This window comes from Triplophysa rosa, unplaced genomic scaffold (genome assembly GCF_024868665.1).
Source record: "Triplophysa rosa unplaced genomic scaffold, Trosa_1v2 scaffold121_ERROPOS1305309+, whole genome shotgun sequence".
In the NCBI taxonomy this organism is placed as follows: domain Eukaryota; kingdom Metazoa; phylum Chordata; class Actinopteri; order Cypriniformes; family Nemacheilidae; genus Triplophysa; species Triplophysa rosa.
In genome coordinates this window covers 1-60,080 of record NW_026634115.1, presented here as the reverse complement: position 1 = coordinate 60,080, position 60,080 = coordinate 1, and the positions used below count along the sequence as shown (strand labels likewise).

General features: G+C 38.1%; 1 protein-coding gene across 1 annotated transcript; it reads left to right on the top strand.

Annotated features, from left to right (window-relative positions):
- Positions 1-19,149: 19,149 nt before the first annotated feature.
- Positions 19,150-56,169, top strand: psmc6 (proteasome 26S subunit, ATPase 6; the record flags this gene model as incomplete). The annotated part of the gene is made up of 12 exons (XM_057326675.1): positions 19,150-19,283; positions 19,706-19,785; positions 19,889-19,928; positions 20,007-20,059; positions 35,044-35,111; positions 36,986-37,100; positions 37,193-37,280; positions 43,189-43,250; positions 43,430-43,553; positions 43,652-43,713; positions 55,889-56,009; positions 56,089-56,169. Coding segments are annotated over exons 1-12 (979 nt in total), but the record flags the coding sequence as incomplete, so codon positions are not given.
- Positions 56,170-60,080: the final 3,911 nt, after the last annotated feature.

Genomic DNA, 60,080 nt, shown 5'->3' with positions numbered 1-60,080 from the left:
ATCGCATACGGTTAAAGGACCTGACATGCTTGAAGAAGGATCACACATGATTTGCCTGAACACACTTTTAAATTGTATAACTCTCGACATCCATGAACTCGGCAAAGAACTCCCTCTGTATGCGCCTCGTATATTAAATGTACGGTGTGGGAAATGTATCCCCTTACTTCTCAGTGTGATAAATGAGGTACGGTTTATGTGAACTGCTTGAAATGACTCGCTGAATTTTGAGAACCCAGCAAGCAGAGCGCAAACAGCAGCACTTGACGATAAACGCGGGCAATTTCGTTGGCGGGACGGATGAGATTCCACCGCTCATGTGAATAACGCGAAACACTGTTGTGACTTATTCTGCAAGCGTCTATGTGCCAATTACAATAACATTCAGGGTGTAAACTTCTGGCTCGCAATGTCTGATACACGGTGTTCGCGTTGTGCAGACAAGATAAGTAGATCTCGCCTGCTCTTATATATTTATATATAAAATATTTTAATTTTGTTGTGTGTTGTGATGGTCTCAAAAGTGGTCTAGAAGTAAGGAAGGGAGAGGAAAATCTCAGCTGGTGAGATTTTGTCTGTGGGAAAAAAGGTGGGGGCTTGAGATTACACCGAGAGAGCGAACCTAAGAGAAGTGATTTATTTGACAGGAGAAGGGCTTTGAGAGTGTGTGGTGCGAATGGGAGAGACTGGAACGCTGCTAATGTAAAATAAACTGTGTTGCGTTAAGTAAAAAGTGAAAAGATATTGTTGTTTGTGTTTTGTGAATTTCTTTTTCATGATATAAATGTTTTGAAGGGCGCATGGCTGAAGCTGAGATGTTGGATGAGGAAAGTTTACACTCATACTTTAGGAGAGTGAGAGAGAGAGAGAGAGAGAGAGAGAGCGAGGAAGAGCCTGAAGGGCACTATGTGTGTGCGAAGCCAAGAAGCGGTTGAGAGAGTGAGAGTCTATGTGTGTATGTGTGTGTGTGTGTGTGCGTGTGTGTGTGTGTGTGATTGGATGTTGACTGACATTAGCTTCTTTCTTACCTCTGCACAAATTCCAGTGTTGCTCCTTGTTCAGCTGGATAGGAATGTTCAAGCAGTAGTATGGGACAAATATCAACTTGACAGCATCACTGAAGATGGTGATGTGGCTGTTAACTATGACCTGGTCCACAGATAACAAAGTACTCTGCAGTCAAAGGAAAACGTCCTGTCGTAACATGAAAGACAAAAAGGGATCTATAACACTGTGACAAAATAGAACATGAATTCCAACAAATAATAAATATAGCTTCACTTCAGAACTTTTAAACATAACACACACAATTATGCAGGGTGTACTTGGAAGTCCAGCACAGTCCACTTCATCAGGCAAGGTTGTCTGATCAACTTTATGGAACATCTGATCCTCTTTCTCTCTGAAGTACTTGAGAACTAGCTCAAGAAGCCCCGCTTACTTGCAGGAAGGAAAATCAAACATGTAAGTGTAAGGGACATGTTAAGATATCTACAAAAATCCAAAGAAATATACTGAGAAACGTCTAAAATACTAAAGTAATAAATGCTATCTGCTAACCAGTAAGTCCTTATCAGTATACAGCCTGGAAAAATTAAGAGACCATTCCAACTTTTCATTTCAAATCAACATTTCTAGATGTATTGTGGCCATTCCAGTCCAGTGTCTGTTGAATTTCAATAAAATCAAACCAACAGCAATGTGAAGGACTTACAGGATGACAACCAGGGCTTAAAGTGATACTTCACCCACAAATGAAAATTCTATCATCATTTACTCACCTTCGAGTTGCTCCAAATGTGTATACATTTCTTTGTTCTGATAAGATATGTGGACCAATGCTTACAACCAAACAGATCTCAACACCCATTGACTACCATAGTAAGAAAAATTATTTTATCTTTTTTTTGTTTTGTTGAACACAAAAGACATTTTGAAGAATGTAGGTCAGCAAACAGTTCTGGGGCACTTTTGACTACCATTGTTTTTTTCCTACTATGGTAGTCAACGGGTGTTGAGATCTGTTTGGTTATAAGCATTCTTCCAAATATCTTTCTCTGTGTTCATCAGAATAAAGAAATGTATACACAGTTGGAAAAAATCAAAGGTGAGTAAGTTATGACAGGATTTTCATTTTTGGGTGAAGTATCCCTTTAAAACGAAAAAAAAATGTCGTTCCACTCCGAGCAGAATCAGTATTTTCACGTTTTTCAATACTGTAACGTATACCAAAGTGAATCCTATATGAAAATTGACGAAATATTACAGAGATCATGACGACGCGGTTATAAGATGAAATATGAAGATGCAAACACATGTGGCTCCGCTGATTCTGCTTATACAGAAACCGGGCTTGAATGTACATACCACACTTGATTTAAACATATAATCTTTGTGACTATATCTGAAAGCTATACTTATATTGGAGTTTAATACGTTTTTAAGAATGTCACTATGCAGGCGTTGTAATGAGCTCAACTTTAATCCATCGCCTCAGTAACAGCATATTTTAACTTTTAGGCCAATTTATATTTGTCAGAATTTGTCAATAAAGTCTAAAAATGTCTACTATTCGTCAACGGCTAATTTGGCAAGTAAGTTAGGTAACGTTAGATAAGTTACTCCAGTAACAAAATGAAGAGGTCGGATGCAAAACCCTCAAAATCCGCCAGATTTCTTTTTGTGTATGTTAAACGAGCATTTTTTATCAGGCTCCTCCATTTACTTTCATTTAACTTTTACCAGATTTTGAAGCAAAATTATTTGAGTAACGTAACGTTATAAGTTAACAGTTAACGTTACTATGTGTGGAAAGCGTTTAATGTTAACGTTACACAAAATCATAATTTCATTTTTGACTAAGGTGGCTTTTAGGGGGGTTTGCAACTCTTAAAATGCAATAGAACTCACTAAAACCACAAAACTAACAAGTTATAAAGTAGGACCCCAGCTAACATTGGTATGTGGGCTACATGTGGGTTATATCTGGGCGACATGGGCTCCACATGGGCATGGGATAAAAAAGGGCAAAATATATGGGCCCCATGTGGGATTACAAATGTGGGTCCCATATAGGTTTGCCCTTATGGGACCTTTATGGGCTGCATGTGGGCACACGGATTTTATGATTAAAATACTTGTACATATTATGCCTTTAAACTCCTTTAAATGCGTACATTTGAACATTTGTATGTGGGCCCCATATGGGTTTTATCTGGGCGATATTGGCATAGGTTTAAGATGGGCAAAACACATGGGCCCGTGTGGGATACCAATATGGGTCCCACATAACTTTGCCCATATGAGACCTTCATGGGCTCCAAGTGGGCATATGATTTCATGCTTAAAATACATTATGTGTTTGAACTTTTTAAAGTTCTTATATTTGGTTGATAATCATTTTAAACATACAAATATCTCAGATATTTAGGGTGATTTTGTTATGTATTTAATGCAAATGGAGTTTCTGGAATATTTTTGTTAATTCATTGAATAGGCCTAGATAAATGCAGAAATCCAGGTCAATTTACATGAGTCTCACAAGCGACGTTCTTGCTCAATGTGATAGATACTTTCGACTTCGTACTTAGCTGCGCAGACCGACCGGCCACGTCACACTACCGCGAGATCAATCAGGAAGCACTTGCCTAGAAACGATGTCGCGGTATCTGATGTCATAACCCGATTGCTTTGCGCAGGTGATGCAGTCGAGCACACCCCTGACCGAGAACACTTTGTTCCGCTTGACAAAGTAGTTCTCCTGAGTTTTGGTAGATTTTTCTTACATCACATAATTAAATATTATTTTGTTGAAAATGTTTAATGTTTAAATGACAGCTATGATTTAAATCAAATAAATAAATAAATAAATCAAACTACAGATGAGTTTCTTTATCGGCGGAAGGATATCTTTGGCAGAGCAGTGGCGCGCTGGCAACTCCACCGAGCAGCAAGTTTATCGAGTCGGGACTGGAAATAATCAAAAATAAGAAGGTAAAATTCAAATTTTCTTAAGCGTGTTTTTGTTATCTGTGTTATCAAGCACCGGGAGCCCTGTTTTGACCGTCATTTTCCTTTGCATTTTGTAACCCTACGTGTACCTGCCATTTTTCCACCTGAGGTAAAATTGAATTGACTTTACCACAGCCTTTGACGAGTGACACTAATTTACGATATTTAACCATTTAATGCCATTCTTTTTTATTCCTCAGACGTCTAAAGCTCAAAAGGCTGATGTCAGAAACGATGTAGCGTTAGGACATATATAAATTGTAATCTGTTCTGAGACCAGATTTATGCAGCCAGCGCTGTTGTCTGCAGCCTGTGTAGTGCTAGAATGCTAGTTCCCATTACATTTTAAATACGTTAATGTGTTCTTCAAGAACCTTGTTTTTTACTGACAATGTACATCATATAACACGGATTTGTTGTATTTGCTTTGTTTGCGTGATATTTCTGGTTCGTGTAGTGCTAATCATAAATGAAAAGCCATTGAGGGTTCTCAGCGTAACGTTACCAGAGAGTGATTGACAGCACGACGTGATCATTTCCCACAATTTATAACAATGTATTAAAATATGGGTGCATTACTAAAAAGCACAAATCTCAGGACATGACAAAATTTCTTCAGGATTTAAAACCCACTCGGACCCCAGGGGGGTTAAATGATTGATCTGCACATAGATGCAGCATCATTGCCTTCATTGCAGACTACACATAACCGATTGTTCATAAGAGTATATAGTATATACTGTACTTGTCAACTAATAATTCTGTTATTGTGAGGTGATGCATTTTTGAATTGTTTGACATTAAATTGATAGCATGTAGAGTACTCATTTGTGCTGTAAACTATGTGATGCTGGACATATCAAATAACTGTATTTGTGTTCTTCTGTTACAGGTGTGGACTGAAACCACTGGAGCACGAGACAGGGGTGGAAAAAGAACCCTTAATGCAGTCTGTCACAAAACATCAGACTGTCAAGCAGTTTAAGCTTTCAAAATATTTTTTGTTCAGTTGTGTTTAAAGTACCCTTTCTAATCTGAAATCTATCAAACTATTTTTAATGAATTTAACATTTAAGACTGTTTTTAAGGTTGAGTTAAATATTCTGTGTTAAGGATCAGAAAATTATAATAAATTGAATATTGAACATCCATGTGTTTTTCATTTTCAGAATGCACCTATTATGTTTATGATGTACAGGCAAATATAAAGTAGTAGATTATTCATTTTGAAGACTAACAACTAAGAAAGCAACATCCAAATGCTGCGGTTATCATTTAATCAGTAAAAATTGCATTGTATTTGGTAGAGCATAAGAGTAGAAAAGGTCAATTACAATTTGACAATAACAAAAAGTGTACTGTCCAGGTAGGAAACCTCAAAAAACAATCTGGAACCACTCAAGTATACACTATGCAGGGATCCTCCATTAAACATACAGGGCCTTGGTTTAATCCACATGGGCTTTATAAGGTGGGACCAATATGGGCCTTATGCATGTTGCCCACATAGGCCCCACTCAGATTCTACGTAGGATTCATATGGGCTAATTCACATAGGGCCGACATGGAACCCGTGGACAAACCCACTTGGGGCCCATGCCTCAAGCCCATATTGGGCCTGCATTGGCCCCACAAAAAAATGTTGGCTGGGACTTGGTTAAAATCACGCAAAAAGAAAAAAATACACATATTACCATCAACCGAGGCCTACTTCTTAAGATAAACATTTTAAAGATTATCGTTAAATGATTATCGGTCTGCTCCCAAATGTGGTCAATATTAATACATTAAAAAATGTAATGCTAGAACTTGCACATATTAATATTATTATATAAATAAATATGCATCTTACCTGCTTCGCCTCATCCAAAACTGGCGGTTAGGCTGAGGTGAGGTGATGTCCTATCACGTGCGCAGCTGCTCTACTTTGTGCTTAGGTGTATTCTTGCGCGAATTCTAAAATTTCTAAGATATAAAATCTTCATAACTGTCATGTAAATATGTGCGTAGGCTACTAAAAGAAAGAATGTATTATATGATGTTATCATACTATATTATGAGAATAAATGCGTAACAAAACACTGAATGCAGCAGAACTACTTTAACAAGCGGAACTAGATTGGTCAGTCACAGAAGTGATGTCTGATTCTGATGCACGAACTGATTCTTTCGGATAGAAAACTAACTCACCAGCTCTTTTACGCCAACACGCAGTCGAAGTACTTTTAAAACATCGCGTCGTGGACGCATTTCTATTTGAACAGCAGAGCATTCATTTCGTTCGTTTGTGTTTAATAAGAGACAGCCTTGTGTTGTTTTTTAATCATGCTGCTTTTTTCAGTGGCGCTGGCTCCTGGGCACAATCTTCATGAGTGCCTCAATCTATCACGCTATCATAGAAACTATTCGTTCCAGTGAAACAACAAAACAAAACGCACAGGAACATGTCTCTGCTCTTGATGTAAAATCACACGAATATTTTCATTTTTTCCTGTCTAAAGGACTTTATATACTTTATATTCAATTATATACAGATACCTTTTTAAATAAACAATGTAACTTTTCTGTCTATTTCTGTAATTTGACAATTTTTAACATTTTTAACCATATGTAACCCCAGCATCTCATTTGAGATGAAGAGGACTCAACACCAAGGACCAACCACAGTCTGTCTCTCTGCACATAATATTTATTTAACAATAATCAGAATTGGCCAACGGATAAGTGGAATTGGCAAAGAAACTGAATAAACCACAAAATAATAAACATAACAATAATACATCTATAGAACACAGGGTCCCCTCAGTTATATTACCTAGCGAATACTCTGCCAATAAGTGCACACACTCACACTACATCACAAAGACAAGAACTCAAATTTCACTTGAAATTCAAAACTGCAATAAATCACCAAAATCAAATCAAAACACCTATATCCCCTCACCTTAGCAGAGTAATTCATATGGCATATGCAGATGAGAACCCCACAGTTCATTGGTCCGCAATGGACAACAAAAAACAAACAAACAAAACTTCAATCACTTTGCCATACAGAACCCAGTTTAACATTTGGATCATATCAAAAATACCCATTAAGCCACCATTGTTTCTAATAAAAAAAGAAGCGTAAAGTAAACGGCAATCATGCATTCTCTGAAAGAAAGAAACACAATTTATAATCGCCATATAAAAGATTTACAATAGTTAAAAACATTTACAATAAAGATTAATACCTGTATTTAAATGCTTAATACTCTGAAGCACCAAACACGTGTTTCTCCAAACGGGCACTAAAACACAAGGCAGATATAAATATTAAAACCAAACAAACTCAATATAGCAAAAAGATTTACTAAAATCACTACCTGTGCTTTTAAGTAGGTATGCTTAACTCTCTGAAGCAACAAACATCATATTCTGAAGGGGCACTCACCAATTCAGTTCTATTAATCAACTGGTCCTGTTGTCAGCTCTTACCCAACCTTAAGTTCCCACACCACATGGTGCCTCAAAGAGGAAACCCCTAACATTTGACTTCCTTTTATATCAATCTGACCTGTGGGATTTGTAGTCCATCTCATTTGTAGTCCCTATATCTTCTACCCCATTATAATACACCCCCCTAAATTTCAATCGACGTCCCGTCGATCACACTTCTATAACCAAGGTCGGAAAAACAAGGTATTTCTAGACTTTGAGAGCTCTGTCATAGGGAGAGAAGCATAACCCCTTAGCTGGACTTCCCTGCACATCGCCGACTGAGGAAGATGATATAGATTGGTGTGCTGCCCAGACGTTGCCCGTGTTGTCCTTCTCACCTCTGGCTGCAAAGACTGCTGTTCCTCCTGACATGGTGCTGGAATCAACTCCAAATCAGGGCAACGGTCTTCTACTTGGGGTGTAATAGACTCATCCCCCCTAATTACCCCAGGGAATTCATCTGACATCATGACTGTCACATTCCCTCCAAAATCTTCATGATTGTCACCCAAAGGGGGAAGTCCCAGATTTTCAGCTTGTTCATCTGATGGAACATACACTGGTCGCAGCTCAGTACGGTGCAAATGTCTCAGTTTACCGCCACCAACAGGAACAACAGCATAAACGGACCCTTGACCTTCAGTGCATTGAACAATTCGATACATTGTTGGGTCCCAAGCATCCTGGATCTTGCTTCTGCACGGATGACCATGAGCTTTTCGATATACCAGCTGACCTTCCTGTAGGGACCTATGACACACTTTTGCATCATTTGTACGGGCACGCTGAGCTGCAGCCTTCTGAAGACGAGTTCTAGCATTATTAAAAATCTTTTCCAGATTATCTCGATGATCAGCCATCCAGTCAATATTTGTTTGACCATACTCCTAAATGTAAATGTGGCTCTTGACCAAACATTAAAACATAAGGACAATAGCCTGTAGACTGATGCTCTGTGGTGTTATATGCAAAGACCACCTGATACAAATGAGACGGCCAATCTCTTTTTTTCACCTCTGGGAGGGTTCGCAGCAGATCATGCATGGTTCTATTGAACCGCTCGCACTGACCATTCCCCTGTGGCCGATATGGTGTCATGTGAGTCTTTGTAATACCATAAATTTCACAAAGTTCTCCAATCAAACGACTCTCAAAGCACCTCCCTTGATCGGAATGCAACTGTCGTGGGACACCAAACCTATAGAACCACTGCTCCACCAATACTCGAGCCACAGTCTTAGCAGTCTGATCTTTAGTAGGGATAGCCTGGGTAAATCTTGAAAAAACATGTCATAATTAACACATTTTCCATCCCATTGGATGATGGTTACAACAGCGTGAAATCAATAGCCAAGATATCTAATGGTCGATCAGCAATCAAATGTCCCATAAATGTACGCACCTTCGGTCTAACTATCTTTGATAGGGTGCAGCGCTGACATTTTCTACACCAATCCTCAACATAGCTATACATCCCTGGCCAATAGCATCGAGCCCTTACTAACCTTGCTGTTCGCTCCATCCCCTGATGACCATGGTCATCATGAAGACTGGTGAGAACTTCTTCCCTCAAAACAGATGGTAACACTACCTGTCGAACTTCCTTATGACCCTCTTGCGGCCAAAATCTTCTATACAATACACCATCTACTTTCTCAAGCTTCCCCCACTGACGAACTAGTTCCAAGACTTCTGGTCGTTCCAGGATACGTTCTTGTGATGTTGGTGGCTGCTTACGGTCCCAATAGACCATGAACCTTCCTATAACTGGGTCGGCTTCCTGCAACACACCTAAATTCTCCTTCGATGGTCTAGGAAAGACAGAAATACTATTAACTGGTGACACTTGGCCATGCTCAGGAAGAAACTGCTGTATCTGTTCAGGTACGGATGTGACTGAAGCCAGCTCCCCTAATGGTGAACAACTTTGTCTAGACAAAGCATCAGCATTGCCGTTATTACACCCAGGCTTATATTTAATATCCAAGTCAAACTCTGCAAGTTGATTCACCCACCTTTGTTCCAGTGCTCCCAGCTTTGCTGTCTGCAAGTGGCTAAGGGGGTTGTTATCTGTATATATGGTACATTTATTGCCCAGCAAATATTCCCGAAATTTTTCCGTTACAGACCATTTTAAAGCCACAAATTCCCACTTCATGGAACTATAATTTTGCATGTTTCGCTCTGATGGCCTCAACCCTCTACTTGCAAAAGCAACTGGTCTACATTTGCCCTTGTGCTCCTGTGACAACATGGCACCCAAGCCTTGAAAGCTAGCATCTATCTCCAAAATAAAAGGTTGGCTGAAATCAGCATAAGCAAGCACCGGGGCACTGGTCAAAGCTGTCTTAAGGGTCTGAAATGCATTCTCACAGGCTTCCACCCACTTATCCCCCAACTCAACTTTTGGCCACTTGGTTTTCTGTGCCCGAATGACCTGTGCTACTAAAGTGTTCAACGGCTCTGCAATACGCGAGAACCCTTTTACAAATCGTCGATAATAACTTGCAAAGCCTAAAAACGACCTGAGTTCTTGAAGAGTCTGTGGCCGTTTCCAGTTTGCCACTGCAGCTATCTTATCTGGATCGGTGCTAACGCCTGCAGCGGACACAACATGTCCCAAATGACGTACTTCAGAGTGAAAAAAACAACATTTACTACGTTTAACTTTCAAATGTTGTTATCTTAACCGACTTCGTACCAATTCCAACCGCTGCAGGTGCTGTTCTACTGTTGTCGAAAAAATAATCACATCATCAAGATAGAGTAGTAGGGACTGAAAACTTTGGTCACCAAAAATTCGCTCCATGAGCTGTTGAAAGGTACTTGGCGCATTACAAAGGCCAAAGCGCATACGTAGAAATTCAAAAAGTCCAAAAGGAGTACAGAAGGCAGTCTTAGGACGATCAGCTTCAGCCACTGGCACTTGATTATAACCACTTGCTAAATCCAATGTAGAGAACCATTTTGCCCCAGTCAGTGCATCCAAAGACTCCTCAATTCTGGGAAGAGGGTAAGCATCCTTTCGAGTCTTTGCATTTAACTGGCGATAGTCTACACACATTCATAAAGAGCCATCCTTTTTCTTCACCAGCACAATCAGGGATGCAGAGGGGCTGCAACTCTCCTTTATGACCTGGCTCTCCAACAGCTGCTTAATGTGGGATTTCACTGCTTCTAAATGGCTAGGGGGGATTCGGCGATGGTGCTGACGCACTGGAGCATCATCCAACACAGGAATGTGATGCTCTATTAAGGAAGTGCAACCCAAGTCTCCCTCATCCTTAGCAAAAACATCCTGATATTTATACAAGAGATGCTTAACCTCTTCTCTTTCTGACCCTGAGAGCCCAAGTAACTCAACCCTCTCCAGCTCGCTGTGATTTAAAACCGAGGCAGACATCTGGTACTGTATAGCCATTTCACCAACATTACCCTGCAAATTTTCTTCAAAAGAAATTTCTTTGTCAGATTGATTAATCACCTCAACACCAACCAAACTACCCAACTTTACTTTTGCAGGTAAATATACGGTCTCTGTAGTAACATTAACCACCGGTACACAAATTGTATTTTGGGAAGACTGTAACAATGCAGGAGAAATCAAAATGCCAGCAGGTAATCCACCACTACAGTCACCACTCAAAGGTTCCAATAGAGTGACTACATTTAAAACACTGTTGGGACAGTCAGCTGTAACTAACCTCATTGTCCCAGCGGGAATCTGCACAGGATGTTTGGCTTTTACACGTACATGTCCAATAAAACCAGACCAAGACGGATCATTAGTTCTCTGGCACTGCAGCAATGCATCCTTCCAACCCGATTCTGCAAACTTCACCTGTGGGACTGAAAATAAAGCAGCGCCATGTTCTTCGAATAATATGTTATAGCACTGCCCTATAATATTCATACCCAACAGGCCTGGAACCAATTCTTTCTTTTTAGACGCAACATTTTCTGCGTCTTTTACAACCAATATACCTTGTTTAGATAGAATCCGTCCTAACACATTGACATCAGTTTCAAAATATCCCACATAGGGGATGTCCAAGCCATTTGCTGCTTTTAGCTGAAGCCAACCACACTTTTTTAGAACATCTGGTGCCAATTGTTGAAAATGTTGGAAAAAAAAAAAGACTCTGTTATTGTTGTCACCATTGACCCCGTATCCAGCAAACATGAGACAGGAACTCCCCATATTTGAACAGTAACAGTGGGGCATTTGCCAATCAGACGTTGTACCACTGTAGGACAGACCACGCTACAGGTTTTTAAACCATCTGCTTCAGTAATCTGACTATTGACAACAGGGGAAGTAGGTTGCTCACTTCCCTCCACAATTGTTTGGAGGAACAATGGCTGTCTGCAATATCGGGCAATATGACCCTGTTTATTACAATGTAAACACCTTCTAGAAGCATTTTGCCTTGACCCAAGAGTGGAGGAATCATTACTCAATGGTTTAAGAGAATCTAGGCGCTTGGTAATCTCATCAATTTGGGGTTGTCGCTGCTTTAACAGCTCCTTAATTTCACTTAACTCTGAAGATTCTTTAAACTTTGGGGATTCTGTTATTCTACCATGAGCAACATTACACCAAAATTGAGCAGCGGAGGGAGGAACTTGCCTCTACCCTTCCTCATTCCATCTTATAGCTTCACTTCGAACATCAAGCAAAGTACAATGTGGGGTTTGTCTTACCAAACGTTTAAGTTCACGCTTAAGCCCAACATCATTTACATGTTCCACAAACTGATCACGAAGAACTCGGTCAGAATTTGGTACACCATCTGGACAATTTGCAAGAATAGAATCCATTAAGGACATCAGTGCATGAGAAAACTCAATAAGGGATTCACCCTCTCTTTGTTTTCGATCATAAAACCCTTTCTGCAACTGCACAAATGTTTGCTTGGTACCATACATACTTCTTAACACCTTAAATATGAGTTCTGGGGTTTCTCGTTCAGCTGTTGGTCGGAGTTTAATCTCCATTCTGGCTTCCCCACCCAATTGATCAAACAGAAAAGTGACCCTTTCTCGTACAGTCCAACTCCCATCTCCAATGCAGGCCTCAGCCTCTTCAATCCAGTCCTCAATGCTCAAATTAGAGTCAGAGTCTCCGACAAACCGTTGACACTTCCGTTCACGAGGAACGTACATCACTCTATTGAAAGACATAGAGGGTGGAGCATTAGGATTCGATACAGACGGAGTCTGGGAGTCACGGCTGGATTCCATAAGTTCTTTCATTAATTGTTCGTTTGTAGCCTGCAGAAGATGCATCTGTTCCTGGAACTCCATCAACTCCTGCTCCATAGCTACGGTGTTTATTCTTGCACGATTGCCGTTTACTTAAACAATTACCTATTAAATACCGACACAGAGGGTAAAATAAAAAAAAATACAGAAAAACACACTGCAGTGCTGTCCAAGATAAAAGACCCTGCCGACTACGCCATTTGTAACCCCAGCATCTCATTTGAGATGAAGAGGACTCAACACCAAGGACCAACCACAGTCTGTCTCTCTGCACATAATATTTATTTAACAATAATCAGAATTGGCCAACGGATAAGTGGAATTGGCAAAGAAACTGAATAAACCACAAAATAATAAACATAACAATAATACATCTATAGAACACAGGGTCCCCTCAGTTATATTACCTAGCAAATACTCTGCCAATAAGTGCACACACTCACACTACATCACAAAGACAAGAACTCAAATTTCACTTGAAATTCAAAACAATAAATCACCAAAATCAAATCAAAACACCTATATCCCCTCACCTTAGCAGAGTAATTCATATGGCATATGCAGATGAGAACCCCACAGTTCATTGGTCCGCAATGGACAACAAAAAAACAAACAAACAAACAAACAAAACTTCAATCACTTTGCCATACAGAACCCAGTTTAACATTTGGATCATATCAAAAATACCCATTAAGCCACCATTGTTTCTAATTAAAAAAAAAAGCGTAAAGTAAACGGCAATCATGCATTCTCTGAAAGAAAGAAACACAATTTATAATCGCCATATAAAAGATTTACAATAGTTAAAAACATTTACAATCAAGTGTAAAACAAATTAAAATATAAAACGTTAAAACTCGATTCAAGGATTTAGTAAAGATTAATACCTGTATTTAAATGCTTAATTCTCTGAAGCACCAAACACATGTTTCTCCAAACGGGCACTAAAACACAAGGCAGATATTAAAACCAAACAAACTCAATATAGCAAAAAGATTTACTAAAACCACTACCTGTGCTTTTAAGTAGGTATGCTTAACCTCTGAAGCAACAAACATCATATTCTGAAGGGGCACTCACCAATTCAGTTCTATTAATCAATTGGTCCTGTTGTCAGCTCTTACCCAACCTTAAGTTCCCACACCACATGGTGCCTCAAAGAGGAAGCCCCTAAAATTTGACTTCCTTTTATATCAATCTGACCTGTGGGATTTGTAGTCCATCTCATTTGTAAGTCCCTATATCTTCTACCCCATTACACATATTTTAAATATACGGAAAAAATCTGTAAAATAAAACAAATTCGCAGTCTATTTCTGTAATTTGACATTTTTTCCCCGTATTTCCAAAATACAGGGAAAATCCGTAAAATAAAACAAATTCACAGTTTATTTCTGTAATTAGACATTTTTTCCTGTTTTTCAAAAATACAGAAAAAAACTGTCAAATGAAACAGGAAAATTCTGTGAAATTACGGGTTTTTTTACAGTGTAGTAACATGTCATGAACAACCACAATTATGTGTTTTCCCGTTCATTTCATTTTATTTCATTTAAGTTACAGTTTGCACATTTAATATTAAAAGAATAACTAAAAGGGATATTTTTGGTCCACGCCATGGCCTGTGGAATTAGGGGCATCAATGACCGCTAGGGGGGCACTGCCCCTAAAATACATTGAATTAAAGTAACCAAATTTAATCTGTGATCTGATGTGATATCATGTGAAACAGTGACAGTAACCTACTCCAACATGTTCAGTAAAGCTTACTTAAACAGTTAAAGCAAATGTAACATGTTTTTCAAATGTTACATTTTTTATAGTCTTTTTTTGTTTAATCTATATGGTAATAAAAAAGCCACAGATCTCAAATCATAACGTTTCAAAACATTTATTTTTACAATGTTAATACATTGTGAGGCATAAAAAATTATTACATTTCTTGCATATCTGAAACAAAACAATTGCTCATATTGATAAGATGTAAAGACACAGCTGAATCAATTGAAAAACATGAAACTGAAGTACTGCATCAATTTTCACAGTAAAGGTAGGCTACATCAACTAGATAACCTCAGGTAAGAATTAAATAGGTTTAGATAAGGTAACCTAAACTCTCTGAACATAGATGATTACTGCATTTATACACAACCCTGACTTCCATTACCTGCAGGGAAAGAAAATATTCAATACAACCCAACTAACCGTGTCAGGCTGTTATACAAATTTGAATAATGAACAAATTTGGAACAGAATGTTCATGTTTTTTTACCTTTGTAATGGTAATGTGAACTGCAGGTCAAATAATCTCAATTTAATTTAATACAGTTTTAAAATGACAAGAGGGTGAGTAAATGATGACAGAATTTTCATTTTTAGGGTGAACTATCACTTTAACCACATAAAAAATGAGCAATATTTATTATAATATTCATTATGGCTACTTACAAAGCAGAGTTTGAAAAAATCTGAGGGCTTGTCTCCAAGAAGAACAGGGATGCAACGAAGAACTGCAGTGCGTTGAAGAGTCACCAGAGATTCCTGAAACAAGAATACATATAAAATGAGATCACATGTTGTGTTTGCTAATACCTCCTCAAACAAGTTAGCACACATTTACAGACTACTGTTATAAAACATTTAAAGAAAACATTTGATTAATTGATTGCACTAATAACTTCACTTGCAACAGAGTCTGAAATGTCAACACAATATTTACTAAGAACTGACACAACACTGTTTTTTAGCAGTGGCTGAGATAGCAGAAATATTTGATTGATTTGTTCTATCAATTCCTGCAAGGCACTTTCTGCAATGTTGTGTATTGTTTGAATTTTTAGAAAAAGAGAAGCAAGACAATGTTGTATCTGACTGTCAAGGTCTCTGATTTCTTCTCTTGTTTCACTTAAAGTTACATCAAGTTCATCATCATTTTGAGGCAATAGTTTCTGAACAGCGGTCACAGAATGAGGGGGCGGAGCTTTCGTTCTTAGACGAACCGATATATAATTAATTTTGGGCATATGTCTAACAATCAGTTTTGGCCTTATAAATCTGTTATTTGTACCTGGTCAAATCGTTTTGACTGAGTGCAAAGTTAAGTTTCATAACTTTATATTTTTGATTGAACTTTGTATTGAAGCACTTCCTTGTGCTTTTGACTAAATTATTTGCTTTTAAATTATTGAACAAACATCTTATACGTTCTAATAAGGGATTGTGTTTTATATCATATTACATTTTATTAAAAAACAGTTAGAATAATCAGAGTAGGCATATGTTGCCTAAATCACGTATGACTATTTTAAAAAGGGAAATGACAGCAAGCACTGTTGTGTTTTATATCATTCTATTTCATATTACTCAGTTTAAATATAAATTTACATGGAAAAAATATGAACTGGGATTGACAGGGTCCTGCTCCCTGCCAGTGGAAATGCGAGCCCGTTCTGAATGGTGCCATCCTCGGCCGAGAACCGTTTCCAGCTCCAGTACCAGCACCAGCCCCAGCCCCAACCCCGGTGGAAAAGCGGCATCAGGACTGCATTTTTGGGGACACATTTCTAGGACCCTGCGACAACGGAAGTGACGAGTCGAGTGCATTTCCAGAATGGACGACAATCAGAGTGTGAGTGTCAAATTTGAATGAATTTTTATTAGTTCAACATTAAAAATATTTAACATCTTATTCGAAAGTAAATGTAGCCGAAGTGAGTTGCTAAATATTCTTGAATGCAATAGCCACAATATAAGCTTCTAATGCTGTAAAACGAGTTGCAAGTATATTCGTTTAGCGAAACTGTAGCACGACTGGCAAGTTTATGTTGATTTTGTGACTATGGGATGATTATTAATTCTAGACCTAGCCAGCACAATAAACTGTAGCACTCTTCATTGTGAAACCTTGTTAATTTCTCATTGTTTTTCCATTTTAAGTAATTTAAATTAATCTTAATTTTTTAATTGTGTTGTGCGCACAGTCAATTTGTTAATCCCATGATGCATGTCTCTTCATTTTGACACTGTTTTTGTAATATTGATTGTTACATTTGACATCATAATAATTGACTGTTAAAATACTATGTGCTAGATTTTGTAATGTACTGTGTATAGTCTATTCAAGGACACAGCTCAGTGCAGGCAGTAGTATGACAAAAGATTAATAAATAAATTGCTCAAGTACTAGGCTTCGGCCTAATTTAAGTCTATTTATGTATACCGTTTTTTGTGTGTGTGTGTGTTTGTGTGTGTATTCAACTGTTCAGTTGTGATTTTATAAAATAAACACAATCTTAAATCTGCACCCAGAGTCATCATTGTGTCTTCACTCTGTACTTGAAAGGTGGTTGATCTAGTGACTGAAAAGGCTATACCATGATTTATTGTTTATTTTAATATTTTTACTTATTATATCATGCTTAGTTAGTCACAATAATTACTCAACATTCAGCTGTTAGCAATAAGGTTTACTTGCATGAAATATAGTATTTGGGTGCAATAAACCTTTTAAAAACTAAGTAATTAGAATTGGGTGGATATACTGTCTTACAGTTGCACTTTTTACTTTTTAGAATATGTTTATTCTACTATATACTACCCTGTACAATGTCTCTTATATGTTATTATCCCCCATTTTCTGTAAAATAGTCTTTATTTTATATATGCACAATTTAGAATGTTTTAGACTGTAAATCGTATTATATTGTATTGTCATTGTATTGAATGTCTGTACTAGAAACTTCCAACACCAAAGAAAATTCCTTGTGTGTGCAAGCACACTTGGCAATAAAGCTCTTCTGATTCTGATTTTTCGGTCCTCAAAAACTAGGGTCCTTGGTTCTCTCCTAACTCCGATTCGGTAGGTGGCGCTGTAAAAAACCAATTAGGGTCCTAGAAGTGCGGCCCCAGAGGTGCGGTCCTGAGAGTGCAGCCTCCGATATTGCAGTCGGATAATGGCCCTGTCCCAAATGGCGCACTTGCGGTCTCGTGGACTTAAATTGCGCGTTCTCGCCAAGTCTACGAGACCGTGGAGTGTCCCATTTGTCTTTTTAGCGCTCAGAAGTCTGCTCGCGAGCGCCTCCTTTGTGCCCTCGATGCGGTCTTCGAAGCCCGCATTGACGCAGACTCCACTGAAGTCCCCTACCCAGGAATCCTTGCGAACGCCCAATCACAGAACGGATGGGAGGAGTGTCGTGGATGTCAGACATATACGTAAACATGACGGATACATTTTTAAATGTATGTTTTGATAAAATTCAAAATTAATTTATTAATTAGTTACTTATTCATATTATTGCTTATTTATTTTCTATTATGCCAGCTATTCAAGAATAAAAACTTTAAATGCTGTGCTTTTTCTTACTTAAGGTAAGCCATGTTTTGTTGTAGATCTATATCTAGTTGTCTCTGGGCTCTGTAAAGCTAAACAACACAGCTTCTTTATTATAGAGCAATATTAAATAACAACATATATGCATATTAAGAAGTGTATACAGAAGAATAGTGTATACACATAAATACATATACATAAGTTGCATTTACGTCATGACAAATGAATGCATTACAAACATAAGTATCTATGTATGCTCGCGTGGTATATCAACATATGAACTACAGAACAATAAAAATCGGCACAACAACAACAATGGGACAACAAGTGGTCGACTTCACGCGGCGCTGCGCAGACTGATCAGCGAATGACAAAGTACAGCGAGAGATTAGAAAAGCACCGCTTGCTCTTTCCGGTGTGATGACCTCAAGTCTGTCCCAAAATGCACTCCCATGTACCCTTGTGGACTCGTGCCTAGTGCCCGGTCTGCACTTCCTGACGTCACCAAGTGTGGACTCAGAGGAGGTCCACAAGACCGGAGTGCACCATTTGGGAGAGGTCCAAAATCGGACAAATTGTCTAACCAGAATGCATTGCTGTTGTACAGCGGCTGCAGATTCTTGCGGCGCCGCATGAAGTCGAACAAGCCTTACGGGTCACCTCAAACAAGTCTGTTAAAGCACATCCAGTGCGGCTGTCGCACCGGCCGCATAGTGTACTGCAAATGGTGCATGTGAAACAGGACATATGCTTTTTACTAGGAGTTGAGTATACGTTTATAACATATATTACGAGGCGAGCTAATTTATGATCTGTCACAAAAGCCACATTAAAGCCTGTTAACGCCACAACAAGCTTTGTAATCAATTAAAAAAGTTTTAATCAAGTGACCGCCCTAAAAATAGAAGTAATCTGCCATTATCTGCATGTAGATTACCACTGAGCAGCATTCTGTAAAACGCGGAGTAGACCATTCAGGATATCTTTTTAGGATGTTTTTACCATTGTGAATGCGCTTCACTGTTCAATCCAATAGGTGGCGGGAATGCACCGTTTAATTTGGTTTGCCAACCGCCATAAAACATCTGAAGAAGAGGCAGCGCGGCAGTAAACATGGCGGAAAACAGGGAGAAAGGTTTACAAGACTACAGGAAGAAATTATTGGAACACAAAGAGATCGATGGACGTCTTAAAGAACGTAAGTATGTTGTGTAGCTGGGCTTTGATTAGCTCAGTCTGTTTTTGATCAGCTTGGTATCTTATCTACCTGTTTGTTTCTGCTGACTTCTCTGTAAATCGCTTAGTCATGCAGTACTGAGATTCACTAGCTGCTAATGATAACCGCTAAAATGAACACATAATACGCATGTTCTGTTCTTTTATATTATATTACATTACATTACATTAAGTTAAGTTACATAGCATGCTTTTAAGGATTCCATCAGATTTTATTAGGATCTGAGTGGGAAAAGAACAGTATTTTTTATTCAGTTAAAAAATTTAGCCTTCTTACAATGACTATTTGGCATATATGAATTTTGATGGTCTTTGCAACTTTTATTATATTTAAGTATCTCAAAATGTCGTCTCGTTTACGATGCCGTGAATTGTTTGTTCCAGTACGAGAACAGTTGAAGGAGCTCACAAAACAGTACGAGAAGTCTGAAAACGATCTGAAGGCTTTGCAAAGTGTGGGGCAGGTAAGGATTATTGAGGATGTGCCTAACGTTAGATGTTTTATTTAGCAACAATAAACGTGACACATCTGCGTTTTTGTGCCATGGTCTTTTATTGTCTTTGTAGATTGTGGGAGAGGTGCTGAAACAACTAACGGAGGAGAAATGTAAGTTATGTTCCTCTGGTGTGCAGCTGAAAGTGAATTTGCCACAGCTCTGATCTTAATGTTTTGTTATTTTTACAGTTATTGTGAAAGCTACCAATGGCCCACGCTATGTTGTTGGATGTCGTAGACAGGTACTTAACAATTAATTATATTTTTCTATGGTCAGAGTTTTTACTGGGTCAAAAATGGTCTTTGTGGTGACTAACGGTCATCCACTGGTAAACGTAGCGTGCTCTGAACTGTGAGCCCAATACTGACAATAAATCCAAACCCAGCTAACACCGTTACGTATCTGAACCGGACCATATTCGTTGCCACGACATACCAAGTAATGTTCTAACGATGTAACTTTGTGATTCCCATATTCGTCATGACAATGTAACAATGGACATTGCTGGGACGTGGTGATTACCTCCTGAAGACGTAAATGTAATGGACCATATTGGTTGCAGCAATGTACCAAATAACGTTTCTGGACGTGACGAGTACGTCCCAACGACCTAACAGTTAAAATCGTTGATGTAATTTTATAAATTATATACATGGAAACTAACATTAAATGAATTTGTGATTTAATCTGTGCATTAAAGATGAAATTTTAAGCAATATTTGAATAATTTTCTAGTTAAATATGTATAATTCAAAGTATAACAATTATTAGGCTAAAACTTAACACAGCACTGTACATCAGCATCAGGCATTTTATTTAGATATTCAATTAAATGACATAAATAATAGGGCTGGGTAAAAAATATTGATTCTTCGATTTTAATCGATCTTCAATTTAATGAAACAATATCGATTCGGGAAATCCCGATTCTTAATGCGTGTGCTTTAGTTCAAGAATATCTGTATTTCGCCTATCTTCCTCAAGATGTCGCAATCACTCGTGCCGATACATTTAAAACAAAACAAATTCAAATAAAAAGTGGGAGAGGGGACGGATCATGGCGGAAGCTCACGGTAGCCAATGGACCCCAGCGCCGACTAAATTAAAGTCTGATGTGTGGAAGCACTTTATGTTTAAAGGCAATGACTGCAAAGGTGAGGTCGACAAAACAACTGTCGTTTTAAAGTTGTGCCCGCAAGAGCTACGATTTTGCAACAACACAACAAACCTAAGATACTACCTGTCGAGATGTCAGCCTGATGCGATATCTGGTTCATGCGATTCTGGACAGCAACAGCTAGACGTTGCTTTTGCCTGCAAATTACAGTCAGATTCACCTCGCGCTTAGAAAATAACTGACGCTATAGTAATGCTGATTTGCAAGGATTTATGCCCATACGCGATAGTTGATAGTTCGCAATCTTATCAACGTTTTGGAGCCAAGATACGCAATGGTGACACGCAAGGAGAGTTTCAGTTACCAGCATATATACTTAAATGTGGATTCCATGCCTGCAAAACTAGCATTTTAATCTAAGTACTGATAACTAATCAATATTGAATCGAAATCAAAATTGAATCGAATCGAAACCATATAAATAAGAATCGAATCAAATCGCCAATTTGGTCTCAAAACCCAGCCCTGATAAATAACCAAAGACTTCAACACGATATAGAGGATTGCAAGCAGATATTTTTTGACAGAGATGAATAAACATGATCTTTAATCTTAAAGCGGCACTAACACATGCGGTTTCTGCTAATCTCATATTAATCTTGAGTACCTATAGAGTAGTATTGCATACGTCGTATCTTCGAAGAGTATTTAGTTTGATCACATTTATAATAGATAGATACAGCTGTATGTTTTTTTCCGAAAGCATACGGCGCCATGCGGGGGGAGGGGTAGGCTGAACTAAAGCATGTGACATCAGTTTCACTCACTGCATGCGGTTCATGTCCGGCATCTTTTAGCGCTGGGACGGCTCCATATATCAGTTTCAAACGATCTCCAAATCAAGCATTATACCCACCGTTTATAGAACATTCATCACCCAAATGCAGTGAACAAACAAACACCTGAACTTCGCGAATGTATGCTCTCTCTCTCTCCTGCACACAAGTGAAAGTGACGTCTGCGCATGCTCCTTCTCCTGCTCCTTCCTGCTGCGTGCTTTTCCGGGAGAATTGTCCAATAAGGGACTAAGAAAAAATGTAACGAAACAGTTTTATATATTCGAAAAAAACTTTCCGAAACCTGTACGATCGCTGGGGGAGTGTATCGAGCATAGAAATACTACGTAATACACCCAACTCGTTTTTTGACAAGTTGACCATGTTAAGCATGAGAAGACGGCACGTTTAACATTGTAAAGAAGTCAGAATGCATGACACACTGTTGCAGCACCCCTTTAACATTATATTCTTGTCTTACCACAAGTTTTGCGGGATGTCCTTTTTTTAGATATAACCATCAAAAGCTTCTTTAGTCACACTAAAAACATCAAGGTCCTTTCATTTAAACGTGCCAAATCAATCGAAAATCACTAAAATATGCATTTACTCTCACATCTGTATGGTATAAAGCAGGGGTCTTCAACTACTTTTCTTTGAGGGCCAGATTCCAAAAGCATAAATAGGATGCGGGCCAGTTTTTTTTTACCATATCCTTATTTCTTCTGTTATTTTGTATTTTTGTTATTTGCTGCATTGTGTTACTTTCATGCTGTTTTTTTCGTAGCTGTTACTTATCGGTCATATATTAAAACATGCACATAAATGTATCCAGAATTTTTGCCTTTTCATGATATTTAATTTAAAGGGATATTGTCTTTCTACATTTTTTTTATATTCCTTAATGCCTTAGCTTACCCAAATGAGATTGCTGTTAATTTACTCAGTGGGTGGCATTGGTTTTTCAAAAAGATATTTAGTTGAATGAATGAAGTCAAATCAATAAATGTCAAAAATGCTAATACATTCAACACAAAGTAATCTCTGCTCCCTGTGATGTTAAATTAGTGTCTTGTAAAGCGAATCAATTGATCTGTGCAAGAAACTGAACTCTATTGTCGCATATCATGCAGTGAGATGAAACGAAATGACCCTTAATGTTGAAATTATGTGAGCACATGGCTTTTTGCAGAACAGAGAACGTGTGTGCTGGAGACGCGCGCACTAAATAAATAGAAACACATTTTAATTGTTGCATGTAATTAAACTCCTGTTTAATAGCGGTGAAAAGACAATTTATAGCATTCGTCTTGACATTTTTTTACTCTGATCATAAATTTTCCATATTCCGTAGCGTTTTCCCGAAACCTTGTTAGCACTACGTCGTTCTTAAGTTATACCTTAAGCTGTACCTTATCGTTAATATGTGTTTAAAGTAGGGATGTTCCGATACCCTTTTTTCCTTCCCGATACCGATTCCGATACCTGGTATCAGCCGATACCGAGTACTGATCCGATACCAGGGTGTGTATCTGTATACAGCTGTATATACTAGCCCTGTGTGAATTGATATAATTATTTTATGGTGTGCTTTAGACTTATCCCTTAATAAAACATGAACAAAAACATACAGTAAATTAGAGAGTATTTTTATTATTTGACACATTTGACATTAATATTATTTATTTTTCTTAAGTCGCAGTTTTACTGGCTGGTTGGTCCACTCTGAAATACTGCCAAACAGCACTAGCACTGGGGATGGGCATTTTTCAATAATTTCATATTAGAATATCTGAGCTCATAAAAACGAATATTCGTTTATTTAAATTAAGTGAAAAAATACGTAATTTGTTTCGTTTTTTAGTCACAATTTCACATCAAGCTTATAACTATCATTAAATATTCATAATGAACTAATATTAGATCCTGTATATAGGGTTTTTAATGTTGAAAAGATTAGCAACGTTGAAAAAAAAATACATAAAAACTGCATTTAAACCTGCGCAAAGCGAAATCATACAAAAACCAAACGTACAAAACAAAACACATATTGAAAGTCTGTGATATATGGTTATCTTCTTTATTTTGTTTAACATGTTCTTGATAAGAAAAACAAGCATAATACAGTAGGTCTATTTTACTCTGTTGAAAGTCTGTTCAACAAGCCGACGGTTTACAAACCGACAGCGGAAAATGTGAATAATGCATTGCGTGGCTCTTCTCTAACTCCCGGTAACAAAACCCATATCTGACAAGAATATCTGGCTTTATTGTTTATAATGTTGATAATAAATAAAGTAAACAGGCTTCTTGATACCTCCATACCGACTGTTAATTGATCCTAAAAACAAAGACGGAGCCATTTTACTGCTTGTTGTTTATTACGTGACCTGCATTTGAGGAAGAATGAATAATTCTGCTGATCACATCAAAACAAATATTGTTTTCTTTGTCGTTTCATGGTCAGTGTCTGTCTTATTGATGTAAATGCAATGCAAAGCTAAACAAGTAAATTCAACTAAGCCTACCTAAAGAATTTCAACGCGTTTTAAAACAAACACCCGTGCGGATTTATTTACACGCTATAACTTGAAGGCGACGACCCTGAAGTTCTTTTGGAGGAAAATGCAGGTTTTAGGTACTGTATGGAGAAAGGTACCAGTCTTATGCTAAGGCCAAATTTATTAACATTAGTTGCAGTGAAATGTACATTTTAATGTTTAAAGTTATTGAAATCAGCATTAGTTAGCCCAACATATTTCTAACGAACAAACAACCGCTTGAACAAGTCATGGTAATAAATAAATGAATCATCGAATCATTTAATATTACGTTGGTATTTTTATACCAACTTATATATAAGTAATGTAATGTTAACGAATTCTGTGGCTCACCAGTTTTTAAAACACGTTTGGTGATGTGAGCTGAGCATAACACGCGATCCGTCAGGCCGCCCTGTGTGAACTTAAAATATTTAAACTAGCTTGCGATCTGACTGTAGAAAGATTTGGACACATGCAAACTATTTTTTATATTTTCTGTACATTATAAAGTAATTATAGATGAAGTGAAGAAGCGTTAAATAAGACAAGACAATTCTAAACCTGTGGTGATGCAGTTTTTTTATGAAAAATAAAAATATTCAAATAGCATTTTTAATTTTCTAATAATTATTGCGGATCGAATATTCGTGCATGTCCCTAGCACATTTTCATTTCTTCTTCATAGCACAACTTTCTGTGTTTGCAATATGAGCAGTGAAGAAGCCTTGCCATTTGCAGCATTAAGCAAAGCTAGCGGGCATACCTACGTCCTGTTTAAGAAATTGGTATCGGATCGGTACATGGATTCAAGTACTCGCCGATTCCGATACCAGAATTGTATGTGGTATTGGCGGAATTTCCGATACTAGTATCGGTATCGGAACAACCCTAGTTTAAAGTTATACCTTAAGCTGTACCTTATCGTTAATATGTGTTTCCCGAAACGTTCCTAGTTAAGTATACCTTCCGTAAGTCATACGTTTGGAAGGTTGGTCTGGAGCACTCTTAGCTATCCCTTATCACTGTTAAGAGTTCACCCTATTAGTGGCCACTGTGGAAGAAAAGCTTCTTTACATCGCAGTCTATACAAATAAAATTCTGAAGTTAAAAACACCAGTGTTTTCATGCAAAGAATATAATTGTCTTTACACTGATGGTTGTTAGCTTTTTAATGATATTATCTAAATAAAATGCATCAGCTGGCAACCCAAAGAATTTGGAGTATATTTAAAGAGAAAGATTGTGGTATAAAGTTTAGTCAAACTGCAGCGATACAGCAATTGTTTTGGCTAAGTCAAAGACGGCGCTATCTGCAGAGCATTTTAGTGCATTTAATCCGTGAAAACCTGGCTACAATTTTTGCTGCAATTATAATTATAGTAAAGTTAACCTGCCGTGGCAGCAAATTCAGCAGATTTAGGTAGTGTTGGTCTAACTTTGTCAAGACAAACTCAACGCAGCAGCCCCTAAATTCAGTTCTTTTTTCCTGCTATAGCTGTTGATTTAATGTTCTGCGTTCTGCGCTTCTGTTGAGTGAATAATGACACTATAGCAACATATGATAATATAAATAAGGGGTTCCCAAACACGGGTATAATCAAAGGTAGAGTATCTCATGGCACACATTTTAAATAGAAAATAGGTAAACAACACACATTTACTTTTACATTTTCTTGTCATGAATGAATTTGAAAAAAGTTTAATTTCTATATCAATACCTTATTGTAGGGCTGCACAATTATGGCATACTTGTTTATATTATTCACTTTGATATTGTAAGTGTGATTAAAAATGTTGATTATATTTAATGTTTTAATAAACGTGGCCATAAGCTACATGCTTCGTGCTGTAAATGCGCTGCTTGCGCATCCAGTGTCCAAGCACAATAAACGTGTGAACTATACCAGTAATTGTTAGTTATTGCAATAAACTTTTTTAATGCACCGCAACAGCAAGCTTTGCGTGACCCTCTGACCCAAAGTTTGAGAACCTTTGATTTAAATGACTATACTGCCAGTTAGTGTTGTCACGATACTGGAATTTCTAACTTTGATGCAATACCTAAAAAAAATTGATATTCAATACTAGGGCTGTCACGATTATTAAATAATCGTCTCATCGCGATTGTTTGACCTCATCGCGATGGTTTCAGATCATCGCAATTATTGCACATCTCTATAGAAGACACCAGGGGGAGCTGTAGTGCATCTGCATATTGCATATTTTAGTGTATATATTGTAACTAAAGCATGGTAATACTTGTAAAATGTACCACCACAACACAATCACTTAAAAAAAAAACTTAAGCATATACCATACAAATCACCTGCAGTACAATTTATTTCAGTATTATTTAAGCAAATCTCAGTGTGAAAAACAGTCTACCAAAATTTGAATAACATACAAGTAAAATTGTATTGTAGTCTTGCAAGTTAGAAAAAAACAGACTAGAAGCTTTTCTATGACTGATAGTATTTTAATGGTGGCTTCAATTCCTCCTGATCAATTTACTTCATTTACAAGTATTTGGCAGTTGTATTATTGACATGTAAAAGCCTAAACCTTAAATATATGACGACACAATTTTTTCCGATGTATTTCCAAGAAAAAGAACATAGTCTTTATATTCAGAACAATATGGTGGTTTCAATCGCTCAATAAAAAATGTATGAGAATTAAATGTCAAAGCTCAAAAACAGACAATTAATCGTCATAATCGCGAAAGCCATAAAACAGACAATTAATCGTCATAATCGCAATGATTTATCAGACAATTAATCGTCAGTCAAATTTCATAATCGTGACAGCCCTATTCAATACCATTTTCGATACCACAGGGAAAAAACTGCCATAACAATAAGGCTCTATTTTTTTACTTTTAAAGTTAAATTGAACAAGACTAGACAATGAGTTATATATTTACATTATTTATTAATTGTGTGTGTTTTGGGTTTAATTCCAATAGGATTTACCATCTCACCAATAGAATCCATCACATACAAGTAGACAACAAGTATCCATGGTACAATTCCCATTATAACCATTAAATCCATTACATTTTATGTTGTATTTTGGGCAGGGTTCTATTGTTTTTATTTCAACAGGAATACTTCAACTGTAGTTACTTCAGTAAAAACATCATTGAGTGTTTCCCATTCATTGAGGAGACTATGGCGGCCCGCCATACACTATTTTGTTCCGCCACAGTCTTAAAACGAGTCGAATTGTTTTTCTTACAACAACATAACTATTTGTAACATTGAATTCTGCACCGCTGTTTCATTGTTGTGCCATTGTTCATGGCTAAAAATGCGCCCCCCTCTCTGTTGCTTCAGCGCAATGTGCGCAGCACACACACAGACACATACTGTACATACGAACGCACGCTCGCTCGCTTCTGTTTCAGCTTTCGCGGTTGAAAAGCAGACACGTGAACTGGCCAGGATTTAAGATGTCGCCAAGCCATGTGGAATACAACATCGTTTGAGGGAAGTAAAATCTAATGTTTCAGTATTCACTGCAGTTATCCACAGTACAAACATGATTTTATCAGTGTGCGACAGAGCAAACAGATAGCATTACCTCATGGCGTTAACATCATTGTGTTCAGCTTCATCAGCTTCAGCATCATATTATTTCCAGCTAAAATAGCAGTCTGCATATAGGGCCATTTGACATACACCATTTCTGTTGTTTAAAATGAGCAGCGCGTCTACACAACGGAGCTGTACGCAGCACGCGCACCCATGACATTTAACATGATTATCTTTTGGCGCTATATCTCTAATATCCGTCCTTATTTAGCGTCAAAAGCACTTCGTTTAACCTTTTCCAAATCGCCAAAATAGTTCCGTTTTGTTTTTAATGGCAAATTATTCATGTTCAGATCGCAAGCCAGATAAATTGCGCACACAGGAAAACCCGCTGCATAGAAACCATTTTCTACTTTTGGACCTTTTTATAAATGTAGTGGAGTAAAAAGTATGATATTTGTCTTTCAACTGTATTGAAGTTAAAGTACAAGTACTCAGAAAAAATAATACTCAAGTAAAGTACAGGTACTCAAAAAGTGTACTTAAGTACAGTACTCAGATAAATTTACTGTCAACTCAATGTTGGAAATGTTTGGTGTCAACTCAATGTTGGAAAAAAGAGAGAGATAGCAGCTGCTATCAATACATGGGACATGCGTATTGGAACAGTTTCAGACTTTTCAGTATCTATACATATCGATATTTTCGACAACACTACTGCCAGTTAGTGTAGCGGGTTGATACATTTGTGCATGAGATTGCGGGTTCGCACACACATTTCAGATTTAAATAAAATCCATGGTTGGATTTAGTTTGCAATTTGGTTTATTTTTATCCTATGAGTCCTAATAAATGCAACTTCAACTATTTCTAAAGTGCTTATTTTATTAAGAACGCCGCTTCCTCACATAACGCATTGAAGCAGTCCCTGTATAGAGTGAATAATTGATTGTCGAACGATCGATTTCCATTAATTAAGCACCACCGTCATGGACAGCACCTGGTTACGTGGGATGTAAGAAAGTAACCTCCTAAGGTATAGTTTGGGAAACACGCCTAGAAAAGGTATAACTGGAGTTAAGGTGTACCTTTAGAGTCTTCGTATTGTGCTAAGAGACAAGGTTATCAGGAAACGCAGCCCAGATTCATTAATCAAATGACCAGTGTCCAGGTTATCTGGAGACCAGGGTAGGGTTACACCAGCCATACATACAGTAAGTTCTTTCTTAAATGTGAACGTAAAGTCCACATTAGCGGCTTAGTAACTACTTGCTAGTTTGTAACTAAATCTGTATGTTATTCGGTTGCACCATTTGGTCTTAAGGCAGAATTTTTTATTCCTATTTTATTCCTACAGTTACTCCTGATGGGATGCTTCCGTAAATAGTTAGTTTATACTTAACATTACGCTTCAACTAAGTTGAATGGAGCAACTCAAAAATATTTAGTAGTGCGTAAGTTAGTGCCCGTTTAAAGAGCAGGTTTCATGAATCTCATAAAATTACCGGCATTTCAGTGTGTAATGTAGCTTTCCTTCAATTTTGACGATCTGCAAAGTTGTTATTCCAAAAAGTCCATGATAAATTAAGATATTTGCTTCCAAAGTAAGGAGTCGACTCTGAACCGCCCAAACAAATCGTTAAGCTTTCGAATGTTTTGAGTGTAACATCGATACGTCACAGTGTAGTCAGCACAATCCCCGCCTTCCCGCGAAACAGGAACACTCTGACCTGCCCACTAGCACTTCAGGTAGTGTTGCATATACAACATGTCGAGGGGACGCTGTGTTTTGTGCTGTGAACGCAAATGTACTTTGTTTTCGCTGCCAAAGGATGACGATGTGAAGGATCATTGGTTACATTTTTTTTCCACGATACCACTGCAGTACAATTCCAGCCTTGTGTAATGTGCTCGTCATTTTACCGACGACTGCTTCTCAAATTTTGGCGAGTTCAACGCGGGATTTGCCAGCCGCTAGACCCTTAAAGATAAGTCAATACAAACTTTATTTGGACTAACATGCGTTTCAGAACCACAAGCTGTAAGTATGATAAATACGTTATGTGTACATGTTAAATTGAGTGCTTACAATATACGTTAAAGTAATTGTGCTAATCCGTGTTGTATATTTAGTACAGCTGTAGGTTTCCATGTAAACAACGTATAAGTTAAGAGTGTTACAGTTTTAATAATCCAACTCTTACCTAATAATGTGGCGGTTATTGTAGACTATTGTTGTTCTACATGTCGTAGTATTGTACAAACTGTATCCCTTTATCGTTTAGTCACGGTAGCATTTGGCTAACGTGTCTCACATTATGGTTTTGTCAAGTGTGCAAAGTTTATGGTCATGATCCCCTTCAAACAAAACGGTTTGCTTGTCATTATTTTAAAAACAGACTGCAGCACTATATCATTTTATTATGTAAAGGTGTGTGCATTATCTTTGGAAGCTCTCGCTAACTTGCTCAGTTACTCCACTCTGTATAATCCAAGTAATGATCAACTTTTGGATAGAGCCGTTGTTGTTCTCCCACAGCTATGACGAAAAAAGATCAACAGAAAACAATAGTCTGAATGGTTTATGAAGATAAGTTTACGAAGATAAAAACTTGTGATATGGTAATACTGATGCCATTTTTACACACAGCGTCTTTGTTTACAAAAACCTTCCTGAGATAAGAACTGTGGTAATGGGCGTTTCGTTTCTGACACGCAGTGTATGAAGAAAGACCAATCACAACTGATTGGGCCAGTTGGCCAATCGGAGCACACTGGACTCACGGTAGGGAGGAGCTTAGAGAAGTGGAACATTTGAACAGCTTCGGAGGAATCGTTTAGGGATCTTTGAGAAATGGATAGATACTAAATGCTTATTTTAAAAAAATAGCACCGTTTTTTTACCTTTGATGCATTTGAACATGTTGTTGGGGACTCTAATACAACATTAGGACACTTACAAAAATCGTGAAACCTGCTCTTTAAGTCAAAACTTCGCTAAATTGTAACTTACGCACAGCTGGTGCAACCGGCCCCAGTATACCACGTCGCTACAACGTTCTCCATGGGATTAATTAACAACGTTATTTAAGGATGTGGCTATGACATTTCTGGAACTTCAGCAAAAATTCTAAGAAATGGAACATTTCCAAGACGTCCTTAGAATGTGGTCACAAAGTAATGTCAGGGTGACCAAATGAAGACGTAGTGGCAATGTCGTCAACGTACTGTTTGCTTGGAAATAAATACAAAGAAACATTTTATTTGCTATTTTATTTGGCTATTTAATTTAGTTTCAAATTATATATTGGTTGTGAAGTTATCTGACCCAGTCAACTATTCTCCTTGCCCTCTTTGAAAAAAGTTGCAATTTTTCCACTGGCCGCCTTTGATTTTAATTTGTCATATGTAATTGTTTTAACAAATCATATCAGTATTGTCAGGCAATAAAATGTGAACTTTTTCCTATCCCCTTTTTTAAATAAGTCCTTATTTTCACCACATTAAATTAAATTCGCTAGCTAACAACAACGTGTGCTTTGTTCTGGTTTCACCTCACTCCTGTCTAAACCAAATGATTGTATAGGTAATTTACTACACAGTTATATGACCCAGCTGCAATTTAATTTTAATCTAACCCTACATAAAAAATTAAATTAACTTGACCTTCAAGGGTGGCAGGAGGTGCCGTTGGAGGGGCGGGGCGCCCCCCTAAGGTAATGGTAGGGGAAACACTGTAATGAAAGCCAAAATATTAAATGCCACCGATGAATAGTTAAGTAATCAATTAATTTGTAGAGGGAGGTAAAAATGACAATTTTCAGCTGAAATTTGGAGCCATATTAGAGGGGGTAAAAAATGAGAAATATGCCAGCATCATAATTTTATTTTTTCTTTGAGATCAGTATATCTGTTAGTAAAGCTGGTAACACTTTACAATAAGACGCTATTTGTTAGTTAATGCATTAGCTAACATGAACAAAATTATTTTTTTATATTATTTTGTGATAATTTCAGCATTTACTTATACATTATTAAAATCAAATGTTGTCACTGTTAACATTAGTTAATGCACCATGAACTTGCATGAATAACTGTATTGACATGAACTACCATTGACAAGCATTAATAAATGCTGAAATTGTTCATTGTAGGGCTGATTGGTAAGGGCTGGGTACCGTTCCAAAATTTTCGATACCGATACCTTGACTTCGATACCGATTCCTAAACGATACCTTTTTCGATACCAATTTTTCTTTTTGTTTAAAAATAAAAAAGGAACAAAGTGTAACCAACGCAATACATTAGTGTTAATGGTTTTAATAAAGTTTAAACCGTTTTTAGTTGGAAATTAACAGTTTGTCGTCAGTATGTGGGGCTCACAGCTGCGTAAAATCTTTAAATCACTCAACAAGTCTGCTTTTCGGGGAGACAAGCAAGAGTTCTCCTGACTGATAATGTCCCCAGCAGTAGAAAATGTACGCTCTGAGGGTGTGGATGGTGCTGGCACATCAGACAGCATCACAGGTTACTGGACTCATGAAGACAGCATAGATGGAATCATCTGTAGTGTTTTATGTGTCTGACTCTTCTCTGTAGTGCTAATGGCAGTCATCTCTGTCCTCCACAGCAAACAGATCTTTAAGGAAGCTTTGGCCTCCTCTGTGAACAAATAAAGAAAAAATATAAAACACTGTTGAGGTAAATGCAAACAAGTTAATTTTGTTTTGAAAATGAAATGGAAAAATACGATGTCTTTAATTTGTCCTAATCAGTTACGGTCAGCCTTAAAGGGATAGTTCTCCCAAAAAGAAAATTCTGTCATCATTTACTCACCCTCGGGTTGTTTGAAACCTATATTAATTTATTTGTTCCGATGAACACAGAGAAAGATATTTGGAAGAATGTTAGCAATTTTCTGTTCTGGGACATCATCCACTACCATAGTAGGCAAACATATTGATTTTTTTTGTTCTGTTGAACACAAAATTAGATATTTTGAAGATTTCAGGAAATCAAACTGTTCTGGGGCACCTTTGACTACCAATTAATTGTGCCTCCTATGGTAGTCAATGATGTCCTGTGACTGAAAATTACTAAAATTCCTCCAACTATCTTTCTCTGTGTTCATCAGAACAAAGTAATTTATACAGGTATGAAATTACATAAGGGTGAGTAAATGACGACAGAATTTTTATTTTTGGGTGAACTATCCCTTTAAAGCTTTTGGCACTCATTTTGCTAGCTATCTATAGCCATACATCCAAACAAAATATAACGCTACGTAGGTCCCATTAAATAGGACTAACTTTAACCGCGCACAGAAACAATAATTTAACTTCTACACATGCACGGACCAATACGAGTCAGTCGATAGTGTTTGTTTTTTTGTTTGCTAAACGCTACATTACCTGTCAGAGCCCCAGTCAAAGCTCCGCTATTTTTAGCATTTTAGCATCGAACCCGCTAACTGTTTATAGCCATACATTCAAACAATTACGCAGGTACCAGTTCACATGACTAAATCGCCGCACACAGAAACATGAACTTAATTAGTACAAATGCATGGACCAATACAAAAATATGTTTGTGTTGGTTTGTTAAAAGTTAACCTCACCTGTCAGAATCCCACTCATAGTGCCGCTGTCTTCAGTGTGTGGTGGGCGTGTTTAAGGACGCTCTGTGGCGGCAGGAGCCTCCAGGTGTGGCAGAGAGAGAGGATGACGTCCCGGCTCGGTCTTCTTGCAGGCACCGCTTCATTAGATTTGTCGTGTTGCTAATTTTGGCAGCAATTATCTTGCCGCAAATTTTGTATGGGCGCTATTGGTATCGAAATGTGGTATCGAACGACAAGACGTTTTGTGATACTCGATGGTATCGAGGCAATTCGGTCGGTGCCTAAAAAGTATCGCCCTCGATACCCAGCCCTAGCGATTGGTCGATATAATCATCTGCGTCGACGCTGATAATTAGTCGACATCAATATTTTTGATCGACCAGTCGTTTTATATTATTTTACCTTCTAAATTTCGGAACCAATTCCAGTCTTTGCCCGTCAGAAAAGAACACCTAATGGCCACTAGACCACACATTTAGTGACTCTTAAATCATGAATGGATATTCTGCTGAACCATCAAGTATGTCGATCTATTTACTTATATAGATGGGCAAGCTTGGAGTTATATTCCCGTTTTGTCAAATGCAAGGCAACCAATATGTTCACTTTTCCTTGTTTTTTTTTTTTCAAGGTTATGCGCTTTTTGTTCATGCATGCAATAAAGGTTAAATATTTTGGAAAATAAGAGTTAACTGAGTGATTATTATTTGTAAATTATTCCAGAAGTATGAAACTTTATTTTTATATTAATGCACACTTAAAGAATGCGAGTGTGTTAGGACCGCTATAAGCACTGCATCACCATAAAGGAGACTAGTTGGCTTTACCCTGAAGAAAACAGTAACTTAGTAAGTAGTGATGCAAGTTTTCCGTTGTTTATGATGAGCATATCTCTGAACTTTTGATCATCCCGTGTATGTGTCGCGTTTGCGTTACGGATGCGGCTCACATGAGCAGCAGCCCACATGAGCAGCAGCCCACCGGGGTAAACTCCCGCATCTTCATGTGGCAAGCTATGCCATCTCACGTATAAAAAAACTTTTAAAATAATATTTTAACGAAAACCCAATCTTGACCTCATTTTTATTTTTGCATATTCCTGAAAACCTTCCTGTGCGACATTCGACAGGTTGTCCCATGATCGCATCACCTTGACTTTCTTCCGCGCATTTATATATGATTGAATTTGACTCTACAAAGTATGTGAAAAACAATACATATGATGATCATATGCTAACTCGAGTGTTCATGTATGTTCTCTATATTAGGTATTGTGGCCAGTCTGCTTTATTAACGGGTTTTCGTTCGCTTTGCTTGAGCTTTTTGTTCTGTACCCTTTTACTCAAACGCATATTTTCGATTAAGAAACTCAGGATTAATTTCTGAAAATGCCATATTTTAGCCTAATATATAGTGATTTTTTTGCATTTGTTTTGCAGTTCCAACATGCACAAATATACAAAATATACTGGTTAATTGTATTTCATTTAGACGCCGCTGTGTTCTGTTGTAATTTGTATTGAGGCTTCGTTCATTTGCACTAAACAGCCCAAACTTTTAATCATATGTTTTGTTACAGCTGGATAAAACCAAGCTAAAACCAGGTACCAGAGTGGCCCTGGACATGACAACTCTTACTATAATGAGGTGAGTTTTTTTTTTTTTTAGTAAAACTATACCTCTTGAACATTTTTGAAAAAAAAAATGCTTCTAATTCTATGCTGGTTTTGCTGCTTGCTGTAAATTATAATTTCTGCAAAACTTTCCAAGGCGCAACAGAAATCGACTTGAATTTTAGTCCCTGTTTACACCTGCTATTAAGATGCGTTTTGGTCAATTGGATCACAAGTGGACGATGCTAAGTACAGGTGAAATGGGATGTGAAACATTTTGAGCTTGTCCACTTTAAACCACTTCCAGATGTAGTAGAAAACTTCCTACTAGATTGTGTTCATGGTGTGTACACTCATGTGGTTGAATGCGTTCAACTAGCCACAAAGGACTGCCTACGAACATACGGAAAACAACAAGGACGCTAGCCAGACAGGCAGTGTTTCCGCTATATTCATTTTGCCACACAAAAAATCCTCCCCATCATGACTACAGTGTCAGTGACTCACTGTTTCCCATGCTGTGTGAAAGAATATAGCCAAAATCTACACTCTTTAAGGTGTGGTGATTTTACCAGATGGCTTGTCTTGGTTACAAAACAGAACAGACAGAAGATACAGAAAATATGTAAATGAGAACAGCTTTGTTGGGCATTAAGCTGTATGTAATGTTCAAAGAGTAGAATCGAAATGAGTCGCAACTTAAATCTACATGATGATGTCACAAATATGTTAATTAGCATGATGATGTCACAAATATGGTAATTAGCATGTGACATCTTCCAGCACCACAGTTCCACAAAATCCTAGTGGAAATACTGCAGACAGGATTTAAACTCTGGCAGCTGAAAACCTAAAGGTTTGCTTTAATTCGAAAAATATACCGAGCACAATGTTTTCTCACCATTCCAAATTTCGAACACACACTAACCCCTTGTTTACACCGCACGCGTGTGTGGCACGATACAGCTCTGATGAGTTCCCTCCTCAACTGGTGTACACCAAGAGTGTCTCAAAAGCCAAGTGGCTGAATTTGCAAAACCATGTGACTTGTAGACTGTCCGGCTTTATATTTTTTAATTTTGGGGGTTTTACCATGGGGAAGTTGGCTTAATGGTTATGTTTGTCCGGTTTATTGTTGTGTTTTTTGCTATGAGCCTATGTCATACTTTGTTCCCTTATGAAAACTAACTAAGGTTTTACTACACTTAAAACAAAAAAACACAATTGTTATAGTTCAACAGTATTTTACCACAAAATAGCCATTCAAGCATGAACCTCTCGTTGTCCATTTCTGGTCTCATGTCAAGGATATGTGATGTGAAATACAAATGGAAGGACTTTTATTTGGACATAAAACTGTGCAGCTTGGACACAGTGTCTGTCAAAAGTAGACTAAGCTTCTATCTTTAGCGGTGCGTAGAGGCGCTTCTGGGACACATCAGTGACATGCTGCTGTGCGGCTGGTATAAACAAAGCATTGATTAGAGTGGTTGCAATCAGCTCAGGCCGCACACTCGTGCAGTGTAAATGAGGGGTTACAGTACTTTGCTCAGTCTCAGTTATGAGCAGAAAGAAAACCACCGCTATAGATATTTTTTCTGCCATCTCTGGTTGTGTTCATATGTAAATTGTACGCTCTTATTTTGTCCATTTGATCCAAAAATGATGAAAAAGTGCATATGTTTACCCGCCCATAAACCCTCCCCTCGAAGAAATCACGACAGAAGTGGTTAAAAGTGGACAAAAGAGAAACGTATCGTAATGGCAAGTGTAAACGGAGCTTATCTTTTTTATGGGATTGCAAAAGCGTAATAGATAAGTGAGTTTTATTTCTGTGGAACCTTTATTTTTCTAATGGTTTTTGTAAGAAGGTACTTTTGTCAAAACATGTTTTTCCAACACTTTAAGGTATTTGCCACGTGAGGTGGACCCACTCGTGTACAACATGTCCCATGAAGATCCTGGCAGTGTTTCTTACTCTGAGATTGGTGGATTGTCTGAGCAGATCCGTGAGCTGAGAGAGGTTGGCTTGCAGTTTCATTCAAGCAGTTTATAATTGTCAGCTAAGGAAAGATCTGTCTGACTGATGTATTACTGTACAAACTTTTTCTAAAGGTCATTGAGCTACCTCTGACCAATCCTGAGCTGTTCCAGCGGGTAGGCATAATCCCTCCTAAAGGCTGCCTCCTTTATGGACCTCCAGGTGAGTTTTCTTATTATGGTTTGGTGACAAATTTATTTACTTTGTTCAGTTAATTGTGGAGATGTGCATGAAATCCATTTTAATTTTCAGTAAATTGTTATAGTGGAAGTGCACATACAGTCAAGTTAACATTTTGTTAAACCCGCCGGCGGGTAAAATAAAAAAGTCATAAAATAATTTTTCATAAAATGTCTTTTTTTATAGGACTTTCATTAGTGTTTTATGAAATTTGGAGGGGTTTCCTGGAATATGACACCAATATTTTGTATTTACACCACTGTATGTGGATATGGTGTGCATTTAAAATTGGGAATGCCAAATTCAGGCAGAAATCCAAAAAAACTCACCCAGAGTTAAACAGGTTAAAGGGGTTTCCACTCCAATCAATTAATGTTACCATTTAAAAGAAAAAAAAGGTTTTATAGCAAGGGTGCCGCCATCTTGCAGTACCGTTTACAGTGACGTCACAGGGTTGGTTGCTTTGCCTGAGTTCATCATGGAAACCCCTTTAATAAATAATGTTAACTTGACTGGATGCTTCATTTCTGCTTTAAACATTCAATCACAAAGAAAAAATCTTGCACAGTGGCAGAGCCCGACATTTAACGCTTGTCCAAGACAAGTGAATGTTTTGTATGGGCAAGTGAGAGAGAATTTTACTTGCCCGACCGGACAAGTAACTTGGAAAAAAAAAAACACCCAGGGCTGTACAGAGCGACATATATGCAGAATAATAAGAATAAGTGCATTACACAGAGCTAAGTGTTTGTGTGAAGTGGGTTTGTCGTTGTGCTTGTTTGTGTGTGACAATAATCAATGGCGCAGTGAATGGTGACGCAGACGCGGAATTCTGTTATTGAAATATGTCATCTGGCTGTTCTGAGTGAATGAGGTGCACAGATTAACATACTTAATAAACTTAACAAATACTTAATTTGTCTGTGTCTGCACTGTATGAGGGTATAAACTAGTGCTGGGCAACGATTAGAATTCTTAATCGCATAATTTTTCTGTGATTAACCGCATTAAGCATAAAAGTCAATAATGAATTCAAAAGTAGTGTATTTTGCACTTTTATTTTAAAAGTAGTGCTATATGAACAAAAGTGCAATAAGATTTGGTTTAACACTTTAAATAAATAATGTGCTTTTATACAACAGTATTTCTTTTACATAGTAGCAGTTAACAATTCTAACTTAAAATACTTATTGTAAATCTGAACTTAAATCGACCATAATAGGAAAAAATACAATGGTAGTCAAAAGTGTCCCAGAACTGTTTGCTGTCCTAAATTCTTCAAAATGTCTTTTGTGTTAACATAACAAAAAAATGATTAAGTAATTTTTCCTACTATATGGGAGTCAATGGGGGGCGCAAGATCTGTTTGGTTATAAGCATTTTTCGAAATATCTTTCTATATGTTCATCAGAACAAAGAAATTTATACAGATTTGGAAGAACTCGACGGTGAGTGAATGATGACAGAATTTTCATTTTTGGGTGAAGTATCCCTTTAATGTTATCAACTTAAATATGAAACCAAAGCTATTTGCCACTGCCAGGGCATTAAAGTTTTGTCTAGTTTGATATAGAAAAACAAATTATAATGAATATAAACTTTATTACTTATACATAAACTCTCTTTCAACACTCTTTCAACGTAAAGTGTACTGTATTTAAAGTGTATTTAAAGCACATCTTTGACAACTAAATTATTGCATGCTACTTTTTTCCTATATCTTAACATCTCGTATAAGGAGAACACAATTTATTTAACCCTTATGTGGTCTTTGGGGTCTTTTTGACCTGCAAATGATGTTTGCTCAAAAAAAAAATTCTTTGGCCAAATGGCATGATACTTTGTAAAGTGGTCAACACTTTCTACAAATAAAAAAATGGTCTTGGTTTAGGTGGTCTCGACTACAACACTATTCTGTACTGAATGTATACTTTACATTACATTAATCAAATCAAACTGCAACATGCAGTGTTTGCAAATACCTCTATTACATGCAGTTTAATGCTGACAAAGCTGTATGAATGACGTAGATGTGCCATCTAGTGGCTATGTATGGAAATCTCTTGAGACCACAGTATTCTTAAATTTTTGTTCAATTACACTGCAAAAAGTGACATTCTTACTAAGCATTTTTGTATTGTTTTATAGTACAAATATCTAAACATTCTTAAATCAACAATTAAATTTGTTTAAAACAAGCAAAAAAAATCTAAAAAATGCAAGTACTCATGCATGTGCGACCAGCAAATTTGGAATTTATTCTAGTTATTTCATGTGGAAAGACGAGTAGAATGCGACCTGCCTCCAGTGCAGGCTGTGTGATGGTCATCTGCGTGGGTCACTCGCGTCACTGATGTTTCCCGCTACCGCAGACTAGCACAATCCAGGTCATCAATGACAAGTTTACACACACAACGTTGAGTGCGCATTACTATGAGTTGCCGTTTGCTGTGGCGGATTTCTTGAGCTCGAGGACTAAAGATTTGATATATGAGACGTTTAAAACGAAACTAACCTTTGAGGAGTTCAGGAAATGTCATTTATCTGTTGATTACTTGAGACAGCCCTGGATCATTTCAAATCCGTTCACAGCAAGAACAAACAAGAGGCGAATGCTCTTAAGTTTTATTTGACGTTATATTTACATGTGTTGTGTGAACATGAGGAAAAGTGTCCTTTATACACAATAAAATCATCGTTAGAACGTAATTACACGAGACCTTTCATTTTGCTTTAATGGGTAACACCGTTAACACATATTTTTTGACGAACACAATTTCTGTTGGTTCTCGATGCATTCAGATTACAGTGTCTCTATTTAGCACCTACAAAGCTATAACAAAGCTTGTCAGTAGGCTCTGCCTCTTTTTAAATAAGCAGAACCAAATCTACGGTCATCAAGTAACTTGTCAGTATCCGTAATAGTTATTTTGGGGAAAATAATTGAATAATTGCATTGCAGGCTGATTGAAGGTGTGCCCCTATTTCTTTTGCTTGCACTCCTAAAAATTTCAGTCAGGGGCTACAGTGCTCCTAGTAAACAAAAGTTAGTCTGGAACCCTGATCTGTTAATATTTCAGGTTTGTTTATGAAATATTTACACAATGTTTAATGTGGATGAACAATTTAATAAATTATTTAATATTACATTAAATTTAAAGGCCAAGATTTTGCAAAATCATCTTAAATTATCTAGGTCATATATCAAGTTGATACATAGTTTTTTATAGATATTGTCAATATTAGTTGTTTTTATAACTTTTTGATGTTGACTTCACACTGCAGCTGTGTGTTTAACTGATTTTTGCCTTGTGACCAATCTCTTCCATTAAAATAGGTGCAGGACTCCAAAGTATAACACTTTTAATCCAGTCAAAGGGAATACAACTTTGATGAGTGTTATGGTTTTTCGTCATTGACACACACAATTTTACAATTGCATGGTGCAAGGTGACGTTACACACTAATTAGCATGTTCGTGACATCATCGTGCCATACTTGCGTCTACTCTCTAAACTTAATTTTTTTATACAAACGGATGCCCAATAAAGCCGTTGTCATTTACATTTTTACATAGTCGTGTACATATTTAATGCTTCTGTTGTCAGACATAAAATAATAATAACAGAAAATTGTTTATGACCATTAGTCCAGTCAGTAACAATGACAGCTGCCTGGAAATGCGGTTTTGTAATCATTCATTTACTCACTCACTAGTCAGCTGTGGTTTGATCATGAATGTGCTGCTGCTTCCGCTCACTGATTGGACAAAACACGAAGAGTCATTTTTCAACTCGCTGAAAGCTAATGTTTATCCAAAATGACGCTAGTCGCTATCGCTTTTCTGAAAGAAAAATGTAATTGCCACCCCACTGGCTTGTGACACGGGGGTGAGTGACAGACATGCCTTTTCCAAAACGGACAAGGCGTTTTCTGGGCTCTAGACTAACATTTGAGCGAGGTGGCACAAGCCCTTAATGTGGTAGCGCCAGAGTCGTGGGGTGAGGCAAGAAAAAAAACACTAAAACTACATCCTAACATGTTTAATACATTAATAAATCAATTACAAATGAATACAAACCATGTGCAAATCTCATACAACCCACAACAACTGAAGGCATTTAGAGATTTTTCTTAATAAAAGCTGCATTTATACGTATGTTTGGCTTTTATCAACAGTGACTCACAAATAAAGAGTTTTTAACATCGTCTAACATTTTGTATGTTGGAGAGCTTTATACAATGGTATAGTGCTTAAAGTTTAAACACGTTTCCTGCATTAGCTTCACACGGCATACAATACATGCAACACATTTCATTATCGTTGCTGTTTTGTACCTTAGCCGGAGAAATTATTGTATTCTGCAGGCAAAACATATTTTAGTTGCAAGAGTGAGCTCTTAACTCTGTCAGTCCTTCCCCTTCATCATAGCTTTGAATGCACCTATTACACCAACGCATTACGTCTTTGGGGGGCGGGGGCACTGATACGAATGGATGACAACGCATCAAGAGGGGAGGGGAAGTCAAACTGAGTGACTGGATGCGCCGCTTTCGCAACATTTCTAAATTTATAATGTGCAAAAATTAAATATTGATCAGTTTGGCAGTCGCACCCGTGCGACCATTAAGACAAACAGTTCGCACCGGCAGGAAAAAGTCGCAAAATGCGACCATTTGGTCGCATTCTAGAGTCCTGTGTTTATAAGTGATGAATGGGAAACACGCGTCCCTTCACAAAAACGCATTCATGGCAGAGGTTGTACCTCCAGCCGCTCACAATCACGTTGGCAAGAGAAAGGAAATGATTGGATGCTACCAACTCGACAAAACTAGAAATTTGGCTACAATATGCCCTTATTGTTATGCGTCAAAATGACAGACGGTCTTCAGATTTTTCCGTCACTGGTAAAACCTTATACAGCTAGTAAGCCAGCTATGCTTTGTAGCATCTGCTAGGGCTGTCACGATTCTGAAATTTGACTGACGATTAATTGTCTTATAAATCATTGCGATTATGACGATTAATTGTCTGTTTTAGGGCTTTGACGATTAATTGTCTGTTTTTGAGCTTTGACATTTAATTCTCATACATTTTTGATTCAGCAATTGAAACGACCATATTGTTCTGAATACAAGACTGTTTTTTTCTTGGAAATACATCAGAAAACATTGGGTCATCATATATTTAAGGTTTAGGCTTTTACCTATCAATAATACAACCACCAAATACTTGTAAATGAAGTAAATTGATCAGGAGTGAATTGAAGCCACCATTAAAATGCTATCAGTCATAGAAAACTTCTAGTCTGTTTTTTTCTCACTTGCAAGACTACAATAAAATTTTACCTGTGTGTTAATAAAATTTTGGTAGACTGGTTTTCACACTGAGATTCGCTTAATATTAAATTGTACTGCAGGTAATTTGTATATGTTTTAGTTTTTTTTTTTTAAGTGATTGTGTTGTGGTGGTACATTTTACAAGTATTACCATGCTTTAGTAACAATATATACACTAAAATATGCAATATGCAGATGCACTACAGCTCCCCCTAGTGTCTTCTATAGAGATGTGCAATAATTGCGATGATCTGAAACCATCGCGATGAGGTCAAACAATCGCGATGAGACGATTATTTAATAATCGTGACAGCCCTAGCATCTGCACCATGTTTCTAAAACAGTCATGGGAAATAATTACAATTACATCCCAATATAATAATTGGTTATAATATGCAAATGTTTAAACATTAATAGCAGTGATACTTGGAGTATCCTCTAAATAGAGGTCTAAACATGTAAAAATGCACATTTAAAGGTCTACTCTTTTGACCAAAATTTTGACAGGACGTATGTTGTAACAAACGGCTTCAATTTATATATTTTAAAGGCACTGGAAAGACTCTACTTGCCAGAGCTGTGGCCAGCCAACTGGACTGTAATTTCCTTAAGGTACGTTTGTTTGACCTCTAACAAAAACATTTTTTCCTGCAATTTTTATTTTATTTTAAATAAATGTGATTATATGACGTGAACAGAACAGTTGGGAGATTGTTGAACCATGCTTTTAATGCAAGTACATTTTACACAAGATCCTTTAATTAAACTGAACAAAATGTGTTGTTGACCAGGTTGTGTCCAGCTCTATTGTGGATAAGTACATTGGAGAAAGTGCTAGACTTATCAGAGAGATGTTCAACTATGCCAGAGACCATCAGCCTTGCATTATATTCATGGATGAGATTGATGCAATTGGTAATACTGTTATCCATCTTGTATTCCAAACTATTCTTATAAAGGGAAAAAGAAATGATACATTGAAATTGAATGGGAAATGTGGCTTGTCTTTAAAGGTGGCCGTAGGTTTTCTGAAGGAACATCAGCAGATAGAGAAATCCAGAGGACACTAATGGAGGTAAAGGAACTTTGTCGAACCTTCCTATGAATATTTACTATCAGTCACATTTATAAAGCCAAACAATTAAAAGGCCGCTCTGATGCTATTTTGCTTTTTTAACCCCTTTTAGTGCGTAACATTGTGGTTTAGGCATAAAAAAGATCTGCAAAGTTATAACGCTCAAAGTCAACTCTAAAGGGAGATATTCTCTTTAACAGAAATCACTTTTCAGAAACGTCTGAGCTCTGGAATGTCAGTTACTTCCATGACATGTCTACTTAGACATGTCACACATTTGAATAATGCCCGCCCACTGGCTGATTAGATCCGCCCCCTAAAATTAACATGCAGTATTGCTCCACTGGGATCAAATGCAAGCGGAATCAAATACAATCTCACCGGAATGCACCTAAATGTGTTTGTTAACGGAGTAACAACAGCTTTTAATACAGAACTGAAATACTTCAATACTGAAATATTTAGTTTCCAGTCAAAATGACTGTCGAGAATGTCTAAAAGAAAGTAGCTTGTGGATCATTGCTGACTTTAGACGTGTTTAAAACTGTTGGAAAGGTTGTTGAGAAGACGCTTTCATAGATCTGATTGTAAATAACATTGTATAAAGGAATATAAAACACGCGTTTAATTTTTTAACACGATTCCTCAGCACTAGGCTACAGCATTCTATATTTAGCCTGTTTTCTCATTATTTTTGCAGTAACGGCTACCTTAACTGTACAGAATCCAAAGCTGTGGACTCGCACAACGCTTTTACCTGAATAATAAGTAGGGATGGGTATCGTTAAGATTTTGATATCTGTATCGATATTGATACTGCTTATCGATACCGGTACTTATCAATACTGTTATCGATACTACGCTCTAGTTGATGCAAAAACGCATGATGTGAAAATATGTTAAACATTTTAAGTTTCTTTATTACTGCTGAGCTTTAGAACTGCAGTTTACAAATGCTTCTGAGCAAACAGAAAATGCCACATAACAAAATGTGTGTGTGTTCCTTAGCATACCACTTTCGGCACTTAGCATGTGCATAGTAGCACATCATAATGTAATTCAACATATTTACTTTACATCACTATGGTTATTTGGCTGGTAGACCGTATTTATTTTTTCCTTTCTGGTTTTAGGTCTACATAAATTTAAGTACTATTTTCTAAGCAAGTAATATTTTTTTATTATTTGTACTATTTTTTTATAATTTTACTAGCACATTTACTTCAATTTACTAAAGTAAGTAAATGTACTCTGTGACCGAATTATTAAAAACAATGTTATAACTTGTTCTCAAATAAAGGACTTTATTTTGATGGGTTTCTGCAAAGGGGTGTTTGACGGAAGCTTTCTCATTGTGAAACGCAGACGCTGAAAGCTCCACAAGCGCAACCATGCCACTCTTTCACTCACAAATAATATGGCCCTAGATATCACACAAGTCGAGCAAACTTCGGCCATTCGGACATCATTCAGGGATGGAAAATGACAGGCAGCAGCCTCTAATTCGCCATTCAACACCCGAATAAACCGAGATAAAACAACGCAAGTATCGATAACAGTATGGTTTGTCATGAAGCTTATCGATACTCTGGTATCTGTCACGGATTTTCGGACGGAACCCAAGCGCAGGCAGATGGGGGTAACACAAAAGGCTTTATTTATACAAAACTGAAAATAAAAACCCACGATGGGGAAAAACACTGAAAAGGAAACCAAACACAAACACTTCCCTCAGGGGAGGGGCAAACAAAGGAAGTCCAATAATAAACAATATTCCAAAACGGTAGGCAAGACGAGGTTAAGAAAACTAAGCGGACAGAATAAACTCACTGTATGAATACGCAATGACAAGACGAAGGTACAACAGTACAAACCGGCACTGGACAGAGGGAAACTGGGACTAGATAAAGTGGAGACTAACGAGGGTAGATGACAAGGGCCAGGTGGGAAGAATTAACACTAAAGGGAAGATGACACGGGGCAGGTGAAGGGAATGAACACTAATGGGGATAATAACGAGGAAACAAGGAGGCGGGGCCACAGCACGAGACAAGGAGACACGTGGCATAATGTCAAAACATACAGCCACGCGCCTCCACACAAGACGCAACACACAAACAAGACATGGTACTATCACGATCCTGTCCACCAAACTAGAAAACTGTGGACAGGAGGGACAGGTATCGACCCAATTATGTACCGGTCCAAAAAAGTACCGGTTCTCGGTACCCATCGCTATTAATAAGTCAAGAGTCTGCTTTTTTAAACCAACCATGTGTTATTTGTCCATTTAGGCCTATCTGCTATACTGAGAATTAACATGCAGAGGGAACCTGCTTATTTGCTTGACTGCTTATCACGCCCAGATTTACATACAGAATTGTTTTACATATGCAGATTGTTTGTTGTGTTCAGTGTTTTCTTGACTCCGAGAACAGGATATTTTAAATCCTGGATGAATATGAATTCGGGTTGCAGCAGTAACGCAAACATGACTTGGCAGATTCTCTTATCTAAAATCTTAAACATGCTTACACGATTAACATATGAAACTCGAGGAAACATAAATTACAATATTTTATATTCATTATGGAGTGCTTCTCACGCAGTAGTGTATGCAAACAAAATAGATATTGGACACATTTATTATTATTACAGCCGGCTGGTGCAGGCAACAGCACAGTGAGCAGCGTGAAAGAGTTTTATTTACTTTTATTTTGAATTATGGCAGGTATAATATCAAGTAATCATGCCATGAAGTATATATAAATTATCTTCCCAAACCCCACTCAGTGCATCTTATGTGTAGCTGCGCTCAGCTGCACATCTCACTGCAGCTAAAAATATGCCTCGCCTCAGAGAAGCATTCACATAGCTAATTTACCATTAAATTATATAATTTTCTCCATAAAACTGCAGTTTACCAAAGACAATTTAAAGGGGTCATATGGCGCGAATACGTGTTTTTCTGTGTCTTTGGTGTGCTATAAGTTGCCCATGCATGTATTAGAATCAGAATCAGAAGAGCTTTATTGCCAAGTGTGCTTGCACACACAAGGAATTTTCTTTGCTGTTGGAAGCTTCTAGTACAGACATTCAACACAATGACAATACAATATAATACGATTTACAGTCTAAAAGATTCTAAATTGTGCATATATAAAATAAAGACTATTTTACAGAAAATGGGGGATAATAACATATAAGAGACATTGTACAGGGGAGTATATACAGGTGCTGGTCATATAATTAGAATATCATCAAAAAGTCCATTCAAAAAGTGAAACTTGTATATTATATTCATTCATTCACACAGACTGATATATTTCAAATGTTTATTTCTTTTAATTTGATGATTATAACTGACAACTAATGAAAATCCCAAATTCAGTATCTCAGAAAATTAGAATATTACTTAAGACCAATACAAAGAAAGGATTTTTGGAAATCTTGGCCAACTGAAAAGTATGAACATGAAAAGTATGAGCATGTACAGCACTCAATACTTAGTTGGGGCTCCTTTTGCCTGATTTACTGCAGCAATGCGGCGTGGCATGGAGTCGATCAGTCTGTGGCACTGCTCAGGTGTTATGAGAGGCCAGGTTGCTCTGATAGTGGCCTTCAGCTCTTCTGCATTGTTGGGTCTGGCATATCGCATCTTCCTCTTCACAATACCCCATAGATTTCCTATGGGGTTAAGGTCAGGCGAGTTTGCTGGCCAATTAAGAACAGGGATACCATGGTCCTTAAACCAGGTACTGGTAGCTTTGGCACTGTGTGCAGGTGCCAAGTCCTGTTGGAAAATGAAATCTGCATCTCCATAAAGTTGGTCAGCAGTAGTGAAGAAACCCACATTGGACCCCTCTACTACAGTCAGTTACAGACCTGTCTCTCTCCTCCCATTTATTGCAAAAACACTTAAAAGGGCAGCTTTCAACCAGGTGTCGTCCTACCTATCCCAGAACAAACTACTGGATGACAAGCAGTCTGGCTTCAAAACAAACCACTCCACTGAGACTGCACTGCTATCGGTCACAGAAGCACTGCGGCTAGCCAAGGCGGTATCTAAATCCTCGGTCCTGATTCTGCTAGACCTATCTGCAGCGTTTGACACTGTCAATCACCAGATACTGCTAGCAACCCTGTCATCACTAGGAATCTCAGGCTCTCCTCTCCGCTGGTTCAAATCCTACCTCTCCGGCAGATCCTTCAGGGTGTCATGGAGGGGCTCGCTGTCCACTGCCCACCACATGATCACTGTGGTCCCTCAGGGATCGGTGCTTGGACCGCTACTTTTTTCCATCTACACGTCATCCTTGGGACCTATCATACGGGCACACGGCTTCTCCTATCACTGTTATGCTGATGACACCCAGATCTACATCTCGTTTCACCCAGACGATACCTCTGTAGCAGCTTGCATTACTGCCTGCGTAGAGGACATCTCGGCTTGGATGAAAGCGCATCACCTCCAGCTGAACCCTGCCAAGACAGAACTACTCGTGTTTCCGGCACACCGCACGGTGCAACACGATCTCACCATCCGACTTGTCAATACCACAATCACTCCTTCCAAAACAGCCAGGAACCTCGGAGTCATATTTGATGAACAGCAGTCCTTCAATGATCACATTGCAAAGACAACGCGGTCATGCCGATATGCCTTATTCAACATTAGAAAGGTTAGACCCTATCTCACTGAGCATGCGGCACAACTCCTTGTCCAGGCCCTGGTAATCTCATTTACGAAAAATGATACAATGCTGCAAAACTTGTTTTCTTTCGATTGCAGCTTGATTTACACCTTTACAAAACTTTTTTGCGAATGCAAATTTATTTTACGCTTGCAATGTCACGTACGCTTTTACAAATGTTATCCTGCGCATGCAAATCTTTTTGGCACAATTTTACCTTCATAGATACCCCTGTAATTTCTGCATTCAGCTTTAACCCCCTTTCTTGAATATAGTAACTATTATAGCATCCCTGAGCTCTGAGGGAAGTTCTTCTTTTCTTCTAGTAGGACATGAATGTGTTGCTGGAGCTCTGATCCACCTTGATTTAAGATTTCAGTTGGTATCCAATCCGGACAGATGGCTTTGTTGTTCTTAGTGCTCCTGATGGTGTCTTGAACCTCTATTATAGTTGGAGGTTCCCCCATGTCTTCTGATGGGACTCTTGGGGCTATGTTTGGTGATGTCAATTTTAGTTGAGCTGTCCCTGTTGAAGAGTTCTTGGAAATGCTCTTTCCATCTGGCATTAATGGACTCATTGTCCTTCAGTAGCACCTGATGGTCATTGGAGCGCAGGGGATTTAGGCCATGATAGCACTGAAAAAGCACCTGGTGTCACCAGATTTCAATAGCCCTTTCTCCCCACCAAGAGATTTTTAGTGCCCTTACCCGTCTCTGGCCATCTGCCTTGGCTCTGGAGTGAGCCAGCTTTTTTGCCTTGTAGGTTTCATAATTTTGTCAGGCACAGAATGTTTTACTTTTCTCTGAGATAATTTGTTCTATCACTGTACTATTATCATCAACCAGTCCTGATGTTTTCTGGACTTGTAGCCAAAAGTGTTTTTCAGGTGGCAAGGATGGTAGATTTTAACAGACTCCAGTGCCCTTCGATGTCATCAGGGTACTTTGTTGGAGGCTTTCCCCAAAAGAGGCCTGAAGCTGCTGCTAGGTGGCAGTTTCAACAAGGCTGTCAAGGTTCAGTCTTGGTCAGATCTGCTTTTTTTGAGTTCTCCTCTTGAGTTTAATTGACATTACGGCACGAATGAGGCGATGATCTGTCCAGCAGTCATCTGACTTGACCAATGGACCTTGTGATGTTCACATCATGATGGTCCGTGTCTCGTACAATAACATAATCAATGAGATTCCACTGTTGGGAACGGGGGTGTCTCCAAGATGCTGGCGAAAGAGCATTAGTGATGATGACATCATATTTGACACAATTGCTGAGAGGCAAAACTCCATTACTGTTGATATTTCCTATGCCTTTCTTTCCCATGATCGCCTTCCAGAAGTGTTGATCCCTGCCAACCCTGGCATTAGAAGTCTCCTAGGAGAATTATGTTATCTTCCTTGGGGATTCTCAACGGTATTTTGTCTAGGCAGGCATAGAAGGTCTCTTTTACTTCTAAAGTAGAGGCATAGGCGTCACAACTGTTGCTATCTGGTTGTTTGCAAGCACCAGACGGACAGTCATGAGACACTCACTAATCCCCACATGAAGTGAATGGAGGCGGCTAATATGATGGTTCCTAATGGCGAATCCAACACCATTGATCCTGGGCTCATCGGCAGCTTTTCCTTTCCAGAAGAAAGTGTAGCCACCCTTCTCCTCTTTCAGTTGTCCTTCATCTGCTAATTGTGTTTCAGAGAGGGTAGCTAGGTCAATCAGGTGCCTTCTCAGTTCTCTAGCAATGATTGCAGTTCTCTACGTTCTATCACTTGTTGCACTATCCTTCAGTGTACGAACATTCCAGGCTCCAAAATTCATAGTTTTGTGTTTTTACCGCAAATAGTGATCCCTTTGGATGTGGTAACCCAGTCAGGAGGTTCGAAGGCATATTATTTTAAGTACACATTTTCTAGCCCCTTCCCCACATGGTTTGAGCAGAGTGGATGCTAAAGAGGACCGCTCAGTTGTGGGTGCAGCTGCCGAAGGACTCTTTCTGCCTCATTCCAAGAGCCCAACGACTGAGTCTATCACCTAGTGCCTGATGTGCCTGTATGTGACAAGGGGCTTCCAGATCTCACAGTCCTGTCCCCGTCGCCATTTTCTGGTCACCATAGGACTTTAGCATAGGATCTTAAGGTAGTTCCCAAAGTGGACGCCAGAGTGTGATTTTGTTTAACTTGAGGAGACTGGTGCACTGACAGTCACCATACGGTCCTTGACTGAAAGGGGTGAAAATCCAGTGGCATGGAATCCAAGACGACTGGGGTCCTTTTTCTGTTGCAGCCTTCAACCGCCTTTCCTGCCGTTGTGATGCTCCTGTAAGGCCAGCCATCATCATCCGCCTGCTCCGCCGCTGAGGTCTTGCATAACAAAAACACCACTATTTTGCTCATTTGTAATATCATAGTAACCACGTTGTGCTCACCACAACAACCATAGTTTAACCATGGTATTTGTAGTAAAACCATTTACCCAACTAGCATTCATTTTGCCCAAAAACCACGGTTACACGATTACTGTAATAAGCAATGCTCACTCATCAGAAAGAATGCTGATTCAGCCGTTATTTATTTTGAAATCATTTATCACAGGGCTCTAGACTAACTTTTTGCACTGGTGCGCCTAACTTTTTTTCTTAGGTGCACCAGCACAAAAGTTAGGTTCACCCAAATTTTTGACCGCATCGCATTTAACAACGCAGTTTTACCAGTTCACTTTTTTTTAATCGCTGTCCATATAGGCAAAATTGACTTAAATGATTAACTAACAATCTGGTCAACATAAAGTTCTTTATTTGAAGCACAATTCTACAAGAAAGGTAACTTACTGAAAAAGTGTTGGTGCTTAAAGTGCTTCACTGAACTGAAATTTAAACTTAAAACATCTCATGGTAAATGGACCAGGGCTTGACATAACCTGGGAGGTTGATGGCTCCGTGTCAGAGCATTGCTTATGATTTTCGGACTTAACATTATTCACGAAAAAGTTGTCAATCGTTCTTTTCATCTTCTCTCATCATCTGCGGCTACATCCACTCTGTTTAACTGATGGGCCTATAGGCTCCTCACCTCTCTGTCTGACTGCAGTACACGCATTTTCACACATACACACCAGAGGTTGTGCTAGACTTTTTTATTGTCCGTCATTTTGACTGACAGGCTCGTAAAAAATCCGCCATCTATTCTTACCCATCTATATGGTGCAAGGTGGCTTTACATGGTAATTAGTATGTTCGTGACGTCATCACGCTGTACTTCCATCTCGGAACTTGTTGTATTTTAATACAACTGAATGCCCAATAAAGCCGTTGTTGTTCATATTCATCTATATATTTAATGTTTTAATGTTTGTTCATATGTGATTCGATCTGGGAAATCCCAACACATGGTGCAAATTTATATATTACAGTTTTTGATTCCATATTCAAGCCCTTTCCAAATCAATTTTTATTTTGCTCATACCTTGTGTATGTAGCAAAAGTTATGGCTGAGGTGGCTGAAGCGCTAGGATTTTCAGGAACGGAATTTGGAGGGAAACGGGTTTAAAGTTAAGTGATGAAAATAAAAGCACAACAGCAGTATCACAAGTAAAAGTCACTTTACAGTGGTAAAAGAATTACTCTAATAACAATTTAATAAAAAAACATTTCCCAGTGTTGAAGTCTATAAAAATACTGTACAAAACCGTTTGAATAAAACAAAAGTAAGGAAAATGGTGCAGGGCACACTTAAAGAACGAGAGCTCTGCCATTATCACTACACAAGGAAACTAGCAAACATTACGGACAACAACTAATAAGCAGTGATTCAAGTTTTACGTTGTTTATCATGTGCATATTGTCTGGACTTTTGATCATCCCTTGTATGTTTTGCGATCGGATAACTCCTGGTGCTGCAGATGGGGAGCTCTGTCATCTCACGAAAACATTGTACAAAAACTTTGCATGCCACAGTTTACACAGGACTGGCGGGAAATGTGCGTTGATACTCCTTCATTCTTCATGTTATGTGGTTTACTTTGATAGGTGTCCCAGCGCGACATCCGACGGGTTTTCCCAGATCGCATCACATATGTCTAGTCAGTAACAACGACAGGTGAAGACACTCACGTCCCTTTGCGAGCATATCACGCTTATCACATATCAGCATATCATATAACGGGGAGTTACAAATTGCCCTCATTGTAATCCGTCTAAATGATGGACAGACGAACGGCCTTCAGATTTTTCCGTCACTGGTAAACATTTTTTTTCAATGACAGAGAATTTTCGGTTAACGCAACCTCTGGTACACACATACAGGAAAATCTGGACCATGGCCAATCAGAGGGGGGTCCGCCCTTCACTATCTCTGATTGGTTTAGAGCACGATATGGGCCTAATGTGTGTCTGTTGTTGAATCACAGGGAGACTTTCAGAGTTGCGGAGACTTTTTTTCTCCCTCGAACGGCTGGTCACACCGGTGCGACCATTGAGAAATAAGATCGCACTCCAGAGCCCTGTATCATCAGGGCCCGTATGCATAAAGCCACTCAGAGTAAAATTTTACTTTTAAGTGTGTAAAAATTCTAAGAATGACACAATTTTACGCTTATTCTTACACTTAAGACATATTAAAGCAAAAATGTAAAAACAGAAAATACAAATTGTAGAAAGTAAAAAAAAACTCAACATTATTAAGCAGGTTACACACCTAGCTCCACAACAAACTATGGCAGACTAAAAGGAGGCTGTGAGGTCTGCTCTAGTTGATTGCGTCTGCGTCCAAAGTTGCCTGATGGCCAAGTAGCACATTCGAAGTTTGCCTGTGTGATAGCAAATAACTCTGTACCAGCTGGCAAAGGAAGATGTTTGGAAGAATGTCAGTAACCATACAGATGTTTCTTTGTTTCTAGGATGTACGGTTCAAAAGTTATAGGCAAAAAAGTATGTGGAAGTTTGGACTGTTGGTGGTGCTATGAAGATTGGTTTAGAGACTCCATATTTGCCATATTTGTCTTCTATGTGTGTGCTAAATTTCACAACTTTCCCATGTACGGTTCTATGGCTGCCATAGACTTCCATGGCAGAAGAAGATGAAGCGGAAGAATAATAATAGGAACAATAACGGAAGCAATAGGTGTCTACGCCACTTCGTGGCTTGACCCCTAATAATAAGAACTCTAATGGAAGCCATACGTGTTTACGCCACTTCATGGCTTGACCCCTAATAATAATAACACTAACGGAAGCAATATGTGTCTGCGCCACTTCGTGGCTAGACCCGTAAATATATCTGCGAACAGCGATTACAGGGTCAATCCCTACAAGGGCACAAATAGAAATACATGTGGGCATTTTTGATGATTAGTTTCTGCACAGCAGATTAATAATAATAAATTTCGTTATATCTCTTGACTACAAGGGGGCGCTGGCCTAAAACTTTGCAGGTCTTCACAGAACACGGTTATGATGAAACATGCCAAGTTTCATAGCAATATGCCATTTGTAAAATACTAAATTTTATGACAAAATTTGAAATGAGTCGCGCCCCCAATTGCTGCTTGAGGATTATGGGGTATTGTTCAACGCAGCGTGACTCGAGGAATCAAACGAGACCGCTCTCGTGATTTTAGAGCAAAGTTTTCAAAAGTTTATAGCCAAAACAGTAGGGGTGTAACTATATACTCAGCTCACGATTCGGTACATATCTCGATGCTGGGTTCACGATACGATACACATCTCGATATTTTTAACAAAATTCAAAAATGAAACTGAAATTGAAATAACATTTATTTTCAAAATATTAACAATTTCAGTAACTTATTTTGTGGCACATAGAACTTAAGAGTTTTAACACTTTAAGGCTTAAATGAAATTAGAATTAAGATCAGTGTCAATTTTGACTGCAAATTTTGATTTAGGTTTAGTCATAGTCTTTTGACTAAAATGCAATTTAGTTTTAGCCATCCCAATTTATCATATTTTTAGTCGACGAAATCTACATTATATTAGTCTACTAAAATCTGTCTGGATTAACTAATTTAATTGGTGTATTTAAATGTTCCATACAAAGATATAACGGTTTTGACATAATTTTCTTTACCTTGGAATTAAATTAAACCAGGTCATTACCTTTATTTTTCAGAAAATTTGAGTAACTACTGGATATGCATTGTTGTAGCACAGAGAATATTAGACCATGAACGACATGTAGCAGTTCATTCAGTCTCATTTTGACTCAATTGACTTGTTCGTTCATTCAGTACATTCAACCAATGAAACGCTCTGACAGAGCTCACACTCAAGCGCTATTTGCTCGTGTCTCTTTGAAGCTGCGCTGTCTTTGCTTGAGACAGTAATGAATGAGAAAAATCTTTCAAAAAGACATATTACATAAACTGTATTACATTTCTTCAATCATGCAAATCACATACTTGTTTTTTAGCATGTCATTGGATCTTTTAATATACAGTACGACTCACTTCATCTCTTCTCTGATCGGAACAGCGCTGGTTTCTTTTGGCTTTGTTGCATATCACGTTGTGCAGAAGCTCACGTTAGCGGATAAATTAACATTGGCATTTAAAAACGTTTGTGCTGCCTTTGTAATGAGTTTCGGGGTGACTCGCCTGCAGTCACGCTTCAAGTTTGCTGTGTTTTAACGGCGATTGTGAAGGAAAATATGACGCTTTGTAAACCACTTGGAGACACAGATTGTGTCCTGTGCTTCTCTCTCTACCGCATATGTGAGATAAGCACACGTGATGCGCTGGCGCAGAGTAGGTAGCGTCTTGACCGCTGAACGAATAGAATTAAACATATTGTAAAATATCCCCATCTCTCTACGATGCGCATCGTAACATTTTTGCATCGCGAAATATCGTAATACGAAGTATCGTTACACCCCTACAAAACAGCCATTTTTCATATCTCTGGACCACTATGTGTCGCTGTGCCAAAACACTGCATGTTACCTCAGGTCGGGCTTGTGATGAACTACAAGTTTCGTGTTGATGCATTAAAAACTGGCAAATATACAGCATAAAATCCATTTTGCCGAGCTCTTTGTCGAATTTGTTGATGCGCTGTATGAAAACGGATTGACTAATCGAAAATCTTTTAACTTTTTGTCAGCACTGTATCTAGATGCTACATACCAAATTTCGTGCAAATCGTTCGAAAAAGTATGTTTTTTTTTAAAAATTCAAAATGGCGGGAAAATTTTCACGAAGGACAATGATGTCATAAGATGCATTCGAATTGCAAATTTGCTGCAGCATCATATGTGACTGTCCTCTATCTGTTGCCAAATTGACTGTTGACTGGCACGAATATGAATATCTAATTTCATTGTGTCTCTGTTTAGATTCTTTCCAAATTATGTCTTTAAAAATATTTGTTAAGAAGTACTAAAAGATACTTTCCAAATTATGTCTTTAAAAATATTTGTTAAGAAGTACTAAAAGATAAAGAACTTGGAGCAAATTTTATATTGTCTGTTAATATTAGTTGCTGAATCAGATGGATGGATTTGACACTCTGCATAGAGTCAAGATGATCATGGCCACCAACCGACCAGACACCTTAGATCCTGCTCTTCTGCGTCCTGGCCGACTGGACAGAAAGATCCGTAAGATTTTTTCTTTCCTCTTTCTTTACTTTTTCAAATGCTGTTGGAGTAATCGTGCTTTTCATTTTCTCTTGCGCAGATATTGAGTTGCCCAATGAACAGGCTCGACTGGATATTCTGAAGATCCACTCAGGGCCCATCACCAAGCATGGTGATATAGGTACGTCTTTATTAATTCTGCATTTTCATTTTGTTTTCGGGGTGTTAATGAAAAGCTCAGCTCACGATACTAGGTTCACGATTGTTTCGACCACAATATTGTGAACAAAATGTGGAAAAAAGAAACTACAATTAAGAGTTATGTCCAAAACATGAACAAAATGTTAACATTAACGGTTTTATTTAAATGGGTCATATGGAAAAAATACGTGTTTTTCTGTGTCTTTGGTGTGTTATAAGTTGCCCATGCATGTATTAGACACGTAAAATTGCACAAATGAAAGTGTTGGAACAAAAGATGCATTTTATCTAAAAGCGAATGCTCAACCAGACTTGCCTGAAACGCCTCGTGTAACCACACCCCGGCGAATCTACGTAACTTCATAACATAATTTGACTAAGACCGCCCAAATCTACACGTAGTTAAGGTGGGCGTAATTGTAAATCTGATTGTATCACTTGTCAGTACAATTGCTTTGGAACCTGATGTTCCGAATATGGTAAGAGGCGTTACATTTCCATGAAATGCTTGCAGTATTCGACCAATCACTACGCACTGGTGAACTGGCCAATCATAGCACACCTCGCTTTTCAGAGCGATGAGCTTTGTAAAAAAATCAGCGCGTTTCAGAGAGGCGGGGCAAAGAGGAGATACAAACATGCACGGTATGTGGAAAATACAGCGTTTTTAACCTTAAATCGTGTATACACATTGCATTCCATCTAAAACAAACGATAATATTAGTTTTAGCCCTGTCATATGACCACTTTAATTTTTTCATTTGGTACAGTAGTCCCACCCTCAATATGAGACATATAGGAAATTTCTGATTTTGATTAAAGATTATGAAGATGATGAATCTTGAAAGTTCTCCTCTGGCACATTAACATAACACTGCTGTGACTAGAGAGAGGATGAATACTGTTTATAAGCTGTGTGATTCTTTGGAAGCAAGCACCCAGGCAGATAAGTGTAAAGATAAATTGTGGGTAAAAGGATTATCAGGTGCGGTGTTTGTCTACGGACTAAAGGATTTACTTTTAAAAAAGACTACATTTAAAAAAAGTTCTTGATATCAGTTTGAGTTCATAAGTTCGCCTACCAATGGTATGAGAGGAGCACAGCTATCACTCTCAACCAAACAAACATTACTAGCCAGTCAGTAGTAAAATGGGGTGGGTCTTGAAGTGAGTTATTCTCTTTACGTGTGTTGTGCTTTGGCACTGCTTCTCTGCGCAGATGAATGATTTGAAATATCCGCAACCGTTATCCTACTTGTTACTAGTATCTTATTTTGAAGAATATTACTGAATATGAAAATGCAGTAATAATATTAACTTCTCTATTGATGTGTCCTCGACTAAGGATTTATTTACATTGTCGAATCAGAATTGTCACGTCTTTTCGAATGGCGTGCACGAATGTGGGGACGACACCAGGTGTTTAACAATGGCACACCGCAAAGTGCTGCACAACATTGATGCACCAAAAAACAATCAAACATTAATTTACAGAATAATAAAAATTTAAAAAACGAAATAAGCCAGATTCAAGTCACAATGTGCAATATAAATGTGTTTAGTAAAAATGTCTGAAATGCAGGGGAAAATATATTCAAACTGTACTAGGGGTGGGAATCATTTGGTCCCTCACGATTCGATTCAGAATCGATTCTCGATGTGTTAATTTGCATATGTGTGATGTCATTACGTCGCATTTACGCTCAGACTAGTGTTGGTTCTTCTGCTTCTAGTCTCTGAACGGTCACATTCTGTATTATAATGCAAAACTGCCCAGTGAAGCCGTTCTCATTTTCATATTTTCTGTTTCTCTTGTCAGATGTTAAAATAATTATAATATAGTTATTAACACGTCTAATTAATACTACATGTTAACCGGTGTCAGAATTTTTCATGACACCGGCAGTAAGTTCAGGATTTGCCCGATCGTCTTATAAAATCATCATACACCTATGGAGCAGTGGATTCATCTAATGCAGCGCACCCAGCACTTCTGGTAACAAACTGTGCATATTTACAGAAGTATGTTCATGTTCTTATGTCTTATGTCAGGTTTTGGGATAACACTATTTCAGGGTTCGTACGGTCATGAAAAACCTGGAAAAGTTATGAAATTTTAAAATCGAACTGTCCAGGTCTGAAAAAGTGTTGGAAAACGAATAAACCCAAAAAGTTTTGGAAAAGTCATGGAAATTGTCCAAAGAATACCTGTAAAAAATAAAATGTTTAATTGCTAATTTTAACTAATTGGTAAATCAGGCGATCTTGCGAACAGGCAAAGCAGAGGGAGTGCTCGCTGTGAGAGGGCCCTTGCTGCAGCCAGCAACGTAACGTAAATGTAAATGTCTCTGATAAATTGTGGATGTAAATTTAGAAAATTCCAGGAAAATGCCGAATTAATAATGCGTGGCTTCATTCAGTTAAGTATAATGTAAGGTTTGAAAGAGATCATCATCCAGGACGTGCAAAATGTCGACCCTGCAAAATTTGTTGACATTTCGAACATGGGAGAGGCAGCCCATGGAAGTAGCCACGCTAAAGGCGTGAAGCACCAGTTTGCTGTTGCGCACGAAGAAACTTTGAAGCCCATCACCGGGTTTTTAAATCCGAGGAACGCCGTGACACCCACAGCCAGCTGCGGTGCTTCACTTAAGTCCTCCATCAAACAAGGGACCATTTCGGATGCTGTGTCAAGAAACGAAGCCCTAACTGCAAAGGTGTTGTGGGCACTAAAGGTGGCTAATTCTCACTACTCTTACAAGTCGTGTGAAGATATAAGGCAAGTTTTTCCTGGTATGTTTCCCGACAGCAAGATAGCTGCCAGATTTGCATGCAGCGAACGTAAATGTTTGTATATTTGCACGTTTGGACTGGCTCCTTATTTAAAAAAAACTAACTTTGTCAAACATATCGAAGCAAAGAGCGTATGTGATGTTATTCGACGAAAGCCTGAATCATTACTTACAGACGAAACAGTTAGACATGCACGTCAGGCTGTGGGACGGACGTGAGGTGACGACTAACTACATTGGCTCAGAGTTTATGGGTCATGAATTTTGCCTCGAAAGTAATGGAGAAGTCATGGAAAAGTCATGGAAATGTATTGGTAAAAATGTGTACGAACCCTGCTATTTGCACTCATTTAGTGACAAGTATGCTGTGACACAGAGAATTAAATGCGCTGCTTTTACCTTCCGCTCACTGCAGAGAATAGACAAAGACCATTCTAAAATGTACTTGTTTATCTTGCAGTTTAGTCCAAGGGGGCTGGATCATTTTCTCTATCTTTACTGATCGTGTATCTGTGCCTGAGATGTGCGCACTCTAAACTACCTTTTTTGTTCCGCTAACATCACGTTATTAATACATTTAAAAATCAATTTTTGGACTTTTGTGAATCGATTCAGAATCGTCCACGTCTGCATCGCGATGCATCGAAGAATCAAATTTTCCCGCACCCCTACCGTGTACACATTCATCTGCGGGTGTGTGCGGAACGCGCTGCTTCTCTATACCGGTCACAAAACAGAAGATGCGGAGAGATGCAATCTTGCGCTGGGTCATAGCCAGACCTCGTGCTCATATGCACGGGGGGTTTCGGTACCCATCCCTAAAATTGTCCCATTTCTTTACATCATAAATAATATTATTAGCTGCTCAGTGCGTGCCTGTCTGCTACGCCTTTGCCCATATAACCAAAATTGCATGATTCCCATTGCATAACACCTCTACGAAGATTCGACTGTGAGATTGGCAGTCGAATCAGGCTCCTCCTATCCAATCTTTGACTATTCGGGGTCACCCCTGCGTGACTCACTGTCTGAACCCATCAAATCAGTCACTCAAAACACCTCAGAATACAAGCATGCTTAGACCATTTAACAAAACTCT